This window comes from Centroberyx gerrardi, chromosome 9 (genome assembly GCF_048128805.1).
Source record: "Centroberyx gerrardi isolate f3 chromosome 9, fCenGer3.hap1.cur.20231027, whole genome shotgun sequence".
Classification (NCBI taxonomy): Eukaryota; Metazoa; Chordata; class Actinopteri; order Beryciformes; family Berycidae; genus Centroberyx; species Centroberyx gerrardi.
The window spans coordinates 6,545,260-6,616,593 of NC_136005.1; the positions used below are offsets into that span (position 1 = coordinate 6,545,260).

The following is a 71,334-nucleotide window of genomic DNA, read 5'->3' on the forward strand; positions in this document are numbered from 1 at the left end:
AAAGCTTCCTCTACTGGTTTGTTGCAAGTTCCTCCATTCCAGGCAAAAGTGTGTCAGCCAAATGCTTGAAGTCTAAATGAAAACTATGAATAAATGTTTGTTTTGAGGTGACACCGTAATGCTTTTCTCACCATATAATTGATTTTTGTGAATGTTTGCCTTGTGATAATCATCGGCTGGAGGCCACGGTCTGCTCATCTTTTTATTTACCGCTTCATCATTGATTTGTACATAAAAGTCTGTTGCAGCTTGGCATGTCACCAGATGTGCCGTTTGCTTTGCTTCTTCGTGACAAGACTTTCACATGAACATCATCTTTTCCCCAGATGGCGATGATAAAAAGAGGGATACACTAAACGCTTAAGCTGCCTCCAGTGTCAAATATCAAACGCTTCCCCCAGACCTTCAACCCCCACCTGGTGTTTTGCAGCCTGAAAAACTGCAGGCTTTTGAAAACAAACCAAACCAAAACCAAGTGTTGAGAGGAACAAACAGCATGTGCCACTTAACCTCAATTAGCAACAGCCTCCTCACATCAGGAGCCTTCCTACTGAAGTCATCCTTAAGTGGTAATGAGCTGTGTTTAGGAAATCAAAAGACCAAAATAACAGATGATCAACATGGTCTTCTTCAAATCAGAGCTGGGTTTCTGCAAAGTCTTTATTCCAGTGGAAGGTCGATAAAAATCTCATGGCAAGATTATCTTTAGATACCACAGAACTTTACATGAACAGGTCCTTTGTTAAATTATATCATGAAATTGAGAAATACAATCCACATTGCACCTTTAAGTGGTGGAAAAATTACTTCAGTTTTATCTCCTGTCCCGCCAAAATGACTGTTGGTACAAACGTGGACTGTATGTCTTTTAGTAGCATTTATGGGCAGAATTGTTTCTTTTTATGAAATCTAAACCCTAGTCTTGACTTTAAAACAAAAAGCAGTTCCTGCTGTTTGCCTGAAGCCAGATCTGTCCACCCCTGCCATCCAGTGCTGTTCAGTGTTTCCATGCAGACTTTTGGTATTCAGTCTCCTGTACAGAGGTGCTGATCCAGACAGGCTGCTGGACTTCAGCTGCTGCTTTAAGTGCTGAGAATGTAAACCAGTCTAAATGTATGGGATTAGAGAGAGATTCCTCAATGCCCACCTAGTGAAATATAGCAACTAAAATAAACACACATGCTCCAGTCTCTAATATATGTCTTTTTTTTATTGTACGGACAGAAAATTATACCATTTTAACAAGAGAATGTAAAACATTCCCTGTCTGACAAAGGAGGGGCCAGGACAGGGAAGGAACGTGTAAAAGAGGAAGCAATGGAGGGAGGATGGAGGTGGAGGGACAGATGGATGCACGGAGGGGAGGGAGAGAGGGGAGACAGAGGGCAAACATGCTGGGATCTCAGTTCTTCTGGTGCCTGGGGACGCCACCTGAGGAGAGGAAAACACACTGGTTAGAGCTGATGGACTTTACTTGAGCAATCCAAAAGAAATAAAAAAATTAATACACACACACAGAACCACACTCCAATCAGGAAACATCTTCAAGCACTTAACATATGTCATTTGATGAATGCACTTCCAGTACCATGAGTATCAGTACCATGAATTTGAGTGTGAACACTGTAAATGCATTAGAACAGCTGGCTGCTTTAAAGAGGAAAATAAGTAAGATTTTTACTGCCTCAAAGCACAAAATGACCATCATGTATCTGCAGGGGGCTGAGAGGATTGTTGATCAATATCAACGACTAAACAATTACTTGGCCAGTTACTGAGATTTCTGGCAGTTAAAATCAAGTCAAAGTCTGACCCAGATTCCTTGAAGAACACAAAATGACTTAATGCCTCTTTAAAACAAATGACCATTAAACTGATTTTGGACTAAATTGGACAAATTAGCTTTTTAAGATTAGGCTCCAACTTTATGAACAAATAATGAATTTAACTGAACAATTTGCCACTCCAACAAACTTTTAAAGGCTTTAATTTTTTGAAGGGGCCGTATGTTATGACCAGTAAACAGACTTGCACTTTGATTGGACACAGGCATCAACCCCTCGACCTTTCAATAACAACACGGTCACTCGAACCACTTGGCCAACCCGCTGCCTTCGACCAGTACAATTTGCAGATGCATACAAAGCTAATCCATGAAATGAGCTTTACAATGATCTCCGCCATTGCTGAATTTGTCGCACTGCACTTGAACCTCATAAAGGGATGACATACTGTGTAAAGAAGCCCTAATTTGGTCGCCGACACCTCATCTGTCTCATCACACGTAACGGCGAGTTCCTACATGGGAGGCAGGCTGCGGCCAATCCAAGACAAACACAACAACGAGCCAGGAATCATTAAGCATCCGGCTTCATTTGGAGTGTACAGTGAGGAGGTTTGTCCTCTGAGCTGGCGTTCAGCGATGGCAGCGATGTTTACATTCCTCAGTTAGTGATGGGTGAAACTAGGTTAGGCTTGGGAACAACAGCATAGACCTGCACTGTAACGCCATGTGCCATCGCTCCGCCATCTGAGGGCAATGAGGATCACACAATGCCAGAAAGGTGTCTGGAAATCCAAAACATCCTTGTCACTGTAACAATAGCTACATTTACACCGCTACCAACCATGCCACCGTACGACTGTCCAACCTCTGATTTGCCAATCTCAATGGTGTTGCAGCCTGGGTGTCTGCAAGTTTCACATTAGTTGTAAAACTTTTTGTTGTAAGACCTTTTGAATGCCCATTAGAATGAAATCTAAGACCAATTTCGCAAGTTAATTGAATGTGAAAATGAAGCATCTACACCCATCAGAATATAGATCTGCCTGTCTGGGTTGATTTCTCAGCCAAAAAACAGTGCAGCAAACAAAAAAAAGAACTCTAAAACTGAATTTAAGACTTAAAATGATCTATTTAACTGTATTCAAGCCCTATTAAGAGCTTGATTTTAGATAATATGAGCATTCATCCTTTATTGTATAGTTTACAGTGGAGAGAGACAGGAAAGTTGAGCAATGAGTGAAGGATGATGTGTGATAAAGGTCCCAGGTCAGATTCAAACCCATGACGTCACAAGTGTGCGCCAGGACGTCCTGATTTTAAGATATTTTAAGACTTTTACAGGACCTGCAGACACCCTGTGGAGCAACAGGTGGGACATGAAGCCACGCTGCTACGCGACTGGCTGCTGACGGACGACGCAGCCCAGAAAGTTCAGCAGCGGCCGACTTTTCGTGGTTGATATCGGCTTTCTGGAGCGGCTTGTGGTTTGAATGTCTAAAAAGGCTCAGGACGGGTTTGCGTGACGCTGCGGCGGGGGGGGGGTAAACGTACCTCAGCGGGAGTCCTTCTACTCGTCGATGTACTCGAAGGGCTCGGGGGGCTCCGGCTCCTGCTCCTCCTCCTCGATCTTGGGGCCGTGAGCCGAGACCGGCTCCACTAGCTCCTCCTCCTCCTCGCTGGTGTCCTTCATGATGATGATGCCGCCCGTGTGCAGCTGGTGACAGACAGGGGGAAAATCACCAATAGCACGGAGCGACCGGGCGGAGCTCCACCGCCGGCTGGTATGATATACTGATACTCGGGTTTAAAAATACCCTCGCTCCCAAGTCAATGGAATAAACTGCTCTCGCAACTGTTTAAATCTCACCCGCTCTCCACTGTCAACATGGGACTGGTGCTTATGCAATAGTTGGAAAAACTGAACCGAGCATTCGCAGAGGGATAAAGTCTGGGTAAACTACAGTGAGCAAGCAGAAAGCAGGCAGGACAGCATGCTACAAGGCAGAAAGAGCTTTTTGCCTCTGGGTAAGGCATAATAATAGTGAAGATAATCGTGAAAGTGGTGTTTTGTTTAATTCCAAGTAAAGCCACAAAAAAGGTGCGATGTGCTTTGGCGATGGCAGTTTGGCTCGAACAAAAACTAACTGGGGGTAAGATGATATCGATTGAAGTAGTTCAGCTCCAGTGAAGAAGAATGAAAAACAGGAACTTCATATTAATTAAAAGTGTCCGTCTACTCAGCAGGCTTTTAATAAACCTCTTGCGAACAGATTTAAGTGAACAGATTTAAGGATAAAGCCTGCAAAACCTCTCACTTATTAACCACATCTATGAATGGAAAAAACCCTTACAAGGAAGATTGTTTAAAAAAAAAAAAGCAAAGAGACAATTGTAGCACTTGATACAATAAGCCGGACAGTGTTGAGCACAAAATCAAACAGTCGCTCCTCTTTATAGGACCGGGATGAGTGCATATTGGGTGACTGCTCATCTCCCTGCTATTTACTGCGGAAAACTTTACAGCAGGACCGGAGTCGGCTGGTTTATAGGCCTGAGGAGCGGGGAGTGTGTGTGTGTGGTGACAGAGGAGGAGGCGTAGATATCCAGCAGAGGCCAGAATCAACCGAGAGACTGAATCCTGATTTGAAAGATTTATTTCAAAGTTAAAATCCCCCCTTGGATCCTCTTACACGGTTAGATAAATCTGATGTCGCAATGCATTCCACGAGTTATTGGGTTATTTTGTGAAGTGCTGCAATTTACTTTCTTGGTGTACTCACTTTCCCTCAACCCGCCTCGTCTACTTCTACGTCAGCTAATGATTTCCTACATTTCCCAGAATGACTTTCAACGACCCCCAGAGAAAGCTTGGTAAGTTGTTGCATTCAGCTGTGGGTTATGTGTGTAGATGAAGGGAGCAAAAGCGACAGTAAGAGCAAGAAAGCAAGAGTTTTTCCAGTTGAGAAAACTCAGAACACAACATGTCTTGTGGCTGCATTGCATTCTGGGCTATTGAGGCTACTGTCAGTGGAGAAATTGGTCTCTCTGCCTCTTCTACGATGATTTCTCCCTGTATGATTGTTGCATGTTGGTGCAAAATGGCAGCTCTAGACAGAAGCCCTCGCTCTTTGATTCTGAGGGACTGACACCAAAACCTGACGTTTACTGTTGAAGTTTTAGATCGCTGGGAAAATTTCTGCTATCAAACTCCATTGTTGCTGTGCTGTAAATATCTTGACATGACCTGATGTTGTCTGTGTTTGGCCAGTTATTCAAAGGAATAAGAAAAATACATCAGCAAATAACAAAATGGGCCCAGAAATCCAAATGTGTTGTTTTAAAAGTGTTTTAGGGTGGATTTTTCATATAAACCAACCAAGAGTCAGTAGCTCCTGATGGGTCCACATTACCTTATTAGTCAAACACAGTAATTATTGCTCGACTTGTTCATTTTACTTCAAGTGGTTTTCTTTGTTTTTTACTTTGTTCTCTGTAAAGCACTTTGAGATAAACTCAGGCTGTTGGTAGACACACTAACTGTGATTTATCAGTTGTCTCAATTTTGATTGGAATTTCCTTTGTTATTCTGTAGAACACATTATGACAAACTTACTTTGGAAAATAATTTTGACTTGAGACACACACACACACACACACACACACACACACACACACAGACAGATAGAGGTGTGTGTTACCGGTTTGAAGGGCTGGTAGCGGCAGGTCTCTGGCATGTTGAGGACTTTGAGCTGGGCCGGCATCACTCTGGCTGGGTTCTCCAGCAGCTGGAAACTGGGCTCCGGCTCCTTCTTCTTCTCCTTCTCTTTCTCCTTTTCCTCATCCTTCTTCTCCTTATCAGCCTCCTGGACCTCCTGCCGCCGCAAACAGACAGACGATCAGCACTTTCTGCATCGGGGTCGTTCTGGCTTATTTTATTCCCCCATACTTGTTATTTATGCGTTTGTTTTTTTTGTACCGCTCTTGACCTTGTTGAGTTTTTGATGTCATTTGGTTTCTGTAGCCAAATTCATTTCTGTCATTGTTTATCATCTTGATTTTTGTTCTCATCTTTTGCCGTGAGATGTTTTTATAGGTTTTTATAGGTTTCTTTGTTTCACCCACACAGTTTGTATTTGTTTTTTTTTATTTTCCTCTCGCTTTTTAAAGGGTTTTATCATTTGTATGGTATGTGCAAATAAACAAAGTATAAGTTCTATTCAGAGTTTTCTTTTAAGAAAAATTGTGTCTCATTCACAGCGATGATGAGTTTCACCCAAAAGGTATTTTTCCATTATACATTTGAGATTCTCTGATACTACGGAGAAGTTACGAGTAATAAATATAGTTCTTTCTTCTCCCTGTTGTGATCCACACTCCTTTCCTGTTCTGGCGCTCTTGGTGGCAAGTGATTTGTGGGGCTGACGGGCGGACGCTGGGAACGGTGGACGGGCGATAAACAAAGCGCTGAAGGACAAAAGGCGCCAAGGGAGCCGGCCATAAAGAAATACTCGTTTTGAATTTCCAAGAAGAGCCAACTACATCATCCTCCGGAGACGCGCCGAAACACTACCGGTCTGTCCGTCACTTCTCCCCTCGCTCCCTCGCTATGGGAAGCTTCATGTTTGGATGAGTGTATTCTGTAGGTGCAGCAGCAGTAAGAGTAGTGATGAAATCTGTATTTGGCCAGGCCGGTCTGGCAGTTTGGCACAAGGTGAGGGGTTTGAGTCCTGCAGACCCGGTGCTGAAAGAGATCGTCTCCCTGAGGGCATGTACGTTATGGAAGACGATCTGACTGTTTGTACTTAAAGGTCGATAGTACTTATGTCGGCACTGTCGATGTTTTGGTACATTCAATGGTGCTTTTGTTTGTTTGTTTGATTTTGGGAGTGTTGGGGTTTTCAGTTCTCGTTGGGGCTCTACTGTACTATTAACACACATCAGTATTAATCTGTAAAAATCATCTTTTTGCTTCCATTTACTGACTTTGAAAAAACTTGTTTGAAAAGTGGTTTAAAAAAAGTATTACAATGATGACGTATTGCTATTATTATTATTGCCAGTCTATGTTTCTTGGCCACTATCTTTACTTGACAATTCTTCATATTCTCATAACCTACTGCTTGCCACCAATTTCATACTGCATATATTTAATAGATATTGTTATTTTTTCAAATTGTATATTGCATATATTTATAGATATTTACATATATAGTGTATTTTTCATAACATTGGTAATTTTTTCTTAGCGTACATATTCTGCATTCATTCTCTCTTCAAAGCTGCTGTTATTTTTTTTGCACACCCTAATATTGATGTAATCCAAACGTTTTCCTCTTCTCACTCATACATTCTACTTAACATGTTCTAATGTTGAAACTGTGTACGTTTATATGAACCCCATTTGCTATATTCTTGTTCATATTCCAATTTTCTGTTTCTACTCCATTTTTTTCCCTGCTTTATCCTGTTACTGTTAGCAGCTGCAACAACCCAATTTCACCAAAATGATGATTAAGGTTTCATATTACCTTCAATGAAAAGCAATAAATGTAATCCACTACTCCTCACCAGACACCATGTCACACCCACATTATTTAACAATATTTATCACATACATAATTATATCAAGGAAAACACAATCAAGCTAAAAAGCTTATTTCAAATAGCCTAAAGTCGTGTCGATAAACCGGCCAGGAAATGACAGCCAGTGAAATCTGAACTCGTCGACCCCGGTGTGAGTGGACACCCCCCGCCCCCCGCCTTCTCAACCAGCGAGTCAAGCCAAATAAATCAAAGGCCTGAGATGTGAGCGGGCCGGACACCTCCAGGCTCGTCTCTCAGCACCGGCGCTGAGATCTAGCATGGTGGAGCGAATCAAACATGCTGCTAACGCCCCGAGAAAACCCCACTGAAAGCTATACTGGCCCCGGGCTGACAGAGCCTGTCGGAGAAGAGCGGGCATGACTGTGTGTGTGTGAGAGTGTGTGTGTGTGTGAGAGATTAAGAGAGAGATTGAGAAAGAGTGTGTGGGTGAGTGAGTGTATTTCAGAGTGAGAGAAAGAGATAGAATAGAATAGAATGCCTTTATTGCCTTTATTATTGAGATTTTCGGAGGGCAACTCCCTAAAAGGTGCTTTAAAAAAAAAAAAAAAAAAAAAGTGAGTGATTGTGAGTGACGCGAGTGCAGGAGTATTTCCACACTGTCTTTAAATGAATTTTGGCATCCTTTTGAGTCTAGAAACCCTTTAATATGGAATCCATAAAAAAAAAATCAAATAAATAAAATTGGGGATTGGCCAGTGCGAGGGAGGAAAGGGTGTTTCGGCGTCGGGCGTTTCCACTCACCACTTCCATCTTCTCCTCCTCCTTCTCTTTCTTTTCCTTCTCCTTCTTCTTGGCTTTGGCTGTGATGGAGAGAACAGCGGTGGATACCTGCCACGCAGAGAGAGAGAGAGAGAGAGAGAGAGAGAGAGAGAGAGAGAGAGAGAGAGAGAGAGAGAGAGGGAGAGAGGGGGAGAGAGCGGAGACGTTTCCATAATGAAAGACAACACCAGAGACACTCAGGCCTTCTAAAAACATCGCTTAAAATGTACGAAACTAGCCAACCACAAAATAACCGCTGCTAAATGCTTGTGCTTTCATTACATTCTCCGAGTGCACCTAGGATTGTGAAATGAACCAACTGAGAAAATAGACCAGGGATGCTAAAATAATAAACATAAGAGGCGAGAAAATGATGAAAGCCTCACAGGGAGCATTCGAAATTATTCACAAATCGATACGAAGCGAGACCGGCTTCAACCTCACTAAAAACGTCAGAGAAAGGAAAACAAAACAGAACGTTTGATCTGTGCGTCTCACCTTCTCCTTCTCCTTCTCCTTGGGCACCTCCAGGGCCGGCGGGTAGGCGAAGGTGGAGGGCTTACAGTTGGAGCGGTACTGCACCTTGGGCATCTGGGCAGGGAGGCAGAGGGAGGGTCAGCTACACCAAAACATCATCAAGTTCAACTTCTATTTACTTCAAGTGCATTATCACAAGTCCCAACACACTTTAAAAGAGGGACATTTAAAAGAACAATAAAAACAGCTCATGTCACAAAAAGACAGAACATCACATAAGATAATATAAAACAAGGATGAAACAATACAAAGGAAATAAAAGGGTGTATAAGGAAGAAGAATGTTACATGATGTTGGACCAGCTACCATATAATTTAGAGAATAAATATGTTTTAAGTTTTGCCTTAAAAACAGAAATCAAGCTTGCCTCTCTATCAACTGATATCTTTCCTTTGTGGATGTCCAATAACTTCAAATAACCATATTGTATTAACCTGGATCTAGGGCCTATAAATCAATATAATAAGGAAATCAAGGCTACAGTAGGCTATATCTTGATATGGCTTACGTACACAAAATCATGTTAAATAATCAAATTAATGCTCATCCCACTGAACCGAATGGTAATGTTCGGTGTGATGTCAAACAAAACTGAAACTTTCAAATAATATTCCTTAAAATGTTTCATACCTCATTTTGTCAGAGTTTTTAAATCAAATTTGCCTGTTGTCATCAATTTAGACGGCAGAATTGTGTGTCACAATATCCCAAAATCACCATATCATCTTTATATGATTCCACTGAAAGACCATAAACAATAACATTGAATTATCGCCCAGCTCTACCTGGACTCAGACCCTGAGCTGCTCGTCTGGTCCACTTCAGACGGAACGGACCAAGCCAATTCCAATCCTGATTATAAGTGTCCTTTCAGAAAGTCTAGCTAAACAATATCAACTGATATCATTCCAATGTTGACGTCAATGTCAATGATCAGTGTCCTTTCAGCACAATGCTGTGAAGGAGCCCGGCAGGACGTTCTCTGCTGAATTCAACTGAACACCTCTTTGTTTTAGCACTGAAATCCATTTCAGGAAGGAAGGCTCAGACTGAGTAATGATGTAGCGGAATATCATGGTGTTACCCCGGCCCAATGAGCGGCTGTCTCTCCTCTCTTCGTACGGGACAAAATGTCACATCAAAAACTGTGCTGAAATTTGGCAGTTTAATGTCGCCTCAAATGTCAGTCTCTGATTTGTTGCCACGCACAGTTTGTTTTAGTTGAAGGAGGGGGAAATTGAAAAGTGGATCCTAAGACTAAAGAAAAGGTTTGGAGTTGAGTTCTACAAGGTCTGTATGTTTGGCAATAAGTGATGCACCTCTAACCCGCTAATATTAAATTTCCTGCGACTGTCTCTCCCATACAAAGAGAGACCAGCATGTATCAGGGCTAATTACATCTCTAACATTAAAAAGGCAAGGAGGACCACAAATGGCCTGCAAGAACTTCATTTGCACTGGTTTGAGTGTAATTTTAATGGTATAAAAAGGCTTTTTCACACAGCTGATACAAGCTGCATGCAGGTAATGAGCAGGATTTTCTCATCAGAAAGTATTTTCTAAGCCAGTGCTTCCCAATCCAGTCCTCAAGTACCCCCTGTCCCTGTCCAGACAGCTGATCCAGTCAAGGGCTTAAAGCTGATTGGCTGAGCAGTAGAAACAGATGTAACTGAACAGGGCTAGAATGAAAGTGTGTAGCCTTTAATTGGATCAGGTAAAGATGGAACAAAATCTTGCAGGACAGCGGGTTCTTGAGGTTTGGGTTGGCGATGTGGCGGGAGCTTAGATGTTAGAGGACCAGATGCGAGCAGAAGGTTGCTGGTTGAAATCCCCAGAAAGGCCGTGGAAATGTGGCAGCTGCTTAGAAGAGCTGCTCAGTGGTAAATATTAGAAGACTGTGGTTGTACTGGGCAGCTCCCAGGTGTGAATTTGTTGAACTGAGAATGAAAGCAGGATGCAGGGTTCCCACACCTTCTTGAACATCAAATTCAAGGACTTTTCAAGGACTTTCCAGGCCCAATTCCCTCAAATTCAAGGACCCAACACAGCATAGTTTGAGACACGGATCAAGGTTAATTACTGTTACAACACTGAGAATTTTTATAATGAGAACTAGCAGGCTTTATAGAAGCTCACAGACAACAATTAAAAAGAACTTCAATTTCTATTCTTGCACAAAATATATAAATTCAAGCCCTTTTAAATGACCCATGTCTATTTATGTCTATTTTCAAAAACTTTCAAGGCCTTGATTTTTTTTTTTCTCAAATTCACAAACTTTAAAGGATTTCAAGGACCCGTGGGGACCTTGAGGATGTTTCTGACAAAAAGTTTGTGCTCTGTCAACTTCCCCTGGTTAAAAGTAAAAAAAAACAATTCTCCAGCCACAGCAGCACAAGGTACTTTCTCTTTAGTGCGACTTTTCTAATCACAACGGCGCTCTGAAACTAAATGACTCGACCATCTCTGTAGTGCAACAATGCAGCGCTGCAGCACAGTAAGTGACCAGAGGGGCCTTTTCGTTTTATATCACCTCATAACTCGGCCTGTTTCACCGCAGCACAGAGGCAGAATGGGAGAGCAGCGAGCCATTGAAGTGGCTCGCTGACTGTGTTAGTGGCGGTGATTTCTCTTGGACATAAAAAGTGCCTGGAAGCTGCTAGATTATTGCTAAAAAGGACAACTGGTAAACAACAACGTTCTTCTTTGTGTGGCGGTGAGGAGGCTGGGCTGTGTGTGACAACAGGTGCTGGCTGGGACGAGGACGGCACTGTTCCTCGGTTAAGCCCCGCTGTCCCACAGGACCCCAAAACCTCCCTTCTCCACTCCATCCCATGTGTATTATTTGGGGCTTTATACCAAGTATCTCCTCCAGAGGCTGGTAGGGCCGGGGATACGCAATACAACAAAAATGTGTGTGTGTTTGTGTGTGTGTGTGTCCCTGGTGTCAGGTGCTGCTGATTCAGGGAGTAACGAAGAGGTAATTCCCAATTAATGTCCCACTGATGCCCAGGGATCAGCGCAACATATTGGGGACTTAAGAGTGTATGTGGTGGCGGCCGGGGCGGTCAGGACGGCCTCTTTGTGGACAGGCATGCCTGCTACCAAGGCAGCAAACTAAATATTTTGCCCACCAACCACAGTGGCTGGTGCATCCCAAAATTCACCAGCCACTTTCACCATTTCACCCGTCAACTGTGTTTTTACAGTAGACCCTCTAAATGATTGTTGGTTACCTGTTTAAGAGGCTGACAGAGTAGACAAACTTACCAGTCACAGGCAAAATTTTACAGAATCTGTCTTGCGATCATTTTCCAATCTCTTCCATTTCAAGATTCCTACTTTTTCCAGGCCTTACTTTCTCAAATGGGGTTGAAGATTTTGGTCTGCTTTGAATATGATGTATGCTGATAGCAGCTGGGCTATCACAACATATAAAGTCACAGTGGGTTTACAGCTTCATAACATATGTTGTAATGTATAAGATAAGATAAGATATCACTTTATTAATCCCCTTGGGGAAATTCGGGAATTGGATATATCAAGACTGAACGATTTTACCATAATTTTCCCAGACATTTTTGTGCACTTCTCACATTTTTTAAGAGCTGGAAATATAGGAACCCTGCTGTGAGGCACAAGGTGAGGGTTTACACTCACAAACACACACACACATTCGTATTCGAGTCCAGATGCTTGTGTACCTTGAGGTCCTTGTTGAGGCCGATTATGGCGGTGGGCGTGAAGGCCAGCGACAGGAAGTGGGAGAGGGGGAACCAGAACCAGAACTGGGTGAAGACCAGCAGGCCCACCACCGACGGCATGTGGGTGTGTCCCGTCCTGGACTGCAGGGAGATGGTCACGTTACGTCCACCTGGAGCACAGCGGGACAGAGGGGGCAGAGAGGGTTTCAGTGTTATGGGACATATGATGTTGGTCAATCAACAGAAGATGTAACAGTTTCATGGGCAAAGGCCATCAGTGCAATCTGATGGTTCAAAGGTTCCTCCTTCGCAAATTTCCAGACTTTTCCTAGACAATTTTTTTGCAGGATTTGAAGGATGTGGTTGGTGTTCAATATGATGTACATGGATAGAAGCTGGGCAATAAATAGGGACTGGGTCATATCACTCTATTAATGACTGTAATTCTTCACAACAGCAAATATCTTGCGAAACGACAGTGGATCTATCTTGTAATGTGTGTGTCGGGACCAGGGTCCAAATTTAACACCCGCCAAGTGCCAAATGGTGGTAATTTAATAAGGGCTTGAGATAATAACATTTGAATGCCTCGATTATAAATAGTCTTTGGGTTTTGCCTGTTGTCAAACTTTGTCCCTGCTTACCACCATACACTCTGAGCTTGAGCCAATCAAATCAAAGCAAAACAAAACAATGGCTCTGTGTCAAACAGGCCTCTGATTGGCTGCCTGTTACGCCGCTCTACACTGTAGTTTCTCCGCTGCCTGGCTGGATAACTAGCCTAACGTTAGTTGGAACTAATGTTATTCCCATGTGGCGAGTTGCTTCATGATGAATTTCAAACTTGATCCACTGTAAAAGTGAGTGAGCAAGTTTTAAATTAACTGTCTCTTTATTGAATGTTTCACATAGTTCATGATACTTGGGGCCAGTAAAAATTATTCTTGGCAGATAAATTCTTCTAGTTTACCGGCCCTTGGCAGGTGAGACAAAAGGTTAATTTCAGACACTGGTCAGGAGTGAAAAACAGTTTCCCTACTTTTTAAGACAGGGTAATAAGTTAACTTTTCAGTATCTGGAAATTCTCAAAGTACTTTCCCAATTTTTCAAGTTTCACTCACTATTTCCCTGACCAAGGCACTTAACCCCCTGCTGCAGTGCTGGAGCCGCTCACTGGCCAGCAGCAGAAGACTGCGGTTGCACTGGGCAGCTCCCAGGTGTGACTGTGTGAAGCTGCATGAATGTGAAGCCGGGCAGAGTTGTAGAAGAGCATGCACACTCAGCAAACCAGGGCACTGCTGAAAAGGAGCATGCAGGCTCAGCAACCCTTACTTATCTCTGTATACGTAAAGGTTAAAAATATGTATTGCTTCTCCGTCGAGGCCAATTTCACCATCAGTAGAAAATATGCTTCACCACACAGCATACGAGTTGGGTCACACCGCTGCTATGAGCATGCATGATGAATTCAGTTGTAAACTAGCATCCGTGAATAACTATGCAATTTAAGAAGACTAACCTGAAGAAAAGGAAAAAAAATAGTGCAGGCTCAGCGAAAGATAACTGCCTATTCGGACAATAAAATACACTTTTCTTTTTTTTTTGATAATAATTACTGAAGGGAAATTCTCTTTTCTCTTGCCCCCTCCACAGAGAGGTCAGAGGTCAGGGTCTAGAGGGATTTAATGTCTTCCTCAAGGAAACTTCAGCAGGAAGGATGCTTGCTGACACAGTTGACAAATTCATGCCTTCCAGTTTAAGGACGGACTCCCTCCTCACTCCACCCCTCTCTTTCTCCAATCATAACAATTAGTTATGTAGACGGCTGCTAATCAAACTCAGTTAAACTCAGAGAAGAAGAGTCATGAGATGAAGGAGTGGGAAGTGAATGAGTGTCACCACCCAGAGAAGGTCATCTTTTGGCCTAAACCAGTCCGATCTTTCTTCAGCCAAGGCCAGGATTCAAATTACAGGGAGATCTTGGCAGGCCGGCGATCTGTCAAACCCAGGAATCCATTGTCCACAGCTTCCTGCGTTTCAGTTTAGCTCTAATAAAGAATAGGCTCTGCTCATTAGATGTGAGCTACACAAAGGAGATTAAATAATTGATCTACATGACACGAGCTGTGTCAACTGTTCCAAGAGCCTGTAATAGAAATAATACACGCCTTTTCTTGGCAGTGCTGGAAGCAGTTACAGAGTGCAGCACGAACATTTGCCCATTGATTGTATTCATCTACATCAGTGGTTGTATTACCATTAATCATGAATGGTACAGAAAGCATATCGCCTCTTTCCTAGAATTAATTGGTTGCCTACCAGGTAACAAATCATCTATTGGAGTACTAGTCTAAAAAATAAATTAAGAAATAAAAAATTGCTGGGAAGGTGGTGACCATGACTGATGAGTTTTGGGATTTACCAGCCACGGGTTTTTTCTTTTCCTTGACCATTTTCTGATTATAGACGACAACTGCCTGCAAAATCCATCTTGAACTACTCAGAATTCATTTTCTGTTTTTACAACACAGCTGATAAATGCAGCTCATCCATAGTGTTGGTGTGATGTTGATCTAAAAGACAGCAGTGCTTAGGATGCCAGAGAGATTTTGGTGAAAAGTCTGTTACCATCTCAGCTTGCATTCGTCTCTTATCATTCCATCTGAAGTGACAACAGGGAGCTTTGGGCTAACTGGAACATTGTCCAGGCTTTAGCTGTTATTAGTTTATGACCTGCTGGCTTTATAAGTTTACAGGAGAAGAAAAAAGGGGGGAAATGTCGCTTAAACTGTGATTTCGCAATGGTGCTGGTGTGAAAGAATGAAGCCTTTTTCCTCTGAGCGAGAGAGTGTGTGTGTGTGTGTGTGTGTGTGTGTGTGTGTGTGTGTGTGTGTGTGTGTGTGTGTGTGTGTGTGTGTGTGTGTGTATTTCTGTACAGCTCGATGGGGAGACCATGACACCAACACTGCTGGGGTTAGGGTTTGATTCCTACTGGGGCCACTCGTGCTAAAAATGTATGTTTTCAGAGTATGGCAAATCGCTTTGGATAAAGGCGTCCAACAAATTGCGTACATTTTTGTATGTGTGTGTGTGTGTGTGTCTCTCAGAGGGGCTGATTGAGGGGATGTGATGAGACAGGGGTCAAGGGCTGGGCCGTGGAGTCGTACAATAGAACAACAGACCTGCCTCGACCTTTCTGGGACCGACAGTAGGGAGGAGCCGCAGAAAGGGGAGGACAGAGGGAGTGGGAGGAAGAGAATACAGGGGGCAACCGGGGTGAATCTGACATTTCTATGGAAAAAAAAATGCAAAACGTCCATTGAAAACAGCAGGTTACTAGGGAGTAGCCCTTCCAGCTGACAGTGATGTCCAAATCCAAAGGAAAACCGTTCCAAAATGAAATTAGCGCAGACAATAGCGGTTAAATTATCTGCCGTTTTCTTGCTTTGCGCCCACTCTTTATTCTGAGGTCACTGAAATGATGTATGAACGGGGGTCATTTGATGCCTTAACTGGACATTTGAAACGGCATTTAAGCCATCCCAATCCAATAGATTTACTGGTGGCCAGGGTGAGTCACACGGTCTGCTAGCCACAACACAACTGGGTGCTTAGGAGTCTCTTAAAAACTTGAGATGAGGTTGAGAGCACTTGACTGGTGGGTTATCCCCCCACCCACTGTTTTTGCCAACTCTTAGTTTGGCAGGCCAATTTTCATTCCAGGGAGTTGGTGAGGGGGGTGGGGGGGCAGCAGTGATTCCTCGAAGGTGTCATGTGACTACATCAACAACCAGCCCGCTTGTTGTGGTGGTTTAAAAAGACGAAAGCACCAAAATCCCATAGATCAGAAAGACGAAGGCAAAAAATCCCATAGATCAGGAAGACAGAACCGAGTTTTCTTGGAACAACTGACAGAGAAACCACAAAAGAAAAAAGAAATTATGGTCCAAGAGCGAACAAGCTAATTCATGCAGTGTATGAATGAATGAGGGAACGTCTGGAAACAGGGAGCGGGCATGTAGAGGTGGGAGAGAGAGAAAGAAAAGACATGGATACAGAGAGCGTGCGAGAGAGACAGACTTGACTTTTGGGCCGAAATTCTGGGTAATGAGCACCAGAGATCATGAAACTGAGCTCTAATCGCTTCCGCCTGTCACATTAAATACAATTACCCCTGCACCTCAAAAATCCCTAACCACTCAGAAGAACCAAAATGCTAATACATTCACACTGCAAGGGCATGTTCAAGTCTGACATGCACTGGGCCTGTACCCAGGACATGGGTTTGTGTTTGAGAGCTGGAGTTTGAAGGAAGGAAGGGAGAAGGAAGGGAGTCTGCCTGCTTAATGACACCGGCGGTCAGATCTTGTCTGGGCGGTCTCACGCGAGAAAATAAAAAAGGTGAGAGGGGGCTGTGTGTGTGTGTGAGTGTGTGGTGAGAAGCTACTGGGTTGTCTTGGCCAGAGCTTATTAGGGTTAGTGGGTAGGACATGATATCGGATTTAGAGCCCGCCTGTCATCAAGGTGGCCGATCTCTCCAGAGCAAAATAACCAGCAGATATAATGCTGCAGCAGCAGCTGAGTGTGTGGACGAATTCAAGGTTTCAGAGAAGAAAATGTTTTCATCAGTCAAACTAGAGCTGAAGAATTAATCGGGGGAAAAAAATCGAAATCGAAATCGAACTTCTGCAATTTCCAAATCACTGAGGCTGCAATTGATTGCTTAAGAGAAAGTAGCATCCAAAATGGATTTCTAAACAAGGTGTTTCAGAGCTAGGGCTGGACGATATGATTGAAATCAATATCATGATAATCATAAGGATTTTTTTCGATATCGATATATATGACGATATGGCTCACATAAGCGAAATCACGTTAAATAATCAAATTAATATTCATCATATTGAACCGAATGGTAATGTTTGGTGTGATGTCAAACTAAATTTTCACATATTCCTACCATACTTCATTTTGTCTGAGTTTCTAAATAAAATTTGCTTGCTCTCATCAGTTTAGACTCCCAAAATCACCATATCATCACAATAAAATCCCACTGAAAGACGATAACCGATAATATTGAATTATCGTCCAGCCCTATTCAGAGCTGTGGGTAATCTTTGAGTATGATGAAACGTTTTCACCAATATTGTACTTGATTCATGGACCAAACTCGGTAAAGCCTGCACAGTGACACATCTATTTTTTTTAGTTCTAAAAAATTTGACAAGAAAAACTTTCAGCCCTAGTCAAAACATGTCAAAAACACATACACTTTTGGTAAAGGTGCAAATACTGGAGATAGGCTTTACTTTGGGTAAATTGCAACACCTGATAGTGTATTTGGACAGCAGTGTGTAAACATACGAGAAGGGATTGCTGGTTTCTTTCTGGCTTAGCACACAGGCCTCTATGTTAGCGCTAGAGAATGGGTTTCTGCTCTCGCCTGCATTTAGGGTTTGTGTATACTTGTGCGTTTGAGTGTGCTCTCTCTCTCTATGTGTGTGTGTGTGTGTGTCTCCTAGTGTGATGATGTGCAACTCTCTGGGACCTCACACACACAAACACACGCTGTATGCTCGTGTCCACAAACACCCGCATAGACACACAAACACAGAGGCTATCGGACAAACAGTAATCACCAGGGGGAAAGCGAGCGAGCCATATGGCTGAGAGCAGAGCGGAGCCAAGCCAGGACCGCCAGGCGCTAATGCACCTTAGCATGATCTGTTCCAGAGACACACAGTGCACGGGTGGTCAGCTGGAGAGGGGTCTCTTCTGTTTGCTTGAGTGTAAAGGAACTCGGATCACTTCAAGGCACACACACACACAGACACAAAACCTCAGAACCTGTGTTAGGGTTAGAGCACTTCACTTAGATTACACACAGGGTAATTTGTGTCTTCACGTATCCCCCTGAGAAAGAAATACATGAATGCACATCTGTGGGGTGAAGGCACAGGTAGGGCTGGGCAATATAGACAAAATCAAATATCATAATATTTTTGAGCCAATACCTCGATAGCGATAATGTGACGATATTTTGGGGATGAGTATTGGTGCTTTCAGAGGATATTTACATATGAGAAAATTTTGAGAAACGAGCATTAGTACGCTAATGTGGATATGATGGCGAAGCAGGTAGAGTCATTCACTGTTCAGTTCACCCAAGAACAGTCAAATAAGTTCAGAAAACTGTATAACTGCAAAAGATAACTAATGCAGCCTTTAAGACCAGAAAAGACCACATTTAAACTATATCGCAATATTACAATAACCAAAATCCCAGAGAATCTCTAGTCTGATATCACGATATCGATATTATATCGATATATCACCCAGCTCTAGGCACAGGGGCAGGCAGGAGCGGCAGCCCGGAACAACTGCAGGTACGATGTCTTGCTCAATGACATTTTGACAGGGACGGACCCATTGTCCATTGAGGAGGTCAAACCTGTGTCTTTCCAGTTATGGGACGGTATCTCTGACCACCAGGCAGGATAACTCTATAAACAAGTAGATAAGCCCCCTTTCCCCTCCGCGGTCTGGACACTGACCTGCATCGAGGACGCCCTGGGCCAGGATGGCGCCGAACTTGGCCATGACGTCATCATGCTTGTCGTTGATCACCTTCGAGTAAAGCTGCCTGAACTGGTTCACCTGAAACAAAGGGGGGAGAGAAAATATGTTAAAGAACCAGGCTGTAATTGCTGGTTTAACACTGTGGCTCACTAGATTTTGTTTATGTTTTGAGTCATTGGATCAAAGATATTTCTTGAAAAAAAAAATGTTTTTGAATCAGGGAATATGAGCATATGATAGGGATAGGCATTTAATTTTTTCCTTAAATTCAATAGTGACATGAATTGTAGAGTCCAATGGAGTTGTCGAAATTAACGCTTTTTATACGTAGCATCACAATGTCTCTTTAATCCTCTCTCTAATCCTATTTAAAACAAAAAAAGAAAACCCATAACCCTATGTTTGAGTTTGAGTCCTGTGAAGGAAAACAAGTATATCTACATGTTTTGGAGAGATATACAGTATATGTAGAATCTGTTAACCACTTGCTTTGCAGTGGAAAACACTCTTGGCAGGTGTGGAGGAGGCAGGAAAGGGAAAGTACTGTTTGGAGAGGACATCAAGTCCTTGGAAACGCTTCTCGTTCCTCTGCCACCATTAGAGTGGATTTTGGTTGGATGGGATGCATGGATAATTTAAGCAAAGCCCTATCTTGTTTTGCTCTGTATCCAGAGTGCAGTAGCCCTCCTCAAAAATAAATCACTGGTGGCTTGTGTTTATTTCCCACCCTGGTTATGAAAGTTGCAAAAAGCTTTTTTCTGTCTATAAGTTACAAAGTTGTAAAAGTTAAACTCTGTCAAGAATCTATGCAAATGTACATTAAATCTCCTGTATCTAGCAAAATAAATCCTGACCTTCAAGTCAAAATAGACCACATGACTTTGTGCTAACCAAACGCTGGTTATATTCTGTAGGCATCTGTCAGATCTGTGTATCTGAAAAAATAGAACTAAACATCTGGAAAATGTTTTGCGGCTCTGATTTAGCTAACATGCACACACTTAGGATTAACATCAAGCTTGAGACACTTATATTTTCCTTCAGTAACCTTAACAGAATGAAAAAAATGGTTTCATGAGCAGTGCTTGAGGGGGAAGATAAAGGCTAATTCTAAGTCTCATTTCCAAGCTCCATTTTGTTTCTTCCTGTTATTACTGAGGATCTAACACAGTGTAGTCACGCTGCAGGCTTGCCAACTCTGCTTAGCTTTATGCTTGAGAATGGGAAATTAGCATTAGCTTGTTAAATCTCCACAAGCCACCCTGTTTATTAATAAATCTGTCAAATGGTTATATGGTTACAAACAAGCAACATTTCAGTCTAAGCAACACTTAGCAAAAAGGTAATTTAAACTCTTGAGAGTTTACACAAGCCACCCACCTGCAAGGATTAGTTACGCCTTTGACTTGGGGAATACTTTGTAACACAAAAACTCATTCCTGTTATACTGAACTTCAAATCTTCAGCATGACTTAATGAGCTAGCTGCAATTAACGACCCAGTGTCATTTCAAACTTAAAAACGCAGTGGAGGGGGTGTGTGTGAGAAAGAAAATGAGCTTGTTTATGCTTTGCATATACATGTGCTGCATGTGTGTGACATGAAAATAAAAAGAAGAAAAAGTCCAGGTGGCAGGCGGTTGCCAACACTGCAGCAAAGTGTATATAAACAGGCTTTGTGCCTATGATGCCACGCACGCCGACACACTATTGGCCCACGCCATTCTCATTAACACTGACATCAAGAGTGCTGTGTACAACTGACAAGGCAGAGCTGGAAATTACACAGACTGGGGCTTTGAAATAAACACAGTCATGGGTGTAATACCTCCCGACGTTCCACCGTTTGAAAAAATAGCGCCTCTTGCACAATCTCGCATACCGCCTTGAGCTTAAAGGACTGTTGCTGTGCAGATGAGGCGTCTTTGAAAATGTGTCTGGCATTTCTTAACTGTCTATGACAAAGTGTGTGGTGCGCTAAGGGTGAGTGCGTGCAGTTATGCCCGGGCTAGCCATGCTCCTCTCTTCCGTGACACAGATTTCTTTCTTTCCTTCTGTCTTCATAACTCTGATACTTTCTGCTTTCAGTCAAAGTCTTTCCCCCTTCCCCTTTTCTTTCCTCTTCCTCTCTTTACTCAGCATATGTTCTGGTCTTGGGAGGCTGAGGCATCCTTTTAAAGAGTCACTGATGCATGCTGTTATTTCACAGAGAGTCCCAACAGGCCACCAAGACAAAATACAGGCCACTATTGCCCTGGACACCAAGGCTCTGTAGAAACAACTTCACATTTAAATGGAAATATCTAATCTAGACCAAAACTTTGAGCTAGGCTGTTACTACTGCTAGCCGTAAAATCAATTCCATGAATAATAAATGCCGAGCAATCAAACCAGTCTTTACAAAAGGTGCACATACATAAAACAAGTTACAAAAACATTGCACCTACTTTAGGGCAGGTGACTTCAGTCTGCTGGATCATGATGAGGGCGGAGGCGATGAGGGCGCCCTGCCTCACGTAGTTCACCGGGTCGTTGGTCATGGGCTCCAGCAGGTTGATGGCTTCCTGTGGATGTGGAAAGAGGAGAGAGGAGTTAATAACGTTGCTCAATACAAGTGCATTTATATAGTAATCTACAAGCCTCACAAGGACATGTACTGCCAAATTAAGTAGCTGAATAGCGGATTATATTGAAATAATTTGGAGCGAAATAACAACTTCTTTGATGTGAAACAAAAAGGACAAAGCATTTAATCAGATGATCCTTTTCAAGGATAAGCAGCAGCTCCTTGAAGGTGAAGGGGATAAACAGAGTGCTCTCTGAGGACGCTCACAGTACTCTCTCCAGTGTTTAGATGAGAGCTTTCCTGAGGAGTAAAGCGCTGGCAAGGGGGTGGGGGGGTGGGGGTGGGGGGTAGGGGGGGGGTCACACTAGCCACTTGGCACAGAGATTTAGATTCCAAGGCAGACTGGGCAGAGTTCTTCGACAGGCCAAAATGTCAGTTGTGAGGGTAAAACATGAGGCCTGCAATTACTTCAGATCTTTATCGGAGGTGCTTAACCAGAAACCATGTTGGCTTGAAAGAGCAGATCTAAAAGCCCGGCGGACGATAAACAGACAGAGTTTATCCAATATAAAATAAAGCAAGTTTTATTAATGGGTCACCGGTTTGGAAAAAGGTTTGTAAGAGAGGAATGGGTGAGCGATGACCGTCTCGTGACTGTTGTCACAACAAGAGGGCCTACAGAGAGGCATCACCCGAGGGCCGTCTTCTCTGGTTTAGTCTGTTGTGCGGAATGATCTTCCAAGGCCAAGCAGTCTTCAGTTTCCTCCCATGACCGCTGTGAATGAAGAGGCGAGTGCGGACCGCCTCTCTCCTCTTCCCCCCCCCACCACCACCACCCCAGTTCCTCCGCTCCCTTTTGTTCTCGGGCTGCTGTGCGGTAATGACTGTAACCCACACCACCAGGCTCACAGAGGGAGGCGTCAGCTCCGCCGAGGAAAGAGAAACAAACAAGGACGATGACACTGGAGGTAAAATAAACCATGTTTCACCGGTGCTCTCGGCTCAGCCGGCCGAGGCAGCGGCGTACCGGGATGATACGTCTGAGCGTTAAGCCAACACCGGTCAACCACATCCTGTTCCTGATTGGTTGTCGGGGAGTTTAATTGGGGGTATTTACTGTCAGGCCCAATCAGCAGGGCAGGTTCAAGCCGACCGTGGGCAATTTAGATCCTCTTGCCTTATGCTTCAGTCTGAGTTGACTTTTACAGTAGTTTTTATTCATGAGTTAGAACGGCTGGCCAGAACATTCTATAAACAAATGGAACTGGGTAGAACACACATTACCACGCCACATTTTCCATTTTAATACATATTTATAAAACAGTATCAAATCACAGTATTTTGATACATAGAAATTTAACGGGTTCACATGAGGCTGCTTATTGTATAACATTAGACATAACATATTGAACATTTTTTCCATCCAATTCACCAAACACAAGTTTGTGAGCTGTACTTAAGATTTTCATGATGGCACAAAATCAGCACACACAAGGGGCGTCAAAACACCTTCCTCTGCAGTTTTTTTTTTTTTTTTTTTTTTTTTTTTTGAGCGTGCAACGGAACAGAACAGGAGCACGAGTCCAATAAAAATATCCAAAGCCCCAGGTGTATAAATGATGGCAGGGGGAATGCGCTCCCCCTCTAATAGGTGACCCACTTCTCTTGCCACAACATCATTACTCTCCCTGAAGGGTCTAATGTGCTAGAGGTCTGGGTGTGGAAAAAGCGAGTTGTGGAGCTTTGGAGCTGATCACCTCCCCAGCCTGGCTTGGCCTGATCTGGTCCAAAACATTCTCTCTCTGGTGCGCCAAGGCTCAGGGTGTAATGAGCCATGACTCTGCTTGGGCTGTGCCACCTGAGAGTGATCAACCCACATCGTTAGACAACTCAGGAACTGGCAGCACCCCCGCCTTCTGTCTCCTTCACTCTCTTCTTCGGACTGCAACGAGCCCAGCCTCGATGACAGGGTACAGCTTGGTGACTGTATGCCAAATTGGACCATTTAACCGGCAAATCTCACGAGTTTCCCACAATTAGTTCAGTTCGTCTGCGTTGAACCTCCATGCAATTAAAGCAAATGTAATTAGGTTAGAAGTAAAATAGCAGCTTACTTTGTTTCATTCACTGAGTTTAGACCACAGAAATCAAGAGGAGACTAGTGCTCCAATCGAGCCATGGCAGCGTTTGAACCAAGCAGTCGAGGGTCAGAGGCGGGTGGGAGTCTTAACCGCTGCGCCATCATCTGGGACAATTACAGCTCGCCTTTTGAGCTACAGCAGTACGTCTGTTTCACGAAACGAGTTTCACCAAAGAGCATTTGTCCTGATGGCATCATTAGCTTTGACAAGAGAAAGCGACAACGGTCGCCCAGCAACCTCTGTGAAGGCTACAGAGGTGAATCTGTTCTTGTTCACCTCAGATAAGCTTTACAGAAGAGCTATCAGTTGGCCGTCTTAAGGAAACCCCTGTGTGCAGCATAGGTCATCTCTGTATCAGTGACGCACACGTTACCCCAAGAGATGACGAAGAAAGCACAGAGGATAAATGAGGACAGCAGGGCCAGTGCTGCGTTTGTGGTTGGAAAAATATATGCTATCTAGGCTTTTCTCATACACAGCCCTATGAGGAGGAATATTAATTCCTGTTACGAACACCGCTTCCAAGAGGAGTCAGCTCTTGTGTGAAGACATTTTATGAAATAGGAACTCAGAATATCATTTACATCTTGCAACTCAGATCACTGGCAAAAAAACAGAGAACAAAAACGACTGTATGAGGGTTCACCCGAAGCAGGGCAGCTGCCCCACATAGGACCGTGTCCATTTGTGTGCCCAGTCACCATACGGTTTGGACCGTATGGTGACTGTTTTTTCTTTCGATATCGATGACACATGACAATATGTCTTATGTGTGCAAAATCACATGTTAAATAATCAAATTGATGTTCATCGCATTGAACTGCATGGTAATGTTAGGTGCGATGCCAAACCAATGTCTGAAATCTTAAAAAAATATTACTTAAAATGTTTCATACCTCATTTCGTAAGTAAAATTTGCTTGTTATCATCAATTTAGACAGCAGAATTGTGTATCAAGATATCACAATATCATCGTATCATCACGATATGAATCCACTGAAAGACGATATATGATAATATTGGATTGTCGCCGGCAGGAAGATGAGAGATGACTGCTTCTTTATAGTTGACGACTAAAGGAAGCAGGGGGACAGGAGTGGGAGGCGCTCACCTTGTTGCCCGTTCCGGCGCAGCAGATGCCCAGAGCCATGGCAGCTCCACAGCGTACATGGGGGTTGTAGCTCTCTGACAGGAGGGACACCACACTGGGACACTGCTCTGGGGTCCTGAACCAAGACAGAGAGAGAGAGACAGAGAGAAAGTGGGGGAGAGACAAGGAGAGAGTGATTAGCACTGGAAGTCATCGTGAAACACCCGCTGTTGAGGACCACGGCACATGGGCCTCAGCTTCAAAAATGACTTCATCTTATCCATCATTATAAAGAATTTGAAAAGAAAAATGTATCAGTCATTGATACCTTTGATCATGACAGAAATGTGTTCTTCTATTATGATGTATTACAGAAATTTGACAGAATAAATGTAACCCACTGATCTTGGCATCAAGATCAATCTTTAATAAATCACAACTTTGCCTTGGATTTGGTCACAAGTACAAATCTTGTGTGCCTTTTACAAATGAGGCCCCTTGTCCCCACCGGCACAATAAGGCTGAAAGCTCCACATAAGTGATGGATGAGGTGATTTGCTCCCCAATAATGTAAAACGCTTTTAAGGCCTAGAGCAAAGCGCCACATTGAGTGCGAGCCATTAACCGTAATCATTATAGTTATCTTCACCTGACAATGAAGGGGGATGCCTGTCTGGGCCATCTCTGAAGAGGCTGGGATTTGTATCAATATAGTTGGTTGGTTCAATAGAAATTAGTTCCACTTGGTGTAAAGGGTCGAGGGCTAAATATCATTATGGCATTTCTGTTAAGGATCTATAAGCTCAATGTCTCACTCGCTGTACTTCAAAAAGGCAGAGAATTAGCCATACAGCATGTGAAAGGGGCAACTTGTGAGAGTGTTAGAAAATGAGTGTGAAAGAGTGAGAGACAGCGAGAGAAAGAGAGACAGCGAGAGAAAGAGATACAGTGATAGACAGAGCAAGAGAAAGAGATAAGGAGAGGTACTGTATATGGTCATGGCAATAAAGCCTCATTGAATTGAGATAGAGAGAGATGGAGAAAGATAGATAGAGATACATAGATAGAGAGATAGACAGAGAGACAAATAGAGAGATAGATAGAGAGATAGAGATAGATAGAGATAGACAGAGAGACAAATAGATAGATAGAGAGATAGACAGAGAGACAAATAAAGAGATAGACAGAGAGATAGACAGAGACAAATAGAGAGATAGAGAGACAGGTAGAGAGATAGAAAGATAGATAGATAGAGATATAGAGAGAGCATGGGTATGAAATAAGGGGCTGTGATTTATGGCTCTGACATCTCTCCAAGTCTTTACGCATTTTCTCCCAGGGGTGCTGCTGTGGAATCGGGAGAAGAGGAGAAAACCCTGAGCCTAACCATTTTGCTAGATTGAAATCTTTGGCCCGAGATATAATTGCAAAGCGCCGCTGTGTGATTTCTTTTCACCTCTGGTATAAATTGTTATTTCTCTGCTGACTGAAGTGAACATTGAGCCAAGACAATTACAATATACAGTAGGGGAGGTCTGCATTTTTTGTTTTATAAAGCGTTCTTGACAAAAAAACACTAAATTAAAACTGTCAACATTACTGGATTATAACAGTGAAGAAATCTGGACACTAAAGGGACATGGAGACATAAGGGCTGAAAGATATTGACAAAAAATCTTATTGCGATTATTTGACAGAATATTGCAATGGCGATTTAAACCGCAATTCATATCATCACGTTTTTCTTGTCATACATTTTTTAGAACTTCAAAATTGTTAAGAGAAAAGTGATTTTGTTAAAAAAAACTGATGTCAGTGTGCAGGATTCACTGAGCTTGAGTATGATGAAAGGTTTTCACAAATATTGTACTTGACTCATGGATCAAAGATTACTCTGAGCTCTTAAACACCTTGTTCAGAAATCCATTTTGGACGCCTCTCTCTCTTAAGCAATTAATTGCAGCCTTTGCGATTTGGAAATTGCAGAAGTTCATATTGCGATTTCAATTTTTTCTTTTGATTAATTGTTCAGCTCTAGTAGATATGAATGTAATGTCTTAACTGCATGCGACTGTACCACTTAAGCTTCAGGAACTGTATCCACACTCAGACACAGAACTTACTCCATACATTTTCATCCAACCCAGTGGTATTATCTCACGGCATGTTATTCAATTATGTACTGCCTGAATGCACAGTAAGTGTTTTTTTGTATATATGTACATTGATATGAGCTGCATGTCCTCCACTGTCCTTATAGATTAAATGTGATCTTCTGTGTCCCGTGTCACTGTTATTTATTGCACATTTATTGCAATTGGCAAACAAAGTGATTCTCATGAAAAATAGTTTAGCCTGTTTAAAGAATCTAAATTATTAGGGTTTCCATGTAGTCCCTGAGAAAGATAATATCCTAGCAAGCTCATCCAGTTCCGTATCAGCTACAAGCATATGGTTTCCCATGCCAATGCCAGGCCTCCATCCCCACCACCGCATTTTCCTGGCTTCAGCGGGGCCGATCGTCTAACCATGAGAAATCTCTTCGCATGTTCCCGAACGACGACTCGAATACCTCTGACAAAGTCTACCAAGCCCGGGCAGCTGTGTCAAGAAAGTTTCTTTAAACAATTTACACAAGGTGATTATGGCCGTTCCCCCGTCCCTTCCTACCATCAAGCACGCCCCTGCTTCCACCATCTTCCTTTTTTCTGGGTGGAACAGAGAGAGGTGGGAATATACTGTTAACATAGACTGCATGATAAACCTGACCTCCAGCTACAAAACCAGAATTATATGTCTAAGGGCTGCCAAGGTAAGGATCGTATCCAATTATTAGGCACTTGAGCACTGAACGGTTTCAAGTGAACTTAATGGGTCTGAATGAGAGGTCTTGAAGTGCGACCAAAACAAAAAGTATCTAAGCTGCGTTGTTGCTTGCACTTCAGTCAGGATGAGACACTCTGCAATCAGTACATGTCACACACAGGCACCGCCTGGGTGACCGAGGCTAATGTAGAGTCCAGTCACGTTAAGTTCAGGTCACTTGATGAAAATGCCAAGCACCCTGGCAGCGGTATCTTGATTTTAGCAAAAGCAAAAAGGTCCAGACAAGTTGCGACTCGAAAGCCGGATACAAGAGTGTGACAAGATATGAGGAAAATGTGGAGCGGGACAGAAAAAGTCCCTCCATTACTGCAATATGTGCAGTATTACAATTGTTGGAAACTTATAATTGCATACAGCATTGTCTTGAATTATGGAGTCCGACAGAGACATTTAATTTGAAACTACAGAAAAAAAACAAAAAAAACAGGCATGATGGGGTGAGGTAAGACGCCTTATACTGGGCATTTTATCTGACTGCTCGCTTGTGAAAGGCAGTGTTGATAAGACCAACATTGCCTGGGCCTGACTGATGAGCTGATTGTTGAGATTACTCAGCAGCTTCAAATTTCCCAGAAAGGTTTGGCCTGCCTGAAATGGTCACTGGGAGTGAATCAGTCAGGTTGTAATCGCAAGTCATCCAAAAAAAATAAAATAACAGGAGATAAACCAATCCACCAATAAAAGACTCCTAAACCCGGTCCAGAAACCAGATTCGTAGTCAGCAGCACAAATCTCTCTTCATGGTTCGCTTTGCCACAAACTCACAAAAATGTCACGTTGCACCAACTCTCCCAGAAACAAGACGCTTCACTGCTAAACAAGAGGCCGCCTTTGCTCCTTACATAAAAATAAAAGCTCATTGATCTGATGGAGCAACGAGTACAGGAGAAGGATAAATCATCTAGCTGTGCTTGGGCCGCACCTTTTACTCCAACAGGTCTTAGTTTGTTTATTTGCCCAGTGATAAAACACGGAAATGAAGTGATTAAACCGTGATAAAACAAAGAAAAAATTTAAAATGTGTGCAAAAAAGGGCATGTGTCACCTCAAAAACATAGGAACACATTTTTTTTTTTTTTTAAAAGCAAGCAAGCACACAAAGACAACTAGATTGGATAACGGCAACGAAATAACAAAACACAGCAGGGAAGGAAAAAGTTTAGCAACAACAAGTGCATAAATGAAGAGTAAGAGGTATGTTAATACTGCCTCAACAGTACATGAAAGTCTATGAGATGGACTAGATATGTTGATGAGTCCCATTGTCTCCATTTAATACCCAATTAATACCATTGCCAAACTACCCACAATGTAAACACGCAGGGGGAAAATGAAGGGATTTGGGTTTAACCCTTCATCTGAGTGGAACCGATAGATGTAATCAGATGTTAAATTAAGCTCCTTGGGGTCTCTGACAAACTCTGTTTTAGCCTCAATAAAGCCCAGAAGGTTTTATACAAATAACTCAGTAAGCCTCGCAGGGTCTCGCGTTCAGTGTTTTGCGTTAATGCAGCGGCATGTTCCTGAAGCCTAATCTCCACTGGCCCGTTTGGATTTAGCAGCTCAGCTCAACTACCACATGAGGATTTTACTTTATCACAAATGGCAATCAGTGTGAGATCGGGATCACCTTTCAATTTCACCAACAGGGATAGAAGATGCTATTCTGGTAGTCGGATGATGCCGACCAATCCATTCTTGGATAAAGACCAACGTGTGAAGGTTGAGGTTGGCGGTTGTCAAGTCTCCCGTTCAGTAATAGATCTGCCTCTGCAGCAAAAACAAAAGGTATCATCTATCCATAGGGCTGAAAAAAATATGGCCCAGGCCATGAAAAATTGAAGGGCTTTGGTAACAGCTAGACATTGAGACCTAATTCATGATAAGTGTTATAATCAATTGGGCACTATGCTAGCTTGAGGCACAACTTGGGAAAAACTTTGCTGTTACTTATCCATATAGTTTAATCTAAAGCCTTTTCAACCTGAAAGTAAAAGATAGGCTAATTACCTTCAACCACCTGCAAGGTGGAAGAACTCAGATGGAAAGAAGAAAGAAATCAATATCCAGCATTTGCTTCGTCTGAAAAGGCAGTGAAGCAATATACAATAAAGCCTGCAATTCAAGCCAAAACTTAAAACCCTCTGAATGTGTGACAGACTTAAGACCCTGAGAAATGAAGCAAACACCTGAAATACTTTTGAAAATTGATCTTAGGTGTTTCTATAGAAATAAAGCAATGAAAGAGGCATCGGGAGGTGATGTAAAAAAAAAAACCCATAATATATTTAAGGACTGAAAAGTTGATAGCAGAAATCAACTTCAAACTTCAACAAGTTCCCATTTGGAAAAGGACATCGATCTCTTCCACAAGGCCCTTGAGCAAGACACTGAATCCTTAAGCAGTGCAGACGTGCTGCCTCTGACCTTTGACCCCAGTGAAATTCATCTACTTGCTACAATCACATGCACATGTGTCAAAGAGAGATATGCAAAGTAAAAAATCATTACAGTAATACTTTGTAGTTTGCTGATGAGGTGTGCTAAATAATATATTTCCTCAAAAATCTCAACAATGCACCAAGCTGAAACACATGGGTTCGTTTGGTAAATGTCTGTCTGTATAATTCCTCACATTTATCATGGCTAGACAGTGATGGATGTCAACAAAGCTGCTACTGTGTCTTGTTCTATCCAGCCCCTTTGTCTCCAGGTCCAAGGCAATGCCCTGGGAAGCAACACGCACACAGAAAGTAAGTGGAAGAAGCAGGAGTACAGCAAAGCTAAACAAATTATACATGCATTTCGCCACCTGAAAATGTGACTGAGGCAGTTACTGACGTACTATCGCTGCAACAGAGCAGATTTGATTAGCTTGCTTCCTGTCCATTACACCCAGACGCCCAAATGCGCCATGAAGAGTACCTGGACAATGTTGTACCAAACAAGCAGAGAAGCTGTGTGGCTTCATTTGTTAACAAACCATAAACATTAAAGTCAATTAAGACCAAGAGGAACCGGGTGCTGGGGAAACAAGAGAAAAAAAAATTCCAGACAAATAATTTAAAAAAAAAATGCCTGTAGGGCATTGGACGAAATGTGCAGATCCTGACAAATAAGGCTGGATTCTGAGTCAGCAAGGTCTTTGAATAATATTGCTCAAGTAATGGATTTGAGTGGCATGTGTTTGAGTGGTTCGGTGATGTCGACAGAGTGCTAGCAGCGCGCCCACAGCAGTTCCTTACATCACACGATCAAGAACTTCCAAGTGTTTCACAGAGAAATAAGGCAAGGAGAGACAGTGGGGGTGGGACGGGTGACCTCCGACCTTTCCAGTAATGAAAAGGCAATCACTCTGAGTCAGCTCGAAGTTTTGTCCTGAACACCAGCTGTCACAAATTAGATCTGTGCCGAGCGTTTCGTCGGTCAGACATTAGACAGACAAGACCGCTCCGGGACTGAAGACACTAAACTTAACTTCCTTGACAAAGGCTGCAGAGGACAGCCTATAAAAAAAAAAAAAAAAAAAAAAAAAAAAACATACTTCCTCTTATGTAGGTACTGGCACCTGAGGTGGATTAGGGAGCACGTTTCAGCTAAAACATTCGGTGTGTGGACTGTTCTTTACAGAGAGATGTCAGGGCACACAGGTCCAGACAGGGTGGGTATTGGCTATAATTCTCACGTTTTCCTTGTGAAGAGAAGAATCAATCATCATCTGGGAACTGTACACTCCAGGAACAGCATATGTCAACTTTGTTTTATGCCTCGCATCTGCTTTTAAAAAGGAATACTATGAGTGCACAGTGGAAAGACCATACAAATTATGACTGTTGTTAAGTCTGGACTGCAAAAGAATAAACACAAAAAATGGTCTCTGATTTCGAACATAACCATCATCTAGAAAATTAGATTGAATTTGATTGTCTTGCTCCGCCTGAGAATGTGAGCTTATGAAATGAAAGACAAAATGAAAAAGCTATGTAAATGGGACACGAGGACATTTTTCGAGCACCTTACCACACAGAAGGCTTCACCCCCCACCCACCCATTTCCAACCCCCCCCACCACCTCTTGCTTCAACTGGAGGAGAGAACAGAAAGTGACAAATATAAACAGTCGGACGGCTGTGTTGAAGGAAATTACCTCCCAGAACCACTGGCATGTCGCCAGCTCAAAGACATTCATCTGTTTTTGTCCTGAGCCTGACTCATGGGCAAGACGGGAGGGAGGGAGGGGAGAGCGAGAGAGCGAGTGAGACGGGAGAGAGCGCAAGCTGATCAGAGGCTGTGAGCGAGAGGCAGGGAGCGGGAATGTGAGAGAGGGAGAAGAGACGGAACATCTGAAAGTTTTAAACCTGTGATCGCGGTAGGTGATGCGAATCCAGACTGGGGGTTCTTCCAACGTGGGGGAGCAAAACAAATTTCACACCATGGATTACATCAGAGTCGGACAGATTTAAGTTTTGCCTCTAAGGGAGGGCATTCTGTGACATTATTTGGGGAGGGTGTAAATATAAAAACGTGGCATGGGACATGAAAAAAAAGGCAACGCTCTCAGAGGTGTGCGAGGATTGAAGCACGCTGGGCGATGAGCAGCACTGTCCGCCCTGCGCACAATTTTGCTTTAATTTTTGTGAAAGTGAGGATGTAGCGGCTCTGTTGAACCGTAAAAGAGCAAATAGATGTCACCTTAAGGAGCAGGTAAGAAACTTCTACAAAACCACACTAAAATGTGGAAATCAAATACAGAAAAGTGGTAAAATGTTAACCACTTTGATGTTTTTGATTGATTAGGTATATTTATTTAATTTTGTGTCATCCATCCCACATGCACAAGTGTATACATTTTTGTAGACTTTGTTTATATTAAAGGAATGACCTTCGGCTTTATCCAAGTACCTCTTGGTATTTAGATTTATTCGTAGAATACTTTTTCTGACATTTTGGATACATTGGAAGAATTCTGTCAATTTTGTCACAATTTAAAATGTGTGAATGGAAACACTTAACCCCAAAGGTTATGAATTTGAGTAAAAAAAAAAAAAAGGAGTTTTCCTGAATGCTGTTTGTATTAGAAGACATGGTATAAAAGACTGTTCAAAGAACTCCATGTCCTCTACAAAGTATTTTCAAAAGTGTATTTTCCAAAATGTATAACAATACAGCAGAGCAATACAGCAAAGAAAACATGCAAGCCGTTACACCTAATATCCCTGGTTTATTTCTTGGCCATGGTCTGGAACCAATAATAATGACCATACAGGAACATCCCTCTTCATTTGTTACCATAAATGTCTCTCATCATTAGGACACCACACTCAGACAAATTAAAGCAAAGGGGATAACACGGCATCACTGTTTCCTTAACAGACCTTTCGCTGTTTGGAGTGGATGCACAGGATGACAAGACTATCGCCTGCCTGTGCTGCTAGCCTGTGAAAGTGACGCCTCCTGAAACGCAGAACATCTCGCTGTGGAAGTACTAACTGTTTGGATTATTCCCTGCTTTTGAGGCAGACCCATTTGTCCTGGTATCGTGTTTTTTTTTGTTTTTTTTTTGAGCAGTGGCTCTTTTACTGATCTCGAGGCGACCCTTTTGGCTTGTACACTGCAGCAGGGATGCGGCACCCTGTGCGCTGACCCTGAGCCGTGCCCCGGCCCGTGGGACCCAGTGACCATGCTGACCGAGCCTCCAGAGCCAGCCAGAGCAGAGCCCCGACCCGCGCCAAGGCCAGCCGTAACCTCCGCAGCAGCATGTCTCAGCCAGTGGCGGCTCCGCTGGTGCCCAACGGCTCGCGGCCAGGGGAGGGGTCCGGGATTCAGCTGCAGTGGGCCGCCCTGCTCATCGTCATGGTCATCATCCCCACCATCGGAGGCAACATCCTGGTCATCCTTGCCGTGTCCCTGGAGAGGAAGCTGCAGAATGCCACCAACTACTTCCTGATGTCGCTGGCGGTGGCTGATCTGCTGGTGGGACTCCTGGTGATGCCCATCGCCCTAATCACTGTTCTCTACAGTAAGTTGACGTACAGGACGGACCTCGTCTTGGAGCACCTAACCCTCTGTCGCCCATTGAGACAAACCTGCCCAATACAACAGCAATAGCATAAACTAGATTCTACTGGTGTGGAGGAAAGGGGTCATCGCTCAATGTCCAGATCACTTCCCAGCCATCATTCTAATAAATGTGTCAAAACATGATTACCAAGTGATGGATGTTGCCCTTGTGTGTCCAATCAATTAGGTCTGACTTGCACTTCATCACCTTTTTCCCCCCAGTCGACCTAACAGTTTAGAACAGCTTTCAGCTGAGCATGCCATTTCCAGTAAATGTTCATGACAAATCTCATTGCTTTTGAAGGAAAATGCAGCTGATGAAAATTTTACTTTGAACAGCCCCTTCATTTCATAGCAAAACTGTATTTAATCTTTGTATGCCTGGCTGATCCACAAAGAAAAAATAGGCTCAGAGATTTATGGATAGTGGAGGAGTTTAAAATAGGACATGAGGAACACTGGATACAATCTCGACCATCTGTAAACAAATATACTAGATGAAATATAACAAGAGATAGTGGACAATAAACACGCTACTTCCTCTGGCAGTGCTATTGTAGCAGTGGCACAGCTAGGCCTCAGCTACTGGTCTTGGCGATCATGAGCCACTCTCTCCGGTCTTTTTGCGAACAACATAAAAGCCCCAAATCTTAGCTGCTCCACTCGTTCACTTTAGACACAGGAATGGGGAAAAGAAAAAAAGAAGCAAGCTAAAAACATTTGCATTTGATTCCTGACAGTGCAGCGTAAATACAGCTGTGTAAGAGCAGCAATAGACATCAGTCTCAATGTTCTGAGGCAACTATAAAATGAAGCTCCTTCGATACAGAGCTACGGCCTAGCTATTATTTCTCATTAATTCTACTGGCGGTGGTGGTGGTGGTGGGGGGAGGATCTAGACCAAATGGCCCTATGACACAGTCCACTCCACCCCTCTGTGCATGTCAGGAGTATGATCTCAAGACTTGCTTTTGACAAAACAACCACTTTCTTTGCATAAGAACCATATGTGCCACTCTGAAAGGCATGCACAAGGCAAACTTGGGCTGCTCCACTTGATCGCATCTTAATGCACTCCATCAGAGCAAAGGGTAGGGACTGGAGAGAGGATAAACAAGTCAAGACCATGCCGACATGTTCATCTGGTCGTACATCTATCCCTGTGTCTGTCTAAATGCTGTCCAGATTCAGAACAAAGCATTGCTGTCAAATTGTTTCCAATGGCCACAGCTGACAGGGCTAAACAACATCATCACATGAATTCCTTTACCCTAGATATGAGGTAAGGTGAAAGGTCACTTGCGAATATGTGCAAATGAATTCAATGTTTGACCAATGTACAACAGTGTGACTGCAAAAGAAAAGCACCATTTAAAACGCTACATTTGGGGGTGAGAGGTGGAATAGTTTCAAAGTTTTCAAATTATCAATCTCTCATCTTGGAACTGAACTCTTCAAATCCCCAATACTGTTTAGACCTTGGCAGCTGCCATTAACCCTCTCCTGTGTAGGAGACAGAGCTCAGAGCAGCGAGGTGAGGAGGGAAAGGTCTTGGCGACATAGTCACACACATGTACAGTGTTTAATACTTCACACTCAAGTCAACACGCAAGGTCTGTTGAAGGCTGGTGCAAAGCACAGCAGAGACACTGCGCAGGTTACACAGTGGCAATATCGCCATCGGCTGTATATCACTGCTCTAAAGAGTTGGCAAACACCTCTCTAATCCCCAATAAAATGACAACTACTACATTAGGCTGGCAAGCTAATTGCAAGGCTGCAAAGCATTCAATATTCATGAAGAGGGGTTGAGCTCGATCCTGTTTAGACAACGCTTCAAAGGAAACCTCACACAGAAAGCAGGCTGCGAGAGTGACTACAATTACATCTGTAAGAAGTATGAGCTGCTCCGATTGCTTTCCACATCTGCTGGGCAGATGAATTCACGCTTACAGGAAACACCTTGAAAAATTAAATGGCCCCACTGTTTAAAAGGTGAGCTGTGTGGACAGACTACATGTAAACCTAAACTATAGCACTGAAAATGGCTTGGGTAATAAAGAACCATTAAGCAGAGTTATTTCAAAGGACTTGGACGCGGCGTTATTCTCCAAAATGCCATATTTGCAAAGCAAATAGTATTTATACTGTGGACCGAATGAAAATGTAGTTTTTCAACAAGGCACATAACCTGGCAGTGAGGTATACATTTTCTCCGCCAACTATTCTCTAAGGAGAGTGGGGGTGGCAGTGTTCATTGTGATTACTGTACCAAATGCTGATATGAAAATAGGTTGGGTGATTGTATGGGGGCAACTGCAGCGATCTTATTTCCTTACTAGCTTTTATTATAGTTTTGTTATGCTGTTTATTATGTCCCACATTTGTTATTGCTGTGACTTTCTATATCCATCTACCTATACCAACGTTAGTGTTCAGTTTTCAGCTGAGAGACATCTTTGCCAGCGCTCACAACCAGCAGGTGTACATAAAACATTTGTACTGTTTTTTTGCTAATGAACTGAGCCCATCCATTTTAAAAGAAGCTCACTAACCCTTTTAATAAGAGCCAAGCTTAGCACAGTGTTCCTCCACTTCAAACCTAAGAAAAATAATTTTGACTTTTATCCACCTAATCTTGTGCTCGTGAACTCTCACCACAGCAATTACAGTTCCATTTCCATGGATGGAAACTTAAAGTAGATTTGTCAGGGCATGCCCCAAAAACATAATGAAGCAATTACTTGAACAACTGACGAGTAACTAACAAAATCACGAAAACTGAAAAACAGTAATAGAGGGGATGAGCGTCACCATCCATAAACAATAATCCATAAATATCATGGGAAAATTAAACGATAGTAGGAATTCCCATGTAAGGCATAGTCTTGATCACAGTGTCATCCTTGTGTAATCAGAGACTCTGACATCTACAGCCCTGAGTGGAACATTTATAGGCTGGTATTTGGTGGAACAACAACATTTTCTAAAGCAAGCAATAACAATAATTACTGTAATAGTAGTAACATTGAAAGCAAAGCAGTTAATGAGACAGCCTTTTCAACTGTTTCTGTTCCAAGTCCAAACCAGGACTCTTCTTAGAAACAGTGACTTCAATCTATTTACAAGAACAGCATTCCTGTTTTTGTTGTGATTTGTATGCTCCTTTTGCAAAAAGAAATAAAATATGTGAAATATGTGAAGTAGACAGATATGATGGCAATTAGAAAGGGCCCACAAAAAATTGCTCACTCAAAGAAGGCTACCTATCACACTTTCTTAATTCCCCTGAAAATATGTGTGTAAAAAAAATCTGATGAGAAAAGTGTTCTTGCAGAGCATCTTAGAACATGTAAGCTACACTGAAAAGGCAAAAGTTGGAGGGTGGCTTAACAAAAGAAAATTATGCAAAAGAATATTTCCAACAATGGTCTTTTGCAATGTTAATGGCTAACGGGACAAAAGCCAGACCAATTACTTGCCAATTTCATGCCTGGAATCGAAAATAAACACTTCTGTTGAGCACGGTCCCCAGCACATCTACATAAAGAGCTTTTAGCTCCATAAACAGTCATCAGAGAACCCCCCTTTTTCCAGTACGTTCATTCCTCTCTGTGATAAACAAACACCAATCTTTACATGAGTGCTACTTCTAATCCCTGGCCATTGTGGCACGTCTCCCATAACTGGTAGTGTGCAAGACAAAAGTCTTTTTGGAATTAAATACCAAACAAGTGCATTAAAGAAATTACTAATGGAAGTTCCATCACAAGAGATAAGTGATCTAAGAAAGCCTCTTAAAAAGTTGCCCTGTAATGGTGGGACTGTTATCCTGTCTTACTGGAGTAATTTCCTTCTCATCTTCTCTTTAGATTCTGGGTGGCCTCTTCCGGAGTTCCTCTGCCCTATTTGGCTCTTCCTGGATGTACTGTTCTCCACCGCATCCATCATGCACCTGTGCGCCATTTCACTGGACCGCTACATTGCCATCAAGAAGCCCATCCAACACAGCCAGTACAAATCCAGGGCCAAAGCCATGGTCAAGATCGCACTGGTGTGGCTCATATCAATTTGTAAGGATATTAATACAGATTTTCTATTAACTCTTACTAACTCGCAACTACTTTGCACTAGTCTTCCATGGCCTTCAAGTTCATAATTGCAAGTTCGATAAGGTTTGTTTATATCAGGAACAGGTGGCTTGATTTCTTGACATAAGATCCATGGCAGACCTGGTTTATAGACTCAAAAATACAAGCCGGATGCAATAAAAGCAGATATTATATAAACAGCTACAGTGGATGGGGGTGGAGGGGGGCTATGACCGGTCTAGTACCACGCTACACTCATCACAGTGCATCCCAGAGATGTTACTAAAGATGTCCTGAGGGACGACCTGGTTAATGTTCCTGAGAGACTAGACTCCAGTAGAGGAAACTCACTGTTTGCCCACAGGCCACTGTGGCTGGTGCATCCCATAATTCACCCTCTAGTTGCAGTTTTGATGGCTAACTAAAAAAGAGCACCACCTCCAAATAATGGTTAGTTACCTACCAAAGCAGCTGATGGAGTAGAGAAACATACCAGCCACAGCCACAATTTACCAACAACTAGAAGATCAAACTAGTTCAAAAAGCAACAGAACATATTGAGCAGATTCAAGGAATGGGGGAAAGGATTTATCCTAGTAGAAAGCTGGTGCAGACCAAACATGCCGCAGTTTTAAAAAAGGTCATTAGACTTCAAGCACTGTATAAAGTTCCACAATGTTATGGATAATAGCCTTGTTTTATTAGAGGCCTTCCAGAGAAAACTGCAAAGAACACTAATCAAAACAAAGATTCAAACTAACACCATCTGAGTCTTCACAATGAGGCGCTGCAGTAGAGATGATCCAAACTGGACTGAGAAGCCAAGAGTTTGCACAGATAATGGAATGGGGTTACTAAGTGAAAGGGGGGTTTACGGTTTTAAGGATGGTCTTGGCCTGGTCTCTTGTCTGTATACAAGATCAACTTGCTAGACCACTGGAATCTTCATCAGAATGTAAAGCATTCATAGGAGGGCGGGTCTTCTGCTAGTTTGTCTTACTGATGAGGGAATCGTACAGTGGTAGCTGCTGTAAGAATCACCTTTCCTGCATTTATCCTGCATAGCCCTTGTATTAGCACCGAGGTTCACTGTTAAAGATCTGCAAACCATTTTAGCTTTCCAGTAGGAAATGAAATTAAAGAGGCCCTTGAGCTCATCAACTTAATCAGCCCAGTGAGTGGTTTTCTGGCCACCACTTTTCACACAGTAGTGTGAAATTTTGGCAGAATTTATCCTGGAATTATTGGTAGCTGCATAGCGCTCAGACCTCTCAGAAAAGCACAGCCTCAGTTTGGGGCTTGTTTGGTCTGGTTTCATTTGAGCTTCATTCCCTGAGCAAAACCAGAAGATCGGATGGAATGGAGGGAGCAGCACTTAAACACTGCTGACAGCAGAAGAGCCGTTACCGCGACTGCATGTTGTTGTTCACTTTAAGAGGGATCATGGTGGGCCATGGATGATTACTTTACTTGATTTTTTAAAACAGAAAGGAAATCCTGCAATCAGACTTTCCATTTTATTCCAGACACCATCCCTTTGCATTGCAGCCTTATGTCAAAAATAAAGTTTGAATCTTTGAAGCTTTATCCAATTTCTACTACAATGGTAACTATAAAACAAAAAAGTAAATGTAGGAATCTAATTTCCAATGATGGAAAACAAAACACAATAGCAGTGTAACAGACTAACTGGGAAAACTAGGTATTCAGAAAATCCAAAACAAAACAATTCAAATGCCAAAAGCAGGAGTGAAATACCTGAAGCCAGCCCAAGTTTCTCAGTTTATCAAAAAATGTGATATTTGTCAATACTAATGAGACTGTTCTTGTCATTTACAGGTATAGCAATCCCGATTCCCATTAAGGGTCTGAGGAACTCCCATCTTCCCAACAACATCACCTTCAACAGCAACCACACCTGCCTGCTGAAAACAGACAGCTTTCGGGAGTTTATCATGTTTGGCTCCTTGGCAGCATTCTTCATCCCTTTGACCATCATGATGGTCATCTACCTGCTCACCATTCAGGTGTTGCGCAAAAAGGTTTATCTGCTCAGGTCGAGGGTGTCTCAACGCTTTTCCTGCCCGACAGTCTCCACAGTCTTTCAAAGGGAGCAGACTGTGGACGCACCACCAGCTGAGAAACTGACTATGCTGGACGGCAGATTTCCCAGGACGCAGGGAAATCCAAATGCAGCAACAACGAACCCTATTACAGGAGATGACGTGCCCTTTCGCAGGATGTCCACCATGGGCAAGAAGTCCATGCAAAACCTCAGCAACGAGCAGCGCGCCTCGAAGGTGCTAGGCATAGTCTTCCTCCTGTTTGTAGTCATGTGGTGCCCCTTCTTCATCACCAATATCACCTCTGTGCTATGCGTGAGCTGCGATGTCAACGTGATCGCCCGTCTAATGGAGATCTTTGTTTGGGTCGGTTACGTGTCATCGGGTATCAACCCATTGGTCTACACCCTATTCAACAAGACTTTCCGGGAGGCGTTCGCACGTTACATCACCTGTAATTACAATAGCACTGCCAGTCACGGGCCAGGCAGGCACCCAAGGGCGTCAAATGGAGGACGGGGCCTGACACGGATTTCTTTCCGCTCTTCCATGGCGGAGAACTCTAAACTGTTCATGAAGCGGGGGATGAAGAACGGCATTGGAGCGGTGAGCTACCAAAGCCCACTGAGGTGCCGGCAAGCGCCCACGCAGTCCTCCGGCAGTGTCGTGTTAGACACACTGCTCCTGACTGAAAACGAAGACTGTAAGCAGGAGGAGCACGTCAGTTACGTGTAGAGCTGGCAGAAAAAAAAAAACTTAACCCAGTTAAAGGGAGAGCTTGAAATAGATCAGAGTTATGGTGTAAACTTAACATCTCTTTTAAAGGCAGGCCACATATACATTGTGAATTCTCACAGACACCAAGAATTATGTTCATAGTTTACCTAGAGACAGTTTACTCTGAGGGGGAAAGCAAAAGGAACTGCAAAGACCAGATACGAGTTTTCAAATGACAAGACATTTAACTGTGAGGCAAACTGTAACAACACAAACTAAAAAAAGAAACACAGAAGGATACCCTCAATGAGAGGTCAAAGCTGACAAAGCTCAGGTTGGATTGTCCTTAAGGAGGCCACCAGAGAGAAATGTAAAGAATGAAGACATATGACCATCTGGAAACTTTTTGTGGATACAAATATTCCTATGCTAATCCTGTCACCTTGGGCTATTCGAATCCGCTACAGACTATTTCAGATTACATGCTTACATTTTGTTAAGAGGAATACTCCTCTACCTTTTAAATCTCTTCCGCGACACACACAATGCATTGCACTCTTAAAATGATACCCATTGTAACTGCAAAACCTTTGGGAAGTGCTTTTGTACGTGTATTACTGCTTGAAGTTTTGAAATGTCAATGATCTGGTTTTACAAAAATACTACAGTATTCAGTTGAAATACTGTATGTAATGCAAGAAAGACAAAATCCGGAGAAAATGGAAAGCTGATTGTGTTCAATAAAATGTACACAGATTTTCTGTGTTGCTGAACTTTGGGCTTGGCTGAAAGGAAACTGCACTTAATATGGTTATTTTTATGCTTCCTAGAACACAGGCTCCACAAAATACTTGACATGTCTGTTTCTATATCATTTGGAGCCATTTTCTTCTAATGTTCTTGTCTACCTTGTTCTGCTGCTTCAATTTCAACAGTGAGTTATAATGTCTCTTTAATGAACTAGTAATGACTACGGCAAAACTAACAGAAGAGCCAAAATAAACAGACTGTAAACCAAACAGACAGTCTCAGAAGATTAATCAACAAACAACTCAAAAGTGACTCAACACAAGAGAACAAGAAAATGCCATTATCAGCTCAATTAGTGGTCATTAAAAAGTGCTATCTAAACAAAGCTTGGCCTATAGATATAAATGAGCTAGCAGGGAAGTTGCAGTGTACAGTGAACTCACCAGCAAGGCTTCCAGTCTATTTATGGTGATGATTATGATAGCACTACATTATCAATTTGCATTTTGCAGTGTTGACAGCAGAAAGACAAATATGTAAAAGCTGAAATGGCCAATAGTACAACAGGCTAACAAAATGTTTAGAGTTGGTTCACCACGGATATGAAAAATGTGGGATTTGGATGGGGATCCACGAACTGGATATGAGTGCTAGAGTAGCATTTTCCCCTGTTTTATTTTTGCTTAGCCTCACCTCCCCATGTACAGTACATCTACTACAAAAAAAAAAACAGGCAATCAAAAGGCCTAGTACTTAACATAACCAAGAGAACAGCTTTCTACAGTAACAACTATTTTAACACAACTCATTGTTAATGAACAGAACCCTGTTGATTTAGTAGGAATAGCAAAGACATTAGAACTCCGGCCAACTAAAGAGACAGTTGTCTTTCCGAGTGCAGGTTTGTGTGTATGTGTGTGTGTGTGTGTGTGTGTGTGTGTGTGTGTGTGAGGGGTGGGGGTGGGGGGTGTCCACAGAGCCATTAGGGTGGGAAGTGGGAGAAGAGGAGCCTAGCTGAATTGTTGCCGTTCAGAAGGCTCTCTAAACACAGGAAGGATTTACACAAGGTTTATCTAGCGGCCAATTGATCACGTAGAATATCACATAGCCTTTTTTGGGCTTAAAACGGACACCCTGGTGTTCTTGCACTTGGCCAGGCACTCTTGTTGAACGCTGCTCTGCTGCCTGATGGGTAAATTCACGTCTGCGTATGAGTGATGAGCCCCCATAAACAGCAACAGAATAAAAATGTGTGAGTGAGAATGACAAGGAAGACCAGCTTCCGTTGACAGAGGAATATCTTTCAGTCACTGTGAAATCTAGACAAAAAGTGCATCTAAATTCTGCTGTCATGCCAACAGAGAAAATGTTAATGTCACCATGTATATGTGTCTATTCGGCTCAAAACTGAACATAAGACAGATCCAGGGGTGTGATCAGGACAACAAAAGGAAGTAGGAAATAGAGTGAGGCAAACAGAAACTAAAATAAAAAGGAATGGGAATGCTATGGCTCCAGAAACAAGCAGTACTGTGTCCACATTGTGGATAGGTGCATTAGGTGCGTATCACCAAATTTGTAGGGGGCTCCCTCATTCAATATGGATGAAGCATTGGTATTGCTTCCAAGTCATCTATTACATAGGAAGCAGAACAAAGCATAATATGTCCATGCAAGGCCACCGTCTTTTGAAATGTTAAAAAAAAGGCACATCTCTGGAGATCACATACAATACTGTACCTCAGGGGCTACATTCACTGAGGGGGAAACAATTTTACAGGTATCATATATCCCTCCCTGGCAATTGCACATAATTATTCAACATAACTACCGAATAAACACTAGACAAATCAAAACAAAGGTGGATCAAAGGGTGTTATGGGTGGTTTTCAAGCTTTTTCTCAGACTTGAAAAAGATCTTATGTTTTAGAAACTGAGGCAAAAAGCACAATAACACAATTTTCTCCCTACACTACAAATAACAGTCCTTGTTTTTTTTGAGTTATGCTGAATTTTAACCCTTAACATCTTTGGAATTGGTTGGCTGAGCCTTTCCCATCGTCTTCAAGACGGTGTGAAAATCTAGAAAATTTTACTGCACCTGATATTCTGTCAAAAAAAAGAACCAAACAAACTATAGCAGGTGTGAAACCCCAGGAAATTCACAAGTATTTGCTCACTGCAATTAAAGGCCCAAACACACAGGTACACTTAACTGAGAAACAGAAAGTGGAAAGTGGGCCTTTTACTGGAGTGTGCAAATCACTCTATAGCAACAAGTCAAGGTGAAACTATAGCCTGTGCTGTAGTGAAGGCTTACAAAAACCCTATGCTTGAAAAGGGAACATGAAATGTGTAGAAGGTACAAAGGGAGTGGTGGGGCACCACTGATCATCATGGTTGAGAGAGACAAGCCTATCTATAAGAGTGAGACCCACGAGAAAGACATCTATCACAGTATTTGCTTTCGATGTTTTAGCAGAAGCATGGAGGGTGGATGGAGTACAGGCTGCAGCAGCTACCAATAAACCCCCTCAAGGACGTGCTTCAAAAAAAAAAATTGTGTGCTATGGGTGGAATGTAGTCTTTGTGTGTTCGTTTAGGGGCAAATTAATCAGTGGAAGTTTGGCTAAGACCTTGAGGCTCCGAGCAGAGAGGCCTCTGGTCGGTGTATAGGAGCTCGACAGGAGACAGGGTGCACAAGGCTCGAGTAATTCAGTCTGGACCTTACCTGAACATGATGAAGCCAATGGACTCGACGGCAGCCCTTCTGACGTCGTCATTCACGTCGCTCACCTTCGAGGTAAACAAAGCAATCACTTAACCGAAGTTGACACTCAAGACTCATTAAATCCTACGATTAACCATTTTGTGGTGGCAATCTGGTTGCTCACAGTATGAGGCATCTGCTTCACTATCACACCAGCTATCAGCTTGAGTTTGTATAAGCTGCCATCTACAGGACACCAAGCTGAACCACATTCACCATGAAGTAAGATTTTACACTTCAACCTCAAAGTATATTGTATTTACAAATGTAGCCACTGAAAGCACACTGAATGGCATGAAAGCAAATCGTTTTGAAACCATGTTAATTCTGAATTGCTGGTGTGACAAACCCGTTTTCTCCTCTGCAGTGTGTGTTGCAATGTTTCCCCTACTACTGAATGGGGTGGCACCCTGGCTATAACAATTTGCATCGGTTTGAATAGTTTGTGTTGTGTGGCCTAAATAATAACTTAATTTACAGAGCAAAACAAGGTTACAAAGTACTTTACAAGAAAAAGTAGTAGAGCTACTAAATGTGGCTTCAGTAGCTCTACCACTGCTTCAAAAAAAAAAAAAAAAAAGGGAAACAGTGATGTGCTGTGAAAAAGATTTGATTTAAGTTACAAACAAGTGCAAAACCAATAATGATGATTAACAATCGGGATCACAATATTCAACAAAATATTCCAATTATAATTTCAGCTATAGATGTGCAGCTCTATCACATGGTGTCTGTTTCATTACCAGCGTGTTCAGCCAGCCTTCACCTCAGAAAAACAGTGTGTTTTGAACAGGGCTAAACGGGAAGTACTCACAGCGACATGCAGCAGGCGTCGGATGGCCTTGTTGTTCCCGGAGCCGCAGTAGGCCATGCCCACCGTGTACATTCCAGAGCGCCGCAGAATGGGGTCCTACAGTAGACAGTGAGGGAAAGCAGAGCCTTCAGACATCGCGTCTGCACGCACAAGTACGATCAACATAGTTTGAGTCATTTCCCACATGTAGCTCTTTTAGAAGGATTCCTGGCACAGACTACAGAGGAAGAGACTCGCATTTGACACGGAGTACACACACGCAACCCGGGAATGCATGAGTACATACAGGACTCAATGCATCAAGCTTTGGAACTGCACATGCCAACTGCGAGATTTAGAGAGCGTGATGAGCTGACAAGATATACATTGAGAAAAACTTCCTTCCCCACTTCCTTTTCGTTCTGAGTTAATCAAGTCAAAGTAGACAGTAGGGTCCCCTGCCTGTCTGTACATCTGCACTGCTCCCTCACACTGTATATATAGTCCTGTTGTGCCTGTAGTGTGGGAGTCAGTCCATATGCATTATGTTACTACCACAGAAATAGAATCATCAGAACGGCCACTTCCTGACGGATCAAGATAATATCTCTTGGTACAATTGGTACACACAAGATGGCTGCCATAGATTTTGATGTAGTAGTCATGGAAATGAGCATTGCGGACAGCGCATGAGGCACAGAAAGTTGGAATATTCAGCATGGCTGCCATCAGAATATAGAGTTAAATGATGCTATAGAAACACATGATGTTCCCCGAGTTTCATGCACTGAACTAGCGCTGAAACGAAGATTTGCTGCTTTTTTATGTTTCATATAATTAAATTAAATGAATACTTTGGGGGGGTTGGCTGCTGGTTAGACTAAGTAAACATTTGTCATATTTTTTTACATTTTCTGGACTAAATGATTAATTGACAAAATAATTGCTAGATTCATCGAAAATCCAAATAATCGTCTGTTGCAGCCCTACACTGCCGATATCCATAACAACATTATAAAACATTGGCAGCCATCTTGAGGTATACCAGCCAAGGGACCATTCAAAAGTACGGTATGGCCAGTTCTAATTATTCCAGTTATGTGGTTACTACATAAGCTACACCAATGCCAGCAAAACTAATTCCTGCACCTTTATTGTACTTGGGGAAATGAGGCACCTCTGACCTCATGGTGTACATGGTGGGGGAATGAGGCACCTCTGACCTCATGGTGTACATGGTGGGGGAATGAGGCACCTCTGACCTCATGGTGTACATGGTGGGGGAATGAGGCACCTCTGACCTCATGGTGTACATGGTGGGAGAATGAGGCACCTCTGACCTCATGGTGTACATGGTGGGAGAATGAGGCACCTCTGACCTCACGGTGTACATGGCGTGTTCTCTGAGGGCATTCTGCCTCACCTTGTCTCTGCAGAGGCTCTCGATGAGGGCGTCGGCCTCCTCCATGCGTCCGTACATGACGAGGGCGATGCCCACCGCCAGGCCGCGCAGGATCTTCTCGTGCTGCGTCTCCTGAGCGTAGCCCACCATGTCCTCGATGGCCTGGGCCGACTTGGAGCCCAGCATGACCAGGCCGAGGGCCAGGCCCGCTGCCTCACCTGGGAGCACACATGAGGTCATCAGCAGATGTTTTAGGAGTACAGTACAGTATTATCAATACAGTATTATCATATGCAGCAATACTATACTGTATTAGAAACACATAGTATTGAAAACACACCTTTTGCTTCTGCATCTGGTTAAATTCTTTTAACTATACTTTATATTTTTTAATATACCATTTTATATTCAAACTTTTCATTCTTTCATAATTTCAACTGTTAATATGTCTGTTTTTGATGTTTATTTTTATGTTTTTAATTATGTTTGTAAAGCATTTAGGGTTGCATCATTGAATAAATTATACATTCCTATGTAATGTAATGTACCAGGATTTTCATTGAAAGCATATCTAATCTAGGGCTAAAGGCTGTGGTTAACAACTCTGTGATTCAGAAGAATATTTTTCTGCATGGGAATGCATTTAGGGCCGTTTCAAAGCATCCGTCTTTTTTCCAGGCCTACGCACCAGTAACAGCATCATCCTGGTACAGGTTGGACTTGAGCAAGTCATAAACATCCTGTCTGGCTGTTCCCAGGGCAGCCAATCCCAGGCCGAGGGCACCACCATGACGGACGATCTGTGGAACAGAAGGAGAGCAGATCATGAAAAACGAAACACGGAAAGATAAATTGCCATCTTTTAGTTGAAGCATTTCATTCAAAAACATTACATATCCGTTTTAAAAAACTGTCTTCATCAATGATCCCTTCCTCTAAAATGTTAGGATGGTGTAGGCAAAAGTCTTGAAATAGCCAGTTGCTTTAAAGATTTCCTAGAACTTTGATGTCAGCAATCATTTTGTGAGAGTAAGTCACATGTTTTCAAATGGTATCTTTAGATCTAGCGATGAACCAGCATTCAAAGCAAACATGTCAGACAACTCACATCATTGCTGGCGTTCTTCAGCTGGCTGAGAAGGTAGTCGATGATGTCACCGCCATGGTTGGCGTGGATGAGTCCCAGAGCGTACAGGCCTCCTCCCTCCTGGTAGGCGGAGCCAGGGGAAGTGTCTTTGGGCAGGTAGGTGGCCATTAACTGGAGTGCTTCTTTCTCATGGCCCTAAACAACAAAGTCATTTATATACCAAGTTAAATAGAGACCATGTGGAATACAATACACTTTACTTTTTGGGTTTGCAGAATAATACAAATTTACCTTGTGGATGACACCCAGGCTAGCTGTGGCTGTGAACTTGGCCCAGTTGGTGGCTCTCGCTAGCCACTCTAAGTTTTCTCTGTAAGTAAACACAAAAACTTTGGTCTAAATGTCAGTTGGACCAAGTACATTTCTGGAGTGGAATTTCTTGTTCTCCCTCTCCAATGAAACATTCAATGTTTTCTTTTCCTTTTGATAGCTGAATTACCTGAGGAACTGGTCGCTTGTGGTTCCCGTGTGCATGAAAGAGTTGGCTATGACCGTGGCTGTGTGGCACACTGAATTTCGGACCGCATCCTGGAGAGAGAGGGAGAAAAAAAGCTCTGGCAGAAGCTCTCGCAGCAAATAAACTGACTTTTCCTGTCCATTAACACACAATCTACAATTTATCCGAGCATGTAAACACTGGCTTATTCCCTTATGCTCTTGACCAGCTTGACTTGTTGGTGGAAACTAGGTTTTTGGAACATTCTTAACCCATTGTAACTCACCATGAAAGCATATTGTACTTCAGTGTTCACAAATATTACAAACGTTGACAAACCTTGTCAAAGTGCAAATTATGTTTGCATGTTGCAAAGTGAATAAATACCGTAAATCCTCTAATATTGGCCCAGGCCTTTATTTACCTCAACTGCAGAGAGTACCAGGCCTTTATTGGAAGCAGGCTTATATTAGAGACAGGCCTTTATTTCTAATTCCCTGTTTGATAAGTATATTTGCTCATATTTTAGTACGAAGCCTCCTTGTTTTCTGATCTGCTTCTGTTGGGGTTCGTTAGGTAGCCGTTTTTTTGTTACCGCAATGCATTACGATAATTACGGTAATCGACGACGGCATGCTCCAGAGACTTCGGTCGGCCGAGCCGTCTTGTGGCACTTGTACATTACTACAAACTACAGTTACAAACAGGCACCAGGAGTTTACCAGTATCCACCGTTGTTTGCATGTAAGCTGAAGCTAACTGAAGCTAACTGAAGCTAAGAATAGAATCTATACAGTTATATCATATCGCCCTTGGAGGTTTCGGTGCGCCGAGGGCTAGTCTTGTTTCCTTTGTTTTTTCCCCCGGCCTGTATTTGAGGCCGGCCTTTATTTGTTCTTGTCGACCACGCCCCCGGGCCATTATCGGAGACCCGGCTTTTAATTGACTACAGGCCACTATTAGAGGATTTACAGTAAGCTTCTTGACTGTAGAACATAGCTATGTCAGAAAACACATAAAAAATAGAAAGTCTTAATGCTTAAAACAAAAAAAAGTTTCCATTTCTTGTCAAATGATAATATGCATAATAATACTAGGATTGAACCCCAGCTTATGAAATCCATGCTAGCCTCTGTTACCTTTGTGTTTTTGAGTATCATTAGGTCTGTGTTGTTATTTCGGATAAGGAACTGCAGATGCAGCTCGATCGCCATCTCCCCACTGAGGATTTTGATCATCTTGGCGTTCTGGTCTTTAGGTTCGTCCTTCTACACAAACACAGAGAAGCCACATGATGGTTTGAGCAGAACCAAATGAAAAGGTGCTGCAGAAGAAAACAGACCATCACTTGGTATAGAAAAGTGCTGCATATACAGTATGTATAGAAACAATCCAAAAGAGCTTACGGTTTCTGCTGGCTTTCCAGCAGGGGAGCTGCCAGCCTTGTCTTCTGTCTCCATTGCATCACTGCAACACACAAAAAACAAATTTTCTTCATTTTTCTAACTCTTTTAGAAACTTCATCACAGGTCATCAACTCAATGACTCAAATAAGGATGGGCAGAGTTTTGCTTAGTAGCCTATGGTTTCCCATATATTGATTATATTTGGGCAGACCGCCCAAGTACACATTTTTGTTTGAGATTTATTTTGGTTGCTATGATGCACTAAGCTGGCATTGAAGCCTGGCTTTTCTCATCAATGCAGCAAGCAATAACAAAGATTTAAAGCTGTTCAGCACTGAAAGTGTGTTAGTGAACTTCATTGACAATATTGTTGGCATCTATAGATTTTCAATTTTCAATTTAAAATTTAAAAAGAGAAATGAGCCAGGGCTCATGACATCACGTTGCCTCGGAAACAGCCACGCTACTGTCTCATGTGCAAATCCCAGATGTACTTGACCATCTGTTTTCATCATTCGGATGAAAATAGATATGGAAATCGGATCCAGCCTAGGTGCGATCGCATCCTTGCCCACTTCACCCTTGTCCCCCACCCACCTGTCTTTGTCCGCCGTGGGCACGGTGCCTGTGTTGGTAGAGCCGGGCACAGCGGGGATGGGCGTGCCGACGGTGCGCAGGTTTTGGATGACAGAGGAGAGGAACTGCTGGCTGGCGCTCTCGTACAGGTCGAAGCAGATCTGGTAGGCCATCAGCAGGTTGTCCTCCTTCACCAGCTTCTCCAGGATGTCGCTCACAGCCTGCGGGTCGTCCAGGAAGATCAGGCACTGGAGAGAAGAGGAGAGGAGAGGAGAGGAGAGAAGAGAAGAGGAGGTGGGAGAGGGATGTTACAGTAGCTGTTAAGCTCCCACACAATGTTGGTAAATGAAATTCGAATGACTATTCCATGACAGCAGGGCAATTCCCGTGTGCTATAGCTAAAACTTGAGACGTATGCAATTTGAAAAATAGGAAAAAGATACCAAAATTTTGCAGCAGCCATAGTTGATGCATAACACTCGTGTATGAACACTTTTCGATGGCAAAAGACAAATTTTAGATTCAGTCACTTTTCCAACCTTTCTGTGATCACAAGAACCCCATAGATGGTTTAATCAGACTAATTAGATAGATTAGTTATTAGTTATTCAACTAAGGGGACAAAATAAACCATAGGTCAGGTGAAAGATGAAATTGAGAACCATTTTGATTATTGGCTTAAAAAAGGTAAATGTTTGCTACTTAAAGCTCATCAGTGCTGGCCTCAGTTCCCTCTCACCACCGCATGCTGCCTCTCCTTCTTTTGTCTCTCTCTGTTTTTTCCTGTCATCATTGTTGCCCATGACTCTGTAAATGTTTGCCCGGCACCTATTGCACGCTAAGCCGTCCCGGGGGGGGATCCCTATCTGCCTCAGCCCGCCCAAGGTTTCTTCCAAGTTTTCCCACTAAGGTTTTTCCACTAAGGTTTTTCCTGGGAGTTTTTCCTTGTGTGCATTTAGGGTCTAAGGCTGGGGTGCCGGGTAGGCTAGGCTATATAGAATAGGCAGATTGTTTGTCTCGCTAAATCTGCTCCTACCTACCTTGTGTTTTTCATCATGCTGTCCTACAAAATTTTGTTTACCACTGATTGTGTTTAGTTAGACCTAGCTAGACACATTCTCTGTAAAGTCCTCTGAGACATGCTTGTGATAAAGGGCTATATAAATAAACTTGACTTGACTTGACTTGACTTAACTAAAGCGGGTGCATCCTGAAGATATATTCCTTCAACATTATGACTGGGACTGGAATGGACTTCAGTAGTATTATTCCGACTTTAAATTTTAAGCGTTCAGCTGATGGTCTTATCCAAAGTAAATTATATTACAGCAGCAGTAGAATACAGATTATCAATACCTAGACCACCAACGTCACAAGCAATCAATAGTAAGAAATGGAAAAGTCAATGCAAAACTGCCCAGACAATCAATCACAACTGAACAATTCACTGATATAATACTAAAATCACAATATTGATTACTGCAACTCCCAAATCTCAAGAAGCTGCAATTTTTTTCTTTGAGGGAGAAGCGTTTCAGATGACTTCCGAAACAAAGTATTCTGGTGTTGGAGAATTTCTTTTTCATATTTAAACTGCATAAATCCTAAGAACTAGCATCTCATCCCCCTCGCACAAACATATTTTTACATGTTCCAGCAGCAAAAAACAAATTCTGTCAGTATCATGCAACCCATAGAATAATAATCTATCTCTAGAAGGTTCATGTATTATAGAAGGTAAAGAAATAACAGTAAGGGAGATGATGCAGAAAAGTTGTTTTGTGGTTTGATGGTTACCTGGCAGACGTTGATGAAGTCAGGCTTCTCTAAGTTCATGTAGAGCTTGACCAGCACCCGCAGCACCTCGTTACGGAACTTCTTGTTCTGCATCAGGGACATGCACACCTTCAGGCTGTAGGCCAGGAGGCCACTCACATCATTCTGCAGAGGAGGAGAACAAAAATTAATTATTATTTCTGTGTTTTATGACAAGGAATGACTCTGGAAAAGGGCATAGTAACTGCAAAGTATTCAAAATCCAGACTCTTTATGAGAATTACCATTATACAGGTGATAGAGTAATCTGTGCAATATATGTAATAATATATATAGTGATATGTATAAATCTTGCACTCTCTCTTTGCATTTGTCATTATTTTTGACATTTTATAAACTAAATGATTAATCAATTGAAAAAAAATGTTAAAATAAGAAATATCTGTGCACCAATGTAACCAAGACAAATGCTTAGACATTTACTGGGCTTGGTGAATAAACTGATTCTGATCAATTCTGTCAAAGTTTTGTCAGACTATTTAGGACTATTCTGGTGAGTATGAAAGCTTGTAATAAATATTCCACAAACTTAATCTCAAATCAAACATGAAGAGGTAACAGGCCCACTGACCGACTCCAGGATGGTCTTCTCAAAGATGTCGAGGCGCCTGGTCTCCAAGGCGATGCCGATGGCCTGCTTGTACTTGTGGTCGTCAAGACAACGCAGGAACATCTTGTTGACGATGCCCTCCAGGCGAGGGTCGATGCTCTTCTTCTCCTCGTCCTCTGGCAGCTCGGCATTCTCCACCCGCAGCTTGGTGTAGTGGTCGATGCATTTGGCTAGCAGCGACAAACAAAAGGGATGAAGAGAAGTGCTGTATTTCACTCCTGAATGTCATTACGCAGTTCAAATCAACTTCAGCAATTTCATCAACTACACCATAGGCTTTATCCACTTCGATGCCAGGGTTAGTTTACATGCTGAAGTGGAGACACTTGTTCTTATTTCCATTTAAGGCATTTAACCAAAACTGGTAAGGGTCAAAGCAGCAGCATCCAAACAATAAAGCTGTCACGTCTAAAGAAGTTCTAAGTCAGGTAAACAAGTTTAGGTTTTAAGTGTTTTTGTTTGATCACTCACCAATGATGGTCTCCACATACTCCGAGTCATCTGTGACATTGAAGAGATCTCCAGCACCCAGAGCGTAGTTCAGGGATTCCTCAAAGGCTCCGAGGTGGTAGAAGACCTTAGAGGCCACCAGGGCGGCGAATTCTCTGCTCCGAAACGTCTCATCCTCGTACAAGACCTCGCTGTGAGGAGACAGCAATTGGTTACATGAGATTGTCAAAAATGAAACCGGTGAGAGACTTCGTTTGTGATATTCTATTGATCAGCGGGGAGGAAATTGTCGTTTTGCCTTCCCACAGCCACAGGAGGTCAGACAGCAGGTTCAGCCACAGAGCAGCTAGCAGGGATTCTGTGTACTGCTTAAGAAAACTTCCACTTCAACATACTACCCTCTGGAAGACTGTTCCTCCACCTCCATCAAAACCCTCCACTGCAACTGCTTCATCCCAAAGGCAATTACCCTCTTCAACAAGCCTTCCTAACTTTGCACACCTGTGACCTTACTACGCGGGGAGATCCTTGTGATTTTGTTTTGCACTACAAACTAGGACTACTGCCCCACTGGACACTGACAGCCCCCCTCACCTCTGTTATGTTAGGCCCTGCTATGTTTTGTCCTGCATTTAGTGTGTCAAATCTGTTTTGTAATGTGTCATCACTTATAAACCGAGTCCAATTCGTTGAGCTACCGTGAATAAAAGTGATTCTCTTTCCCTAAGGTAGACACTTGGGGTCAGGATAGGAGGAACAAAACAGGGACCTTCAGTTACTGCTGCCTGATTTAATATTCACACCTCAACTCTGCATATCAAATTCCCACAGAAGCTCACCAAAAGCACTTACATTTTGTCTACTGATCCCGAAATCTCAGCCCAGAAGTCGTTGACAATGGCGTCTAGCTTGTGCAGAGCAAACTCCTGCAAGTAAACAAAGAGATGTTGCATAAATATCATTTTTAATGTGTTGAACTGTCCTGTTGAATACTACAGACAATGAAAATTTGTTATTACATGAAACCCAGGTCAGTTTATTCAATACCCACCATAGGTTGCAGTCATGAAACATGATATGTTTGTCAAATTAGATGTTATTTTTACTTAAGCCTGACAGGAATGTAGCACTGAAGCTACACAACCCTGTACCAAGCTGAATGCAACAGTCAACATAAAGTCTGAAGCTTGCATTGCCTTCCTGAAACAGTCATGTCATTGCCCATCCTGCACTGCAAATCAGAACACTGAGTGCACTTGGAGGACAGACTGAGATCCATCCGTGAGTCTGCTAAATGACGTTCTCTGTTCTATGGAGAAAACTCACACCAAACTTCATTCAAAAATCTGGCAATTTAATACACCCTGCTTATGGGCAAATGTACATACCTAGTAAAACATGACTTACAACCTTTCAGGAATCAGCAGGAGCCACTTTGGCATAAATCCAGTAGATCAATCAGCAATTACTTAAAAATAATTTCAATTTGTAGAATTGGGAATAATGGGAGAACCAGTTCTAAAAGTTGAAATATTATTTAAAGTAAGTGCTGCTTGGTGGATCATATGTATGCCGAATTTACCAGTGGTCCCTTATGATTCGTAAAAGGTCTTATTTCATGTCCTGTGAGCTGTGTATGTTTGCCAATAAGCAAAGCCTCATTAAATCACCAGATTGTTGAATAGAGTTTGGCGTGACGTTCTCTCCATACGGCAGAGAATGGCACCTATCGGGGCATAGAGTCTCATCGTTAGGCACCCGGTCCATCACTTGTGTTTCTTCACGCTGGGTCTTACCTTGAGCTGGGGCTCCTCCTCATCGAGGAGTGAAATAATTCCAGCTGAAAGAAAATTGAGACGTTTAGCTACTTATTGCTCACATAATTTTGTTGCAACATCATAGATTTGAAACACTAAGTTTTCCAACTCTCAAGTAGCCTCTTGAACTGTCACAAACACAGACTTGAAGAGCTGGATGACAGTGCAGTGTGTTGAAGACTTGTAGCTACATTACAGTTAGCATTAGCTTACTAGACCGCTTTCAACTAAGTAATTAAGAGACAGTAATCGAAATCAACACCTATGCACGTCCATGACACATTACAAGGTGTTCTTTGTTTATGAAAACCCATCACATACTCCTTGTTTTATTGTCACCGGTTAAAAACTGACAACTGCTAGCTGTGTGACTCAGCTAAATCAATGGCGGCTAACGTCGTTACCGTTACAGCTGGCTAAAATAAACACATTTTCTACCGCTTACCGGCAGATGTTATCATGATTGGCTCTTTATTCCCTCCTCAACTCCACGATCCCGGATCGAGCTTGTAAATTCCGTATGATTTTTAGGAGAAAAATACCAGAAAAGACAGTATCTGAGAAATCTACTAGTGTGTGGAACACAACGCAGCCGCTGCTGAGTTCTTTTTGTCCAATAACGCAAGTCCCCTTCAAAAGGACCTGAGATTTGGGCGACCTATTTTGTGCCTGATGAAAAAAAAAAAAGTAAGATATTATATTAGCCATTGCATCCTCGTTGCTGGTCCAACCCGTATAATTTCGAATAGATTCATACAAGTTTCCATGTTACTGAAGCGAAATTACAGACATATATTACATAAACTTGTCCGTTTATTAACCGGCTCTCCAAAGCCGACCTCCCATGAATCAGTTCTTTTGCCTGTGCTTTCTGTGCAGCCCGCTGTGGCCACTGGGGGACTAAAACAACAGCAAATACTAGGCTGCCACTTCCTATGTTTTTTTCTTCATCTAAGAGCATCAAGTTAATCGAAAATGTACTCTAAGAAATCAATTAACATTTTCTTTTGTGATTGGAATTAGACCTGTAGTTGCAATATATAAATATACTACTTGTAGCATAAACTAAAGGTAATGTAGTCATTGGGAATGTGTAATGTATACTAATGGACAATTTCAGATTTTGGAAAGTAGTTTATTGTATTGAATAGGCCTATTGAATGCTTAGGAAATAGAGTATGTATTCCACCCTAGCCTTGTTGTAGCGGTTTTTTTTTTTTTTTTTTTTTTTAAAGAATCTGACCCCTGAACCTTCCCAAATCCAAAGCAGACCGTAATGAAAATGTTCTCTCATCACCCTTTTCTCCATGTCATTTATAACACATCGATGCTCACTCAAACAAGTTTAAAAGAGTTATGTTTATTTCCATATTTATATGAATACACAGACTAGTCACCTACACAAAATCATAAGTTAAAGTGTTCCGTTTCTATTCCAGGTAGGCGTATTAGTGTAACTGTCAATACTGGTCATCTAAGGCACAATATTCACATTCATATTCTACCTTCTTATGCTTCACATTTAAGCACTGCATATTTTTTTGAATGATATGTTTCTCTAATATAAGCCTTACTGCAGTCTATTCCAACCCCGAACTAACCAAACGGAAGAGATGAGAGTTTAAATAAGAAGTAGTGTCCTTAACTGCATGTCTATGCCAACGAATACTTTGATTATATGTAGTGTTATATTAAAATGATTTGACTAACTGATCAACAAGAAACCCTTTGGTTAGTGAGCTACTATAAACGGCTCTGTATCGACTTCAGTAAACTCCTCTGTGACTAATCATAGTATCATAGTGTATCTAAGCCAGTGTTTCAGTCAGCAACATGGCAACGGATCGTATTGACTCTTCAGCTGCAGATTTTGCCTGAGGACGAGTTTCATGTAGACTGAACAGCGAGAATATCGAACACTGTGAAGCAACGTGGCGACAGGCAGTATGAATCTTCAGCACCAGATGTTGCTTAAGGCCAGCTTGTGACTTAACAGTGAAAACACTGTCCACAGTGAGGGGGGGTGGGGGGTGGGGTGGGGTGTGGCCACGGGTCCCGTGTCACGATATCAACTGTCCCTTCCAGCTGTTTCCCCGTCCACATGAGGTCCAGCGGACAGAGAATGGGTTTTCAGAGGAATCCCTTCCTCTATACTTCCCGTGTCACCTGCAAAACAATCAGACCACTGTTACGTTACGCTTTCTGTCTGCCGTTGAGTTTATTGGGAAGAATAAGACAATACGGTCTGACTGCAGCAGGGTTCAGGCATTTCCCTGCTCCCAATACCCACTGAGCGAAGTGGGTTAGTCCTAGAAACATGGTGTCAGTCATGCTTAAAGGAAAGATCCACCTTTAGATACTCTTACACTGTTAGATATCATCAATCTGTGATGTTCAGTGCACTGCATTCTAGGAGTTATTTTGTGATGAAGTATTGTAATTTACTTTTTTGGTGAACCCACTTTCCCTCAATCTGCCTCCTCTACTTCAGTTAGTGATCTCATATATTTCCCTGAATGACTTTCGACAACCTCCAGAGAGTTTTTCCAGTCCGGAAAAAGCGAGAGTAATGCCCTTTACTCAAAACACCTAAGAAAGAAAGTCTGCACACTGTAGTTCCCTTTTGCTACTTGTATAGCACCACAAAGTGACGTTTCGAGCACACTGCTCAGTGCTATACAACAAAGTAGCAAAAGGGAGTTTCATTGTGCAGACTTTCTTTCTTAGATATTGTATTACTTCCAGGTCCAGCACCTGCCTTGAATGGAGCGACCATTCTATGTTGTTTACTTTACTCAAAATGCAGCATGTCTTGTGGCTGCATTGCATTCTGGTCTATTGAGACTACTGGAGAAATTGATCTCTCTCCTCTTCTACGACGGATTTCTCCCTGTATGACTGTTGAACGTCGGTGCAAAATGGCGGCTCTAGAAAGAAGCCGTCGCTCTTTCACTCTGAGGGACTGACACCAAAACCTTATGTTTACCGTTGATGTTTTAGATGGATGAAAAAAAATTCAATTGCTATCAAACTCCATTGTAGCTGCACTGGAAATATTTCAACTTGATGTCATGTCACCTACATTTGGTCAGTTATCTATGGGAATAAGAAAAATACAGCACCAAACAACAATATGGGCCTAGAAGTGCAAGATACATCACCAATATCTGTTTTTTTTAACAGCGTTACACAGTTTTTTTGAGAATCTTAATCTAATACAAAAAGAGGATTGGAAATGCCTGGTCCCAGCTCAGTCAGACTGAACTAGGTTGGGACGGTGCTGTTACCTCTTTGCCTGCTGGCTGCAGCGCTGCTGGCCTGGCCTCTTGCTCCTCTTCTGCCAGGCCGGGGCAAACATTGGAATGGCCAGAAAAGCGGGTTCCCTCTATCCCTGGTATTATCTGAAAAGGCAATAACAGGCGTTTAACAATTTGGCAGCTTATCTAAGGGCCAGATTGTTTCATGAATGCTTCTTTTGTTCTCAGGGCCATTGAAGCCTGGGAGTAAAAAAAAAAAAAACACAAAAAAAAAACTTGTGCATAAATGTCTGGTCTTGTGAGTGTCATGGTCTGACCTACATAATGGAGCACCCTGCTAAGCCTTGATGATGCATACAATACCCTAACAAATAATCACTCTAATATTTGTATATTATTCCTATAGGGAGCTATTGTGCATCTGTGATACTCAGTAGTGAATTTATAGTGACCATTTTGTACTTTATGGTATTGTTTTCTCCTATGATATCACTATAATATCACAATAACATTCCTAGAGGGACTTAGAGTGTATTTCTTATACTCAGTGATAATGGTGATGACATTATTGTAGGCCTACTTTAGAGTATTTTTGTTTCCTATGGTATCACAATATTCCTTTAATAGTCATATAGAGACTTGTAGTTTTGCTGTGATATCTGCATAGTATCCTTCTAAAATTTATTATAGGATTAGTTCTATTTCATTAGGGTTGTCCACTTCTCGGAAGCACTGAAAGAGTGAGCCGACATTCCTCTTTTCTTCTGATTGCTGGTTTTGTCTGATTACTGTAGAATGTTTTCGATGTGTGTAAAACCTTTCCAATTTTCCTTCATCCACCATTTCATGCATCATCAAGGCAGCAGAAGGTCTTTGTGGTTGAAGATGGTCTGGTTTCTAACTTTGTGTTGGCAAGCATCCGCCCTGCTGAAGTGTCCTGGGGCAAAACACTGAATCCCTACCAGCTCCAGGGATTCATTAAGTTTCACATTAGACTGCTACATTACATTAAAAGGCCTTGGCTCTGATCTGTGCTGTTGCTTGTAAGGCTGAATTGAAACCACTTCAAAAATGTGGACAGTTGTTATTACACCTGCTGTTTGAGACGAGTACAGGACTTTGCAGGCGTTTTTCTTGATGATGAGCATCTTGGCTTCTGTCTTTGGAATGAAACTGCCGACCCAGATTGCCTCTGGTGAGTGTTTGCGGAACACGGAGCGGATCAGACGCTCCAGGAGTTGCGCACATTGACGGGTCTCTGCGCTCTCCAGTTCGGTGCGTATTAATCCAAGCAGGGCTGGCCGCGCGCTGCTGGCGCGTTTCGTGCGCGCCCTCACGTCCTTCAGGATCTCTTTCAGACAGACCTCGTTTGAACTTCCACTGAGAAACTCCTGCCTGAAGATGAATATGATGATAGGAGAGTCTATTGTTCGCTTCAGGCTAGAAATGTTTATGCTCGACGTCGCGGTCCTTGGAGCGTTCCCATTGCGCGGCCGCCGCCGCCTCTGATCCTCCTCCCCCACCGGCTCGGCTCTCAATCCCAAATCCTTGGGCCTCGTTGGCAGAGGTAGTTCATTCATTTGAACAGCTTCAGTCTCGCAGCAAACGTCGTTTTCACTCGCAGTGTCGCCGTGACTGCTTGGAGGAGAGGCATGGAGCTGCCCGTGTCCGCTGCCGTCGGCTGGACCGCGGCTGTGAAACATGTCGCGGATCAACTCCTGCAATATCCCGGCGTCGCCCTTCCCGTTCTTCTCCTGCTCCTCGGTTGTGGAAACATCACTTACCAAATAGATCCTCTCTTTACCTCCGATCTGAGTGATAAGCTTCTGAAACTCCCTCTCCTCTACGGGCGGCGTGTCCTCCAAGCAGGTCGGGCCTGCCATCGTGCCCGCGCTGCGCAATCACAGCTGCACGGTTCCTCTGTAGAGTTTTGTTTACACGGAGCCGTCAGGATGACAACTCCATCCACGACCGCCTTCCTGACCGGTGGACGTGCAGAAAAACTTCTCTATCTTGGGAGAAGGAAATACCAGGAGGGAGGGCGGAGCTAAAGGCTCAGGATTTCTTTCTATTGGCCGCTCCATTTGATAGGCACGGTCATCTGGAGCTAGGGAGCACACTGCAGGAAACACAGGCCCATTACAAGATAATGAAGTTAATCTTTAATGTAATACATAATATTACCTAACTACAAACTGATGGTTTGAATATAATTGGCTTATAAGTTCATGCACAGGATAGCACCACAACCACAATAACATCGGCTTCAAGAAGACTGCATTCAAGCATTGTCATCTGTTCTCTCTCCATGACTTTCATATGGGCTGCGGATGATGAAATCTCAGGGTGCAGAGTTCACTCTCTTTATTCCCAATATTTGCATTGAAAAGACTCCTGTCTTCTCTCCAAGGTTGTAGAGGCCCGGCTTCTCAAAGAAAAGGAAAAAACAAAGAGAGGAAAATCATAAGCCCCAACTTTCACAAAACAGGATCTTTACTTGTGCACCTCACTACTTTTACATGATTGTTAAATTAGCTTCAGTAATGCAGGCCTGCTCAGTGAGATCAAAATGGCCTTCACCCTAAAACCCACTGCCACATCTCAGTCTGTTAAGCTCCTGTGACTCTAATCCTTTAATCCACCCATTCCTCTTTCTTAATTTCAAGGTGCTGTCAATCGGACATTCCAGTGAGTTCAAGAATTGAAATTTAAGTCACATAACTTCCACAAGCACCGAACTGGAGAGTCTGTGTGTGGGATTGCCTTATTGTTTACAGGTGAATTAATGATAAACCTGACCAAAACTAATAGAGAGGGTTCAGCCTTTGACCTTTAGACTGGCTGAACATTGATTGTTCGGGCGGCTTGTTGCTCCTCTGTCAAGATTTATGTCATTGACTCACAAACGAACTTAACTGAAAGTTGTTTGGCTTTTCTTTATACAGAATCTCTCTATTGCTTCATAGCGTCATTTCATTCAAACTGAAGGGGATATATAACATCTCCCACATAATAAATGGAATCATGTTTTTGTTGATTTGCATTTTAATATTTAGCCATGATGATTCTAATTGTGTAATTGATCCCCTCTTCCTCATGCTTTCAGTACTTTTCACCAATAAGTTTGCACCACCAGGGAAGGCTGTGTTTGAAAATGCAGCTCTCACAGAGACTGTGATGCTAAGTTTATATCTATAATCTGAATTGCCTTTTTACGCTTTCAAAAAAGAGCCTAAAGTGTTGTAGGTCTTATGGCGTTCACATACTGACCTGTCTGTGCAGGGAAAGGAGCAGCTGGGGGTCGAGGGACTCTATTGGACCAATCAGAAAGACACGCAGACCTAAGCGAACTGAAAAATGAAAGTTTAGTTCACATATGAATTTTATCATATCCCAAAAAGCAAGCCTGAGTAACAACAGCTGAAATTAATTTAGAATATTTGCATGTGCTATCATTGCTGCAAATTTATGAGCAATACAAACAAATGTCTGGTCAGTTTATCTTAAGCTCTGGGCCAAATAGTAGTTGCAAACAGGGTCAGATCAATATATTGGGCTGATATTGGCCTTTTATTAAATATCGTATATCGTCATGTTGTCCACCTCTGATATGATGGAGGTTCCTCACTGACCACAGCTACATGAAAACTGTCTGTAAAACCTGCAATGAACTTTTATTTTCTTTGCACATTTAATTTTTTCATCTAATTGTTAAATAATGTTTTTTTTGTGAATAGATTCTTCTTTTAACTCAGCAGTATATCCCGTAGTTTCCCTACCATTAAAAAAGTGGTGTGGGTCACCCTGCCTCAAACAGCTGCTAACACTAACAGAATTTCATTAGCTTGGTGTTCAATGGAGAGTTTTAGTGTCCCATGATGGTCTAACTGTTGTTTCAGAGGCTTTTCCAGCCTGACAAGACTATAATTCTGGGGGAAAGACTGAATAATTGAAATCTTTTTTGGCATAAAAATGGTCAAATTTAAAGCTACTGAATTTTGGCACAAAATAACAGCTGTAGGAAGCTTTAATACAAAAATATAAGTATCACATCAGCCTTCAAAAACGCACATAGTTGCAAATAATGTGTAGTATTTCTTTTAACCTACAGAGTGTGCCAGAGGGGTGGGGTTTAGGGTTTACTGCATCAGGACAGTTCAGATAGTGTTAGCTGTCAATCACACAAAAGTCTACTGAACTGATTTTCAAATACAATCCTTTCTGTCTCTCACTGCGTTGTCCTGGTTGGCTACACAGCAAATTCTCCAGTGTTGTGGTGATTTTCCAGGGTCAATTATTGAATTATTAAAATGAATGAAGTGTTGATTGGAGAGTTGTTTGTCCACTCACACAGCTGATATGGCTCATATTCAATGGTTCAAAACTATATAAAAGTGTTAAATGAACTGTAATCCCTTAAAATAACCTTAGATTTACATACATTCACCCCTTAATTCATGCAAAATCCCCTTAATATTAGTTAAGGGAGTTATTAATGGAGGAGACCCCATCAAAACCCCCTTAAACACTGCTTAATGTTTGACTCCTTACTTTCTAATTTAATGTCAAATTCAGGGAGACAGTAATAACTCATTAATAACCCAGTAAACCATGTACAAAAGGCATTGTTGTAGCCAATTTTGATGTGTGCTATATGTTGTGTGTGGTAAGTTGTGTAAATGTTGTTGTTGCTACTTCACCTGCGCACTAGAGGGCATCGGCAGGTAATCACAGTAGTCACGTAGCCTACATAGGGGAGTCACAGGTGAACAGCTGCAGGGAGTTAGGAACTGAGGAAGCCACAAAGTTTTTCAACCGTGTGTGGGCGTCTGTGCTTTTTTGGTCCTTTCGTGTTGTTAGTTCTTTTTTTTGTTTGTTTCATATTTACGAGCTCGTTTTTATATCATTCATTCAGTGCACCCGGCCTTTGTAGGTGACTTTAAATCTATGTATATAAATAAAGTGTCAAACGCATATTCCATGGCAGACCTCATTTTTTGCACCACCACGCGTTGGAAATGCCTTCAAATTCCCTCATGTGGCCTTTTTTGTTGTTCGATTGCCACTATAGGCATAACATATCCCTTAATTACTAGTGTCTCCACAAACCAACCCATGAATAAATCCCTTATAAACCCATGATACTAACCTTACTTTTTTAAAGCTATGTCATTTTTAATGGATAATTAATGTTTATGTAATGAGAAATTAAGGACATTTCAGGGATAAAATAAGGGGTTTGGTTTCATAGTGTTAATAGTGTTGATTGTTGATCTTTATACACTTTCAGTGTTAAATCAATGCTGACAATTTTGCAGTGTATCCATGTGGCATCAGAGAAGAGTAAAACAAACAACAAAATGTATTTGCAAATACTATTTGGCCCAGGTCAACTGATCTTCAGTTCACAGATAACACTTCTGGATTTCATCATGTGTCAATATTGCACAACCTGTGGTTTTGTTCTGTGACACCAGAGCTCTAAGAGAAGACAGATCAGCGGCAGTCAAAATATTTGAAGACAATTTAGGACCAAAGTCCTGGTTGTGCAGGGAGTCGGAGCTGTTTCCCACACTTCTCCGTCTCCGGCTGTCACTTTCTGCTGTGTTGGGCGAGACTGTGGACACAAAACATCACAGACAACAGGACACTGTTATTATGAATTTTGGATTATAACACCATTAAAGAAGCAAAATGTAGGGTAACCCTTTAAATTACAGGCTATTAATTACACAGTAAAGACTGGAAATAATAAGTAATATTCAAATAAAAAAGCTGCTTTTTACTGGGTTAAGACCTGTTGGGATTCTGTTGTTTTCTGTTGTTATTTGTCTAGAGTTGATATGGAGTATGTTTGTATAGCTATGTGAATATTGTACATAGTCAGTACTGGTCTTTTCTATAATATATTAAATACATATTGTATTATTGTATGTATTCTACATTATAAACAAATTAAAACTAAACTTAATGAAAAATCACTCTTTCTACACAGGTGTCTTCACCTCCTGTGATGAATGTCCCTCCTTCCTCTGAGGAAGATAAATCAATGGAGTCAGTGTGTTTCTTCCTTTCTGAACTAGTTCATCCTTCATCTCACAAGTTTTCAAAATTGTGTGGTAGTACCACTAATACAATTACTGGTAAAAGTATGTTTTACTTGAATAGGACATTACCAGTCATTGTAATGCTACTGTTTTATTACATTTATTTTACTTGGATATTACTTAGTTATTGCCGGTCATTACTGCATAATTAATGGCCCGTAAATGAAAGGGTTACCAAATGTAGAATCCACTGCTTGTGCTGCTGTCATTCTCATTATGAACTTGGTAACTTTGTTCCTCTGAGAAGCAGACAGAAGCAGGTGTCATGATAACCTGTTGAGGAGGAATGCTGCAGGAGTGGTTGACTCTCAGATGACCTGGAGCCTGTTCTCCTCTCTGGCCCAGTTTCCCCCTCTGAAGCAGCCGCCCTACAATCTGACACATTTTGTTTGGTGAGGTGTGACCCAACAGAGTGCCTACAGCGTGCAAAACAGTGTCAAGAATCCTATTACTTGGATTCTCGTTGTTAGCTGTGAAATGGAGATGACATTTTTGAAACATGAGTGAGTTGAAATGTCAGACTTTAGATGGAAAACAAAGCAACACATTGATAAAGAGCAGATATTAAATAATATTTGAAATTATATTTGCTTTTACTGAGCAAATTTGATGTTTAGTGTGTTTAGGTTAACCAGAGTCAGCTGGCTGGCTTTATTAAAGGAAAAATCCCACCTTTAGACACTCTTACACTGTTAGATATCTTCAGTGTGATGTTCAATGCATTCCAGGAGTTATTTTGATCTGAAGTGTTGTAATTTACTTTTTTGGTGTTCCCACTTTCCCTCAACCTGCCTTGTCCACTTTTACTCCAGTTAGTGATTTCTACATTTCCCAGAATGAAATAAAATCAATCAGAATCAAACTCCATTGAGCTGTTCTGGAAATATCTAATAATATTGTCTATTATCCACAGGAATAATAAAAATACATCACCAAACAACAAAATGGACCCAGAGATGCAAAGTACATCAGCTGTTTTTCAACAGTAGTGTCTTAGGATGGATTTTGTCTTTAAGTTGATACTTGATGATTTTCATCACAATTTAAAAAGCTCTTTGATATTATATTACTGTCATATATGGACATCAAACAACATAAATGACATTCTTGGAAGAATGTAAGAACAATAACTGTTATGTAATAACATCATAATGCTGCAGTAACAGTATTGTGGTGTGATGTGGCACACAGCACAATCCAATATAGTAGTTTAACAGTGTTTTACATAGGGTTTTTAACTTTTAACTTTTAACTTAACTGAACAAATTCCTTACCATTAAAGACGGTTCCCAGAAGCAATAAGAAAAGCAACTGACCAAAACCAGCAACACAGATTCTTAACTGAAGAGCCCGACAACAAGTGTTCCTCTTTGCCATGGTGAGCAGAGACACAAATGCAGCACTGGAGAAACTTTGTGGGATACAAGATTACTGTGCACCACTTTCATGCAAAGCACAATAGACCAGACCGGCAATAATGGGAATTAGATTTCAGCCAGCTTTTGTGTCTGTTCTGTCCTTACAGGAGAAAGCCTCACAAAGGCTCTGACCCGAGGGTGAGGTGGATACAACAAAACCTTATGAAACTTATTTTGAATACTTTAATGTTAGAAAACAATCTGCACAGTAACATGACAGCAAACAACGTTTCAGGTCCCATCTAAATATCCAAGCAAAAACCATGATAATAATGAAAATGGATAATATAAGAAGATAAACATGAACAAAAAATATTGAAAACACAAATAAAATTTCAGTTTAGTCATCATGACTTTTTTTTGTCATTTCAAAGAAGCAACTAGGTCAGATCAGATTCAGATCATTGATATAAAGGGTTTGTTAACATGGAGGTAAAATAATATACATGGGTTATGAGGAGGGAGGCAAAACGTCTCAATTTCTACCTGACTGTGACTTACAGTAGATATGAAAAAAAAAAAAAATCAACACATCCTTTAAAATTTTCTAGTTTTGTTGCCTTGAGGCCTGAAATGAAAACACATTAAATCAACTTAAACATTAAATAAACATTTTTATAACTTGCCCAACTCGGTAATGTTTCGATAGCTATTCTCTTGTTTATAGTTGATCTAATGTTTTAAACAATGCTATTTTTCATTACACAAATGTGGGGTTGATAGCCAACCTTGAAAGACAACTGGCATTTTTAGGTAGTAATATACCAAAATATTTTGTGAAAAATCATCTGCCGCTTAAGTTATAGAGGAATTTCATCTTTCAGCATGACAACAATCTGCAGCACACAGCCAAATCAACCAAGGACAGGTTGAAAAAGGAAGATCATTGTCCTGGAATGAGCTTGATCCTGTAGAAAACCTGCAGCCTGAGCTACAGAGGAAGTTCCCTTCAAGTTGACTGAGCTTGAACTCTTCTGCAGAGAAGAATGGGAGAAAAATCCTACATCCAGATGTGTTGAGTTGATGGAGACTAATCCAAACAGACTTACTGCTGTTATCAAAGCAAAAGTTGCTTCTGCTAAGTATTACTTGAGGGATCGACACACATATGCAACCCAGTGTTTTCAGTTTTACATTTGAATACACTGAAATTATAGAAATGAGTAGCCTTTTGTTTATACCTTTATTTTGCTGGCTACTACATTCAAATGAAAGCGGAAAAGGTCTGATTTAAATGGTTTTCATGTCAGGCCCCAAGGCAAAACAATCTAACATTTGAAAGGGTGTGTAGACTTTGATATCCGCTGTATAAACAGAGAGGAATGTGATATTTTCCTGCTACACCTGCATACACATGGCTGTTAATGGGACATGGTTGAGAACCACTGACCTAAAGGAAAATTCCACTCTAAAACGCAACAATCTGTTAAAAAACTGGCTATACTTTGGCTATTGATGTCCCTTATACACTCACTGAGCACTTATTAGGAGCACCATACTAATACTGGGTAGGTATCAGCTTTCAGCTCAGTGTCAACCGGCTACCAAAGTGACATCTGCCTCCAGGTTTGATGTGTTGCATTCTGAGATGCTTTTCTGCTCACCAGTAGTAAAGAGGTTATCTGAGTTACTGCTGCCTTTCTGTCAGCTAGAACCAGTCTGGCCATTCTCCTCTGACCTCTCTCATCAACAAGGCGTTTCCGCCTGCAGAACCGCCGCTCACTGGATGTTTTTTTGTTTTTCGCACCATTCTGTGTAAACTCTAGAGACTGTTGTGTGTGAAAATCCCAGGAGATCAGCAGTTTCAGAAATACTCAAACCAGCCCGTCTGGCACCAACAACCACGCCACGGTCAAAGTCACTGAGATCACATTTTTTCCCCCATTCTGATGTTTGATGTGAACATGAACTGAAGCTGCTGACCGGTATCTGCATGATCTTATGCATTGCGCTGCTGCCACATGATTGGCTGAATGGATAATTGCATGAATAAGCAGGTGTACAGGTGTTCTTAATAAAATGCTCGGTGAGTGTATTTCTGGGCCCATTTTGTTGTTTGGTGGTATATTTTTCTTATTCCTGTGAATAACTGGCCAAATGTCGACAAAGTGATGTCGAGATATTTCCAGTGCAGCTACAATGGAGTTTCAGTCCCTCTGAATCAAAGAGCGACGGCTTCTTTCTAGAGGCGCCATTTTGCACCAACATTCAACAATCATACAGGGAGAAATCCATTGTAGAAGAGGCAGAGAGATCAATTTCTCTACCCACAGTAGCATCAATAGACCAGAATGCAATGCAGCCACAAGACACGTTGGGTTTTGAGTAAGGGGTGTAAATTTAGCTTTTTCTCAACTAGAAAAACTCTCACTCTCTTTCTCAGTATGCTATTGCTATCACTATCGCTATTGGTCTCTCCACCTACACATTCACACCTACACCTACACCTACACCTACACACTGATGCAACAAATTAAGGATAGAGGAGTTAGATAATAAAGGAGTAAAATGATTGCCTTTAACCACATCCAACGCAAATCTTGATTATGAATTTCTTTATTTGTTGAGGTGAATCCTGATGGTTTTGAAGCTGCAATGAAAAAAGTAAGGAGGATAATGCAACATCCACCCCATGGTTGTTAACAAAATAAAAATTCAGCAACGTGCTAAAATATTCATTATATCATATAGTCATTTCTACTACATTATTTCACCCATTTTAAGAACAGAACGCTTGGCAAACAAGATCCAAAAATCCCAGTTCACTTTCACCATAGGCAAAAAAACCACTAGGATCCGGATATAATCCGAAAACCCCAAAATGACGACAACACTTGAAAGGTCTATTCTGTGGAGGCTTTTGAAGGGCATTCTGGGAAATGTAGGCTTTAAACAGTTTTTACTTGATTTCAATGTATTTATGAAGGGTCTAAAATGTATAAATAGCAACAAGTGTCAAGGCTGTCAAATTCATTGTAGTTCATTTGGAGAGGAATAATATGCTTTTGCTGTAAAGAAATATTTTTATTTTTTTCATACACATTTATTTCATTTTCATATATTGTATTCCAAGTAATTTTCTATGTTGAACAGAATATGTTAGTTTACAATTAAAAAAAAATACAGTTTATGGTTGTACTATCTACAATCAGACAGCACATAAATTGATCTCCTGCTAGCTTGGCTATAGGCACAGTCAATAAAAAACAATTACATTTCCCTGCTTCTGCTGCTGCACTCCTGACAGTGACAACAACATGAATGATGACCGGCAGCTGAATACACTGTTAATGCTTAATGTTGTTTGCACGTGCAGACAGACAGGCTATAGCCCAAGCTAGCAAGATGGATGATATTTAGCAATATTTTCCTCTAAAAAGTAACTAGATTACTTATTTTGGGGGCAGTTACACAGGTTTCAACAGGTTTTCCATCACCCATCTCCCTGTTTCTATTACTATTAGGTTGACAGGTATGATGTTGGTAAAGAAAGGGAGTGTCCCGGGCTATTTTCCACGGATAACTTGGTTCAGAGCTGACAACAACACTACTATAGATGTCATTTGGTGAGCATCCCTTTCTTCATGCTTTATAGTGGGCCTAGACCAGAGGACTCATCCGTCTCAGAAGTATACAGTGAGGAAGTGCTGGGAGTGCTGGGAGTGCTGGGAGTGAAGGTTGGAGGATGAGCAGTGTCTTCGTCTCCACACTGAGTTCCATTACATCTGGCCACACGTTTCACTGCTACCTTCAATGGTCCGAGAGCATAGGCGCCAATCTGCCTGAGGAACTGAAACGGAGGAAAAGATACTGTTGGACAACATGACACACGTGACGGTGTTAGTGTCGTGCTTTTCCCACCGAGCCTCACAGGAAGAGAGCTTGTTGAGGAGCTCATGGGGTCTAAGGAGGCGGCCAGACAGGTTTTGTAGGCTTTGTTGACACGTCGACTGATGGCGAAGAGAACAGAGGACTGTCTGTCTTCTTTACACAGCGTTGTCAGTATTTTCTTGTATGTCAAAAGTTGAAACCATTTGAATTTTTTCGGACCACAATCTGTTAACTGTTCACTAGCCTGCAAAGGTTGAGCTCGCCTTTTGTCTTGATTTTCAAAATGGAAGAGCAGCTAATTTCATTCGAACACAGCTTTAGCCTACCAATTTACAAAGACAGAAACAGAACTATTATGGCCTGGCATTATATTAGTGCTAGTCTTCCAGGTTGGTTAAACACACAATGTTCAAATTGTGAATCCTGATATTGATATTTCAATTGGCTACAGTAGCAAGCGCAGCTATATGATGGTTAAGGATGAGGAGATCAATGTTTTTGTGTTTACAGATTATCCACTTTTTTACAGATTATTCCCTTTTTTCAAAAATGCCATGCCTCCGTTTCACATTCCAATCAGACTAAGAATGGAGAATAATTCCATATTCAAATTTCATATATTTCATCTGTTTCTGTCTGGTTGCTGCCTAATTGACTCTGAGAGAGCTTGAGTGGCTCCTAACAAATAGAACAACAAACAGAAAAAGATCAAACCTCTTCAATGTAAACGGTCATGTCATCTTCCATCAGCTGCTTAGAGCTGGAAAGCTTCACTTCAGCATGAGCAAAGGTTGTCAGGTCTGAGGAAGAACGAAAAATCAGTGCTAAAGTTGATAATCAAAATGAGTCCAGTCAGTACACACACACAAATACATACATACATACATACATACGTACTATGCATGCATGTGTACTTGTGATTCATCTTGTGTGCGTATAACTGTATAATGGCTTTATTAGAACTTTACTGATGATAATTCATACTAACAGCATGCTTAAACAACATACCTAGAGTTGCTGAGGTAAAATCTGGTGTTGTCACAGGTGATGGGACTTGAGTTGATGTAACCCCTGTAAAGTCAACATACATGAGTAATGTTTATGATCAACCAGCTTATCTGTTGTTTTTTTTTCCTGAAATTGCTTCAGGAGTAGTAATCCAACACATATATTTGACAGGAATTAAATATCATATGATCTTAAAGCTATGGTAGCCAGAGAGAACAGTCAAACACTGTTGTCAGCTTGTTGCCAGGGTCCAAAGTTAACACCCGGCAAGACTCAAATGCATCAAATGTGTCTTTGGCAGATGAATAAATAAGAGCCACCTGCCACACTGGCTGGACACTTTTCAGTCGATCTCATGTGAATACCTCAGTTATATACAGTCTTTGGTTTTTGCCTGTTCTCAAACTTTGTCCCTGCTGGCCACCGTACATTTTCTTTGACCGTGAGCCAATCAACTCTAAGCAAAACGATGACTCCCTCTCAAAAAGGGCTCCTGATTGGCTGCCTGTTACGCGGTGTAACGTCAGTAGAAACTTCTCATTAGTCCCATTTGGCAACACATGGCAGGTGTGAAGCCACCAAAAAGACAAGAGAAAAGAAGACTAAGATAAAAAAAAAAAAAATCACTGTACTATAAAAAAAATGAGAACGTTTTTAATGAAAACTCGAAACAAACTTGTGTTTGTATTGAATGTTTCACAGAGTATCTTATTCTATACATGAAATAGCATTGAAAACAGGCAGAGTGACAAATTTCTTAAAAAATGCATATTAATTAATATGGCCAGTAAAAATTATTTAAATATAAGTTAATTTTCGGATGCTGGTTGAGACCAAAAGTGAGTTCAGAAATGAAGTGAATCTGAATTTATCTTCTATATGAATGTTTTTTGCCATTTTTTAAATTAAAAATGTAACCCTTATGAATGGAAACAGACACATCCCATAAAACATAGCACCAGCACATAACGTCTTAGTTCAGGTATTCCATGTATGATGATTAAATATAAATGTCTTACTTGTCACAACAACAGATGAAGTGTTCAGTGGGAGGGGGAAGTCAAATGATGCAGCTAATTTAACTGCAGCCGTCACATCACTCGCAGATATTGAACTTACATCATTGAATATCAGATCAG

At 42.0% G+C, this 71,334-nt stretch overlaps 4 protein-coding genes across 7 annotated transcripts in view; 1 reads left to right on the forward strand and 3 right to left on the reverse strand.

Moving 5' to 3' along the window:
• Positions 1 to 1,190: 1,190 nt before the first annotated feature.
• psmd1 (proteasome 26S subunit, non-ATPase 1) lies at positions 1,191 to 55,161 on the reverse strand. Its single transcript, XM_071908525.2, has 25 exons — positions 55,020 to 55,161; positions 54,554 to 54,597; positions 53,610 to 53,683; positions 52,779 to 52,948; positions 52,269 to 52,477; positions 51,659 to 51,802; positions 49,883 to 50,109; positions 49,286 to 49,346; positions 49,019 to 49,147; positions 47,883 to 47,971; positions 47,675 to 47,753; positions 47,405 to 47,578; positions 46,985 to 47,096; positions 46,318 to 46,514; positions 44,916 to 45,011; positions 44,063 to 44,127; positions 24,787 to 24,901; positions 21,416 to 21,532; positions 18,945 to 19,047; positions 12,391 to 12,560; positions 8,648 to 8,740; positions 8,132 to 8,218; positions 5,485 to 5,658; positions 3,338 to 3,500; positions 1,191 to 1,431 (listed from the first exon to the last, which is right to left on the reverse strand). Exons 1-24 carry the CDS (start codon positions 55,033 to 55,035, stop codon positions 3,354 to 3,356), a joined length of 2,892 nt encoding a protein of 963 aa, XP_071764626.1. The 5' UTR covers positions 55,036 to 55,161; the 3' UTR covers positions 1,191 to 1,431; positions 3,338 to 3,353.
• On the forward strand, positions 31,963 to 41,521 carry htr2b (5-hydroxytryptamine (serotonin) receptor 2B, G protein-coupled). 4 transcript variants are annotated; one of them, XM_071908534.2, is made up of 4 exons: positions 31,963 to 32,354; positions 33,024 to 33,669; positions 37,583 to 37,783; positions 39,641 to 41,521. In XM_071908534.2, exons 2-4 carry the CDS (start codon positions 33,408 to 33,410, stop codon positions 40,597 to 40,599), a joined length of 1,422 nt encoding a protein of 473 aa, XP_071764635.1. In that variant the 5' UTR covers positions 31,963 to 32,354; positions 33,024 to 33,407; the 3' UTR covers positions 40,600 to 41,521. The 4 variants fall into 4 exon arrangements, with proteins under 4 accessions (XP_071764635.1, XP_071764636.1, XP_071764638.1 ...); XM_071908535.2 differs by having other exon boundaries at positions 33,042 to 33,669; XM_071908537.2 differs by having other exon boundaries at positions 33,268 to 33,669.
• Positions 55,162 to 55,914: 753 nt separating the features above from the next.
• Positions 55,915 to 59,805, reverse strand: LOC139918989 (uncharacterized). Its single transcript, XM_071908541.2, has 3 exons — positions 58,925 to 59,805; positions 57,862 to 57,975; positions 55,915 to 56,740 (listed from the first exon to the last, which is right to left on the reverse strand). The coding sequence occupies exons 1-3, from the start codon at positions 59,712 to 59,714 to the stop codon at positions 56,643 to 56,645; spliced, it is 1,002 nt and encodes a 333-aa protein (XP_071764642.2). The 5' UTR covers positions 59,715 to 59,805; the 3' UTR covers positions 55,915 to 56,642.
• An 8,278-nt stretch (positions 59,806 to 68,083) lies between these two features.
• The window catches only part of LOC139918990 (uncharacterized), a 5,726-nt gene continuing 2,475 nt past the window's right edge, over positions 68,084 to 71,334 (reverse strand). The window contains exons 5-8 of the mRNA XM_078285637.1: positions 71,215 to 71,334; positions 70,196 to 70,258; positions 69,902 to 69,987; positions 68,084 to 69,146 (exon numbers count right to left, since the gene is read on the reverse strand). The exon at positions 71,215 to 71,334 is cut by the window's right edge and continues 29 nt beyond it. Coding sequence (XP_078141763.1) covers positions 68,946 to 69,146; positions 69,902 to 69,987; positions 70,196 to 70,258; positions 71,215 to 71,334 — 470 coding nt within the window. The 3' untranslated portion in view covers positions 68,084 to 68,945. The remainder of the gene's footprint in view (positions 69,147 to 69,901; positions 69,988 to 70,195; positions 70,259 to 71,214) is intronic.

Excerpts from the sequence above, each read along its gene's own strand:
- psmd1 (XM_071908525.2), bottom strand. Across the intron at positions 50,110-51,658 it reads ACTTCATCAACGTCTGCCAG|TGCCTGATCTTCCTGGACGA; the intron begins GTAACCATCAAA and ends TCTTCTCTCCAG. Across the intron at positions 47,579-47,674 it reads GCCTGGGTGTCATCCACAAG|GGCCATGAGAAAGAAGCACT; the intron begins GTAAATTTGTAT and ends TTTGTTGTTTAG.
- htr2b (XM_071908534.2), top strand. The coding sequence starts at position 33,408 with ATGTCTCAGCCAGTGGCGGCTCCGCTGGTGCCCAACGGCTCGCGGCCA. Across the intron at positions 33,670-37,582 it reads CCTAATCACTGTTCTCTACA|ATTCTGGGTGGCCTCTTCCG; the intron begins GTAAGTTGACGT and ends TCTTCTCTTTAG. Across the intron at positions 37,784-39,640 it reads GGTGTGGCTCATATCAATTT|GTATAGCAATCCCGATTCCC; the intron begins GTAAGGATATTA and ends TGTCATTTACAG.
- LOC139918989 (XM_071908541.2), bottom strand. The coding sequence starts at position 59,714 with ATGGCAGGCCCGACCTGCTTGGAGGACACGCCGCCCGTAGAGGAGAGG. Across the intron at positions 57,976-58,924 it reads GTACTCGTCTCAAACAGCAG|ATAATACCAGGGATAGAGGG; the intron begins GTGTAATAACAA and ends TTGCCTTTTCAG. Across the intron at positions 56,741-57,861 it reads TGCAGCCAGCAGGCAAAGAG|GTGACACGGGAAGTATAGAG; the intron begins GTAACAGCACCG and ends ATTGTTTTGCAG.